Below are 72,089 nucleotides of genomic sequence, written 5' to 3' on the forward strand. Positions count from 1 at the left end.
AGCACACTGACAGACCTAGCAACAACAATTGCCACACTCACGGTATTTCTCTCAACCCTACAGTCACTATTCGATAGTCTTTTAGTTCTTTCAGAATGAGGAGACATACATGAGAATTGTGCCCGATACGAGTTAAGTGGAGAACTCTTACAACTCAAGGTTAAAGAATTAACTGAAGAGTTAAAAGAACTCACAAAACTGCATGATATGCCAAGATCCTCCGAGACTTCTACCGGATCTCTATCGCGAGAAAAGGGAGCCACAACGTCAGCTAATCAGCAGACGGATGACTTTAGTGTTTTGATAAACACAGGTCGACCCGGGATTTCTACCGGTCATGCCAGGAATGAGAAGGAAATCACAACCCAGTCTTCTTTGAAGATAGGGGAATCAGGGATTTCTACCCGCCAATCTAGAGCTGGAAAGGAAACCTTAATGATTTCTATGAAATCGGAATCAGGGACTTCTACCTGTCAGTCTCGAACACGAACTGAAAAGGAAGTCTTAACGGATCCATCTTCAATGGAAACAGACTTGTCTAGTAATGAGAAATCATTCAAGACAAAATTGGTTACCCCATCTGAGTTTACAAGGTTGAAAAGCCTAAATAAACCAGAGAAAACAAGTTTTAATGAGTTTGAGTTTTTTAAACCTTTAAAGCTTTCGGACACTATGTCTGAGAAACCCTTGCTACGCCCTCAAAAGGTGGACATCGTTCGTCCAAGGATCAAATCCGATCATACTGTTCAATTCCAGAGATGGAATGAACAAATTGAACAATGGATGAACACTCCCTTCTTCACCACTGAGTCCAGCAACAGTTGGAATCAAGTGAAGCCGAGTCATGAAATAGACTCAAAATATGCATCCCTGCTTTTTGCTTATGGATTCATAAAACAGATGGTACTTCACTGCACCGACTTATAAGTTTTGGAGAAAATGCCAAAAGAGATTATGGAGGCTTGCAAAAGTTTCATCTCCATAACAAAGAGTAAAGGAATTCGACTTCATTTCGTTTCCTGTGTTGCTGAAATTATTACTGACTCAAAGATATTTCCGAACATTTCTGTCGTGACACTTGAAGGCATCAAAGAAGGTGACGCGAAGATAGAATATGATCCCAGACATGTTCCTAAAGCCAAGCCTTGCCAAGAAACAGTCTGGCCAACCAGGCGTATTCACGGGCTCAAGAATCTGATACAGCTCATACAACAGTTGATTTAGAAAAAGAAAAGCTTTGTCTACAAGACCTCCATCCCACTAACGATCGTCTCAAAAAGCTATAAAGAGACTCCGGCACTTGTCCAGACCAGTCTCGAAGCAACGCTGAAGAAACTCCTCAGAGGTCATATCCCCTTCAGCAAAGCAACCAAGGAAAACTTCTGCCAGATGGCCCAGTAGACTTTTCCAAAGGAGCACAACTGTAGATTGTGCACAGAAAGGCAGCTGTTCGAATGAACAGTTAGCAGCCATGTCAGCAGACAAGTTAGCAGCTATTAAGGCCCAAGACGAAATCAAAGTCAGCAAAGGCGGCTACACCAAGTCAACAATGGTGGCTACAAAAGTTTCCTGCATGTCAGCATCATGATGTCACAAGCAGAAAAGATATTTCTACCCCTGCTTTCGGTGCCGAAAGGTAATAATGCAAGGGCAAAAATGACAAACCAAAAAGACAAAAGTTACCCTTTGTCTTTAAACACACGCCTTTCAATTAAGGGTAAAAGCGGAAGACGGGAAAGATCTTCAACTATAAATTTGAAGCACCTCCAGAGGTTTAGACATTCGAAAAACACTCTTTCAAAGAAGAAGAAGAAGGCGATTTCCGGCGATCTTCCTCCGGCAAATTCCTTAAAGCACAGTATGTGATTAACACCCGTAATGGCTGAGTAGAAAAGAGGGAGCCGACCGGTGCCACGGTCGGTAACTTTGGAAGTTATGTAGATAAGTAGTTGATCAATCCATACTTTTTGTCACCTTTTAGTAACGAGCAAACAATGGCTATTTTTGCTAGGAAGTTTATAATTAGGCTCCCAAACTCGTACATGACCAGGAGTTGAACTTATATTGGCATAATAAACCTATGAAAAATTATTTCTGAGCTTCATATTCTGATTTTACCCTATGAAAACTTGCTCAAATCTTTCAATCTCTCATCTCTTTCCTAACATTCAAAGTTCCATCGAGCTCCTATAGAATTAGTTTAGGTGCTTAAATATTTGGAGGCTTGGATCTCACTTGCAAAATGACTCTCTTTAAAAAAACTTGTAGTTTGTTTTTACTTCATGTATTTTTAATTTTTTTTAATAGAGGTTCTCTTGAGCTTGAAATCTTGAAAGACAGTATGAAATAGTGATGGAATCTAGTTTGTATTGAATCTCTTGGGGGAAGATCAAATTTGTGTAATCAGAGAGCCTAACATGTGGCTTAAAGAGAGCTTTAAATCTCTTTGTTTTTTCAGCTAATAGAGCATATTAGTGGATTTTCTCGAGCAAGGGTTCTTGGGTGGTGACTACCAATGGGGGAACATCGAGAACAAAAAATGATTGTCTCCTTATGGTGTGTGCTTATTTTATGTTGATTTTTTGGGAAAGAGAAAAACTTCACTAACTTGATGTAATATGAGTACATTAGCCTGCATTTATAATAGAGGAAACAAGTAGAATCCAATTACAATTAAACTACCCTAATTCCCAGTTACACCCTATTAGGTTCTCGCGCCATGGATCAAGTCACCCAGTGATCTCCTCTGGCTTCCAGATTGGCTGATGAAGAAGGGAAGGATTTGGGGGTTTTAGAACGCCCAATGGTGTAGGAAAGTGAGCTTTTAAAGAAGCTCCACCCTTAGGCCTCTTTGGAGAGAGTACCCGATCTCGTCTATACTAATTGACAAATGCTTGTCTCTCTTCATTCACCTGACGCCCTATATAGGGAATTAGGGAAAACGTCAAAGGTTCCATAATTACAATTAGACCCTTATTGAACTTCAAATTATAATTAAACCCCTAAGATACTAAAATACAAGTTTAATCCATCTATCCTCTTCTCCGATTCGCCACTCTTGATGCTATGGAGTCCATAACATCACGCTCCTCCTGAAGAAAGAGCTTGTCCTCAAGCTCGAAAGTGGGGTATAGATCCTGGAAGGATTCGAGTGTCTCCCAAGAGGCTTCCACCAATTCTGCATCAGTCCACTGAACGAGCACCTCCCATGAGTTGTTAACACGCCTGGCTTGAAGGATCTGTGCTGGAGTGGGCATAGACCGGCCATCTTTGAGCGGAGGCAGAGGGGTATGTAGCAGGGGAGAGTCTCCCTTGAACGGCTTGAGGAGGGAGACGTGGAAGACATCATGTAGCTTGGCGTCTGGTGGAAGTTTCAAGCGATAAGCCACAGTGCCAATACGGTGAAGAACCTGGAATGGGCCATAAAATTTTGGAGAGGCCTTATGGCGTTTGATGGCTAAAAGAGAGAGTTGGCGGTATGGTTGAAGCTTGAGCCAAACAAATTCTCCGGGTGCAAAGGAAAGGGGACAATGCCCTTTGTCATAAGTGTGCTTCTTAATGGCTTGTGAACGTTGTAACTGAAGGCGGACCTGAGCAAACATTTCATCTTTGTCGGCTAAAGCTTGGTCCGGTGCTGCTACCCGAGAAGACCCCGGTTCATAAGATAGTTGACGTGGGGGGTCTCTTCCATAAACGACTCAAAAGGGGGTAGTACCCAGTGCGGTGTGGTAGGACGTATTATAACAATACTCTGCCCATGCTAACCAATGAACCCACTGCCGGGGAGTGTCCCCCACAAAGCACCTCAAATACATCTCCAGTCTGCGGTTTACCACCTCTGTCTGGCCATCTGTCTAAGGGTGGTATGATGAAGAGAGGGCTAACTTGGAGCCGTGAAGCTTAAATAGTTCCCCCAAAAATTTACTGGTGAATATAGCATAACGATTGCTAGTGATGGTCTCTGAAAGGCCATGGAGCCGGACAATATGATCCATGAAGAGTTGAGCGACTTGTGTGGCTGTATAAGGATGGCTGAGGGCCATAAAGTGTGCATATTTCGAGAACTGGTCTACCACAACAAGAATAACAGATTTCCCTGCAGAAGGAGGAAACCCATCAATAAAATCCATTGAGAGATCTGTCCATACCTGTGAAGGAAGTTGAAGGGGCTGGAGCAAGTTGGTGAGTTGTAAAGATTCAGATTTATTCTGCTGACAGACCTGGCATACGGCAACATAATCAGCAATGACCCGCTTCATACTCCTCCAGTAAAACTCCCGGCTAAGGCAGAAGTATGTCTTCTGCTGGCCCTCATGTGTATTGTCACGAAAGGAGGCAATAATGTTGGGAAGGAGTGCCGAAGAAGGATGAAGATATAGGAATCCTTTATAGAGAATGAGACTTTCCTGTAGTGTCCTTGGAATGGTTCTCGATTTGAGCTTGTAAGGCAAGGAGATCAGGATGATGGCGAGTATCCTGACGGATGGTGTCCAGCAATAGGGACCTGGGGTGGCTCAGTGTGTGCAAGTATGAATCCCCTAGTTCTCTATGTGACAAGGTGTCTGCCCCACGAATGAGATAACTCGGTTTGTATTCCACTTGAAAATCGAATCCCATTAATTTGTTGAGCCAATGTTGTTGTGGGGAGGTAGTAAGGCATTGCTCCAATAAGTATGTGAGGCTATAGTGGTCTGTCCGGATCATCAAAGGTTTGCCCCACAGATATCGCCTCCAATGTTGCACGGCTATGGCCAAGCCGATGAGTTCCCTTTCGTAAGTGGCTAACTTGTGATGGTGGGGAGCGAGGTGGCGGCTTAAATAAGCGATGGGTTGTCCCTATTGCTGCAAGACGACACCTATGGCTCCCCCGGATGCATCACATTCTATTATGAAATCTTTTGAAAAGTTGGGCAATTGAAGAACTGGAGCTGACGCTTATGCTTGTTTCAATTGGTGAAACGATGAGTCCGCCAACTGAGACCATTGAAAGGCATGCTTTTTTAATAAATTATACAATGGTGCTGCTAGCTGACCATATTCTTTTATAAATTTTCTATAATACCCTGCTAAACCAAGGAACCCTTTCAAAGCTGTGACGGAGTGAGGTGTGGGCCATTCCATGACAGCCTGTATCTTGCTGAAATCTGATTTCACCCCAGAGGCAGAGATCACATGCCCCAAATAAGCTACTTCGGAAGTGGCGAAGTCACACTTGGCTCTATTGAGAAATAAATGGTGTGTTCGGAGAAGTGTAAAAACCTGTCTCAATTGGTGCAAATGTGCTTCCCAAGTTTTGCTATAAACCAGTATATCGTCAAAAAAAACTAAGACATGCTTCCGTAAGAAAGGGCGAAATACCTCGTTCATAAGTGCTTGAAAGGTGGATAGGGCGTTGGATAGCCCAAATGGCATCACCATTTCCGGAGGATGATTCGGCCTTATCTTCATGTTTCTCAATGCTAACAGAGACTGGGTTAGCCGTGGCCCAATTAGGCTTGCCATGAAGTTTCCAGCATGTTGCCACAGGGTGGCTCTGACCACCACAGTAAGTGCAAAGTCGAGGCTCAGTACGGGAATTATTCGGACCAGTACGACCACCTCTATTTTCAACCCCTTTCATAGTTCTACCCCTCTCATATTTCTGCCCCGTCTTCGGTATGATGAAGATGTACCCGATTTCCAGAGAACATCGCCGATGGGGCATCAATATGAGAAGAAGGGGATGGATCAGGTATCCGAAGTAATCTAGAACTAATGTCATCGAAGGATGGCAGAGTGGAAGAACTTAGAAGCTGAGTTTTTGCAACCTCAAGGTAAGGTTTAATATTCGATAAGTAAATGGCTGCTGCCAAGGCTTCTTGTTGTCGTTCTTAACGGAAATATCAGTGGAGTATGGCTGAGCTATTTTCCATTCTTGGAGAAGGCCCCGAAATTGGGCAAAAAATTCGTGAATATTATCTCCATGTTTAGTATGCAACATATTTTGTAAGATATCATATACTTTTTGTAATGTGGCAGTACTTGAGTAAAGCTTAGCACAAGTGGACCACATTGTTGGCCACATGCTCTTCCATGCTATTTATGAGCCAACTTATCACCATGTTATCATTTTTAACCCACTTGTGGTAGGTCTCATCTTCTTCATCAATCGGAGGAGGAAATTTAATAACGTGGCTTAAAAGGTCACGGGTAATTAGAACCCTCCGGACTGATTGTGACCATCTCATGTAATTGGAGAGACCTCTTAGTGGAATCGTAGTAATACGGAGTATATCACTCTTATTACTATTGTGTCCACTCTCCATGATGAGGCAAGTCAAATGTGGAGGTCAAGGGAAATGACTTTCTTCAAATAACAATTACTCAATGTAATTTAAAGAATTGGTGGACCAAATCAGTCACCAAAAAAGAGAACAAGAAACCAATTTCCTTCAAGAGAGCAAGCACCAAATTATTAAAAAATTTGTACCTTTAGCAAGTGATCCAGCCATCACTCAATTTCTCTTGTATTCTAAAAAACAAAGAGAAGAAGGTAGATGGAACCGATTAGGCCTTAATCCAAAATCAAACACAAACTGAGAGAGAGAAAAAATATTTAGAGAAGATTTAAAGGAAAATCAAGATACTTGGAAGAAATTTATCTTCAGCTCATGGGATACTTCAATGTAAAAAAAAATCAATTTTTGAAGTTCAAAAGAAACCACAAAGGGTAAATGACTGATGGAATTTCGAGAAACATATAATGGGCATCCAACAACATAACACAAACCCATGAGCAACATTAAGTAGGAGAAGTTACAACAACATGTGCTAGAATTCTACCTCAAATAAGATGGATCCAAGTTACATAAAGGTAATTGAATCTCAACCATCAATCTTAATAAGACAAGCAACAAATGATCTTGATCACGCTTGTAATTGATTTACAAGAAGATCAAGATTTAAAATCAATTTAGTCATAAAAATAAATCTTTACAACATACAAAGATTTATCTTGACTTGATGTGATTTAAAGTTCAAGAAGTTGAAAAACAGTAAAGAGGAGTATGTAAATAAGGAAAGGAAACAAAATGTAAATAAGAAGAGAATGAACTTATCTCTTCATGACTGAACTCCTTCTTTTACAACTTCTTGAACAGATTCCTTAATAACTTCATCAAGAGGGATCCTAAACTCCTTGCTCTGATACCATGTAGAATTTAGGATCTCATGAAAGGAACTTTAGACCAACGAGGAAGAAGAAGAAGAAGAGAGAAGGAGAGGAGAAGAAGAAGATGTGGAAGGAGAGAATTTGGATTAAGGGAGAAGAGGTTTGCGTAAAAGAGAAAATGAGGGCTGGACGAATTTGTGGAATGAGAGGAGAGTGCTTCAATGCTCTACCTCTTAGCTAATGCCTTTATTTATAGTATTTAAAATGCCCTTAGGGCTACAACTTGATGACATAAAAGTTAAAAAGAACATATATTTACACCTCTATGCCATCTTTAAGTGAAGTACCATATTTCACACATATGCAACTTCTTTGAAATGTGAGTTTTTTGTCTTGAGCTTGTGGGCTTGAGCCCATCTTCCAACAGAGACCACTACCTTCGGAGTGGACAATGCATAAGATACACAACAAAGTAACAAAAATGCAAAACTTAAAAACAACATCAAATCTAGAAATCTTTACATGCCTTGAATGAGCACATCATAGAGTGATTAAATATGACCAAAACTCTCCAATTAGCAGACAAATTTGGTTAAAAAAACTCAAATTTTAGGAGAAAAGAAAACTCAATTCACGTCAATGCATGGAGAGAAAAAAATTTTGTTTTTGGCAGAATTGATCTTTGGCACTTCTGATATCGATATCTCAAAAAATATAGCTCAGTAATCACAAATGGTTTTTTGATCAAGAAACTAATAGATTTAAAATGATGCCTAATTTGATATATAAATATTCGTTCTTGAATCTTTTATGACCTCTGGATTTTCTTCATTCTATTGTTTGACCTTGAAGACTCCAATGCGAATATCTCCTTAAATATAGATCAATTTGATATGAAAATTTTCATTTTTTAGATAAATAGTTTGATAGATTTTGGACTATAATCTAGCCGAATTGAGTACTCTCCCTCTAGAAATCTTAGATTGAGAATTGGTTTAATAAGGTAGAAAATAGACTTATAGTTATTTCTTATGACATAACAATATGTATATGTAATGTTTCATTATTGTTGGCTTAAAATTGCTTGGAATTAGAAGTTTTTTCTGCTACTCGAACCTCTCTTGCAGTCTGACCTTTGTTATTTCAAATATTGATTTCTCTTTATAGAAAACTCCAATTGCAAAAATTATTTTTGAGTTCGAAAGTATAGTTGAATATATTTCCCTAAATATATTTTTTTAAATATGAAATTTTCAGTACAGAGGTGCAAACACTCAGAAACCAACAGATTCTAGGTTAGGAAAAAATGAACAAAAGATAAAATGCGAACCTAAACTACTAGAGATGATAAAAAAAAAGATCACATTATCTCTGTGGGCTGACTGAGTCAGCTCACAAAACTTGCTCTGATACCATGTTGAATTTTTGGAAAAGTGAAAAACTTTACTAACCTTTTGTAATTTGTGTACAATGAGCCTTTATTTATAATAGAGGAAACAAGTAGAATCCAATAACAGTTAAACTATCCTTATCCCAATTATACTCAAAGTTAAACAATTGGGTAACTGAACATAAATAGAAGAATAACATAACTAAAATACCTTTAACTAAGACTCTTCTATGAGACCTCCTCTTGTGAGACTCTTTTAAGTCTCCACCATAATAATTTTGGCTTTGTGAGACTTCTTCCTATGAGATTCATGTAGGACTCTTCCATTCTTACTCTTTAAAATGTCAATATATTTTAAAAATATATCTGCTCCTTCAGAAATTTGATTGGGTGAATAAGGTGATATACAATTAATGTTGGAGCATAATGATCATATGTTTAGATGTGTTACTTGCATGTTTTCATCAACCTTTGTAATTTACAAAGAAATAGGAGACTTCCTATGGACACCAAGAGCATTAAGGTTAAAGAACAAGTTGCCACATTCATAGTTACTACATTATTGGTCCCAAAATCTTCACTAAAATAATTTTTATGATAAAAAATACTTAAGCTACTAATGATAGATATTCAGTATGCCTTGACAACACAAAAAAGCCTGAAAGATACTTTTGGTAGGACAATTATTCAATCAGCCAAGAGGAGTTTGAACGATCCATTGGGAAAGGGTATAAATAGCTCAACCCAAAAACCACACCATCCAAATAACCTAGTCGATGAACAAGAGAGAAAATGCTTGGGAAAAAGTTGTCTACTCTAGTTCTAAACAACTAGAAAGATGATGATCACAACAAGCAAGGAACAATTTCATTTGAACGAATGAAGCCAACTGGTTGACCAAATAGGAGAGAGAAAACCCTCAATCAAGGCCCATTTACCTACACATTGAAAATGGCAGCCCAAAAGAGGCAAGAAGAGAAAAGAAGAAAATGAGGTGCATCAGAGAAGACCTTTTGACTGACAAGGATTTTTTAGAACGATACTGAGAGAGAAAAGCTATTGTAAAGGATTGTTCTATAGAGCATTCAAATGGGCAGTTCAAAATGGTCGAATGATTGAAGAATGAGAAAAGGCCGATTATAAAAAACCATTCGAATGAGCCGCCCTTATGTGTTTGAATGATGTAACCCAAAAGAGTTGCAAGAAGAGATTCCAAGCTTCAATTGGGCCACAATAGGTTTCCAAAATTTGTGAATGATCTATTTATGTGATTAACAACTCACAAAATTTTTTTTAAGTATTTTCATATAATTTTTAGTCAAAATTTCATTGAATTTTAAGAAAGGACAAAAGCTTCTTTCCAAATTCAACGGTTCAACTTTGAATGTTGAGAGCTTCCATATTGTAACCCAAAGTTTTATATTCTCAAGTTTTAACATTTCTATGACTATACCTGGGTATAATCTCACTTCCAAATAAAAAATTGAGTTCAAATTTCAGTTGAAGTAAGCTACACTTCAAATAGTAAAGTGTTTCTCTTGCTAGTGCTTTGAAACTTTATACACTTAGCTTTATCTTTGCTAGATAAGAGTGTCTAGCTAGTTATTGGAAATACCATTAGTGGGTCTAGGTTGGAGAACCTCGTGTATGTAAATCTATATGAGAATGTATAGTAAATTAGTTGTTTCGGTCAATTAAGTGGCATAAGCCCCTATTGTGGGTAGCACAATAATTGGCTTTAATGATAATTCGTAGTAGATTCCATTTGGTCCAAAACATAGTGAATTAACTCTAAGATGCAAATGGATTAGTCAGTCGAGTCTAGATAACATTCTGTGTTCTTTGTGTGATTTATTACATGTGCATTGCTCTTAACTTTGAAATCAATTTTATACATTGAAATTACTCTAAAGTGTAAACACACATTAAACAAAGTAAAAAAGAACATAAAACTAGTAATAAAGTTAACAAATCTATTCAACATCCTCCCCCCTGTTTGTTCATCGTAAGACTAACATATAAGTGAAGGCCAAAGGTATTCCATATCAATGGAACAATTAATTGCTCATTAAATTCGTTAGCTAAGGTCTTCTTGTGAATTTTTCTTCTTCTTTGGAAAAGATTCTCCCAATGAATTTAATAGAACTCGATGCAAGAAACCCAAAAACCTTTCTTAGGTTATTATTGACAATTCGCTAGGAAAGACCTACGAAAATTTTTTTTATCCCAATGAAATTCAAGATTCACTAGGAAAGGGTCCCCTTTCTATGCGAATACTTGATTTTGCTTGGAGAAGCTTTCTTCCAATTTCTATTTTGAGAAAACCCTTTGCCAATGATTTTTTATATTCGCTGGTAAGGGGTACCTTTCCCTAGTGCATTTCAAAATTATTTTGGAATGTTTTTTAGTTAAACTTAACTATCAAAATTTATTAAATAAAATATTTTGTATTATTAATATTTTAATTTAAATATATTTAACTGAATTACTTTAGTAAAATTATACTATTAATTAAATTATTACTAAAAAATTATTAGATTATAAATTCTTGCTTGCATATGGTTCATGATATAATGTGTAATAAATGATATATATTATAATAATTAAATAATAATAACCTTTTTTATGTGATTAATTAAATTAATCTAATTTGTCACTAAGTTATTTGCAATAAATTAAGTTAATACTCAGCTATACTTAATTATTTACTTTAACCTACATTATCAATAAGGTATAACAAATGAATGATATTATTCTATCTAAAATAATTTAATTAATTTATTAAATTTTATGTGATATATTATCAAAAAACTTAAATATAATATTCTAATTTAGAACTTTAAATAATATAATATCGATTAAACTATGGGACCTAAATTATTAAACTATTCTTTTAAATTGTCTAACTATTAACACATGAATGATTGTATTATTTAATTAAATTTTTTAAATTTTGATTTTGAATTATTTTAATTATCCCATTGATAAATTTAAGTTTGAATTGTGTTTACTTAAATATCATACATTCTTATGAGTTTTAGCACGTTTTAATATGTATCATATTATTATAAATAGCTATATTAACTATTAAAAACTTTTCAGATAGTTGACAGTGAAGAGTGAAAATGGCAAATACTAGGAAACACATAGCTCCTATGACCAATTAAAACTGACCGTTTAAAAAAAAAAATAATGATATATCAACTAATACTAAATATATCATTCATGTAATTGTTCCAAAGTTATGAGGTCAATGGTAATTTCTCTTTTTTTTATTTTTATTTTTTTTATATAAAGTGGCAATTGTCATTGCATGTTATATGATACACAATTATATAAGGATACCATGTAACAGTGATGATCTTATTGAAGGAAAGGAAGCAATATAAGTTATTGGTGATGATGTAGAGTTGAAAAGGATAAGGAAAAAGATCAAGCTAATTTGGAGGAAGAATTGACCAACCTATGATCTCAACATTGAGGAGAATGAGAAATGAACAAACTGAATTTGCTAACTATTTTTGCAACAATATAAAATCTCAAATGTGGGATGATGTGTAAAGTGAAATAGTTGATTTAACATGTATGTGCAATTTCTTTTAGATGAAAGATTTTTTTAAAATTTGTATTTGGTTTTTATAATCAATATTTGATTTACTAAAAACTCATAGCAAATGTATGGTAGTGTATGGTAATATACTAGAGTTATAAAAAATTTGAATCTATTTCATTGGAAAAATCACTAATAACTATAATAAAATTTTGAAAAATTTCAGATAATTTTCGAGCAAGACACTTATACGATTTTAAATCGAAGGTTTCTTAAAAATATGTTAAAAGACACCCCGAGTGTAGAGGTAGCATGACTAGTAAATAAGGAGAGTTTCTATTGAGATTACATAATATTGTAATTATGGAAGCTGGTGTATGTCCTCTTATGTCTTTTTCTTTTTTAAGTATGTAGCCCTTAAGGCACTGTAGTTATTGTAAACACCTTACCACAACTATTAATACAACCTCAAGGCATGAGGTAGAGTATTCAAGCATCTTCTTCTTGGTTCAAATTCGTCTTTACACCTTTCACTTTTTTCCTTTTCTTTCTCTCTTGGTTTTTTCTCTCATTTCTCCCAAGAGCTAGAGTTCATGTCTTCTCTCCTTTCCATGAGATCTCTTGTATTTATTTGTTGGCCCTAGAAGTCAACATCCAGGAAAAACATTTATAGTTTCTTTAGGGATACAAGTTTTTAGGGAAGGACACTAATGGGCCATAGTTTGATTAATTATATTTGACATCTTAGTTACTAAAAATTAATAGTTAAGTAGGGTAATACACTAGATTTATCAATAATTTGCATCCATTTCCTTAAAAATGCAATAATACTTGTAATTTTTTTAAAACAATTTTCAAGTAATTTCTCGTACTAATACAATTTTCTGTTGAAGTTTCTTAGATATGTATATCAAGAAAAAAATATTAGTTCCCTTACTATCTATAGCATTGCACCTCACACAATTTAACTCACATAAGTAGAAAAAACTAGGTACATTTATAAAACTCGACCATTAAAAAGTCATAAACTAAGTTTATTTGAAGATCTCCCCACTTTTACAAACTTAATTGGTACAAAAACTCATCCATTATTTTTATTTTTATTTACTAATATCTTTGTGGTTAATAAGTGTAGTAAAATGTTAAACGGTACCCATTGTTAACTGAACCTTTTGTAATTTTTAAAACTCAAAATTTAAGTGTATAATGTATGATTATGTTAAGTTATAGATTTTAAAAGTTAGATATGTAATTTTTTTATTATTTATCTACACTGTTTTTCTTTTCAATATTTTATACATGATCGATTTTTATTTTTATTTTGTAAAAAAATTTGTATACCTATCTATGTATTAATGGGTATTGATTATATTATTTAGTCTTTGTAATGCATCTATCTATCTGTCTATCTATCTATAATACCGTTAATGACTAATTGGATATGGAAAAACCTTTACTTATTTCCATTGAATATGATAAACAATTAACAAATATTAAGACCTAATTAGGTAATAATATTTTCTCTATTTTCATTCCATGTAATTAAGTTGTATACAAAAAAATACGGTAATTAGAGGGATAAGATTGATACCCATAAATTCAAAAATTGTTGCAAATGGATCAAAGTTTTGGATGGGCCATGTGATCCTTCTCCCCTCCCTGGCTCCCCTTCTACATTGTGACTAAATAAGCTTGAATTCCCAAGGCAGCTCAACCAATGCATTGCAACATTACCTCAAGACACCAAAAAAAAATTGTGTATTCATAAATTCTTTAAAAGTATTTTTCATATATATGAGATAAGAAGACCATATCGAGGATTGATCCTTGAAAAGAGAAGTATCAATTTTAACCATTTATCTTTTAAAAAAAAATCTATCAAATGGACAAAAAATAGAAGAAATTTCTTATTTTTAGGTGTTATTTGGGTAATTTTATCTCATTAATCGTCTATCCTTTATTAAATCGAACATAAAAATGGTTAAAGGTGATTTTATATCCAATTTCACAATTATACATAATAGAAATTTTATTATTTTTTCAATTTATGTATATTTAATATAGTTTATGATTATGGAAACTTTTAAAATGATTTTGTGATTTTTCAGTGAATTTTGTTATAAGCTTATCTCATTAGATTTATATACAATTTAAACTCTAATTTACACCAATAAATCTTTATGATATTCTTCTAATCATTTATCTTCATGATCAACTAGAACTAATTGATATTAGCTTTTCTATTAATAATATCTAGTATACACACTAATTATTTTCCCCATTTCTTATGATGTTATAGATACTGCCATACACTTCCTTACTCGTAATATCCTTAATAGGTTAACTTATCTCAAAATAATTTTGTAGAACTAATTTTATGAACTCTTGTAATAGTATGGTAATGTTTGTGTCCTACTCATAGGTTGCCCCGATGTTCTGAAGTAGGGTTATATCTTCAGTGGCTAAGATTTTGGATCATCCAGTTAGATTTAAAAACAAAAAACAAAAGGTACGCACGTGTATAAGAGGTACGTCCACATGATCTTGCGCGTGCATGGTTTATCAAGATCATGTGGGACCAAAGCAGGATGAATTTTTTTATTGATTCGATCCGACTATTGGAATGGATCAAGATCTAAGCCATTGGATGGAAAACGGTTATAGATCTGAACTATCAAATTAGGCGGTTATAGATCCAAACTATTATAGTTTGAATAGTCAGATCAAAGCAATTACATGTCTGATCGTTAGATTGGGATCAATGTTTTGAACCATTAGATCAATGGGTTACATTTCTAGACAGGCATGTCAAGGGGTGGTTTTCCCAAAAGGGTTAGAAAGCTCAGAGCTATAAAAAATGTTTTTAAAAGAAGAAATCATTCTTCATGTTCCAGAGAGAAGTTCCAATGTTCTTGAAAAAAAAAAAAAAAAATCCTCCGTTCAATCTGATTTAGTAGTCAGAAAAAGTCCTATAGAGTTCGATGGCCTGCCAAGTACTATGCATATCTACAAGGGTAAAAGGTCCGTTGTATCTTGGGAAGGGATCGTCAACATCATGTGCATTGTAAGAGGGGAATCTTATTTGAAGATATTGAATACACGTCTCAGGCCTTATAGAAGTATTATTTAAAATGTTTATTAGTTACTGTCTGATTGGTGAAGCGGGTCGGTAAAAGGTACAGATCGATACCAAATATTAATTTGGGTTTATTAAAGTGTTTAATAAAGTCCCGATGAGTTGCTTTAATATATTATTTCCAACAATTTCAAAAGAGATTTAGACTTCTAGAATGGGAAAATATGAAAACTCATTGAACAAAACATTGAAACTTGAACCGTTTGATGGAAAAAGTTTCAGCAGATGGCAGAAATGAATGGAATATGAGTTAACAACTCTAGATTTATTCTATGTAGTTGTAAGTGCTCCCCCCAATTAGTAGCCCAGAGGATCATGAATCAACATGATAAGGTGTTATGCACAAATATGAGAAAACTATTTATTTGTGTCATGGTCTGATCCTTAGTGCACTAAGCAACAATTTATATGACTTGTATTCTAATACTAAAAGTGCAAAAGGTTTAATGAAAATTTTAGAGTCAAAGTACGGGAAAGAAACAGAGTGTGAACAAAAGTTTTTCATAGGAGAGTATTTGACCTACATGATGGCAGATGGGAAATCGGTGATCGATCGAGCACATGAAATTTAAAATATCGTTGCTAAGATTATCGCTAAAGGTATTCCTATAGATGATAGAATATATTGTGTTGAATTTATGGAAAAGAGAAATACTTCATTGACTTATTATAATCAGAGTACATGAACCTCTATTTATTATAGAGGAAGGTAGTAGAGTCCAATTACTATAAAACTACCTTTGTCCCAATTACACCTAAACACTAACACTTAAAGATAAGTCCTAGCATAATTAAATAACTCCATATAAATAGAAGACAACATAACTCAAACTAGAACTCTTCTATGAGGACGTGACTAGAAGATAAAGATACCAGCTCGTGGCTATCTTTATGGGTCCCACTTGATCTTCTAACCAGCTCGTGGTTATCTTTGTTAGTCCTTCTGGATCTTCCATCCAACTTATGGTTATCTTTGTGAGTCCCACTTGATCTTCCAACATATGTGATAAGGATGCCAGCTAGTGGTAATCATGATGGGTCCTACTTCTTATGGGTTTGGACTCATCTTACAATACTCTGAGATATGTGGACTTTCCTTGGTCGTGTGACACATCTTATAATCCTCTTAGATATGTGGGCCTTCTTGGGCCCATCTTCCAACAAATGAATTTAGGATCCCATGATTAGAACCTCAATCAAAGTAAGAGAGGGAGAGGAGAAGAAAAGAAGAAGAGAAGAGAAGATAGAAAGGGAGAGAGAGAGCCTTTAGGCTAAGAGAGAGCTTGAACAAATTAAGAGAAGGGGAGAAAGCTTGAATGCTCTACCCCAATCCATGAGCCTCTATTTATACTTTTTTAGAGGATGTTACAATGTCCATAATGCCCTTAGCGCTACAAGCTTTAAATAAGAAAAAAACATAAGTAGATATGTTCCTCCTTGACTAATTACATCCTTGTGCCATCTTTATGAGAAGTCTTCTTATTTATCAAGATGCCACCTCTCTTGGGCGTGTGGGCTTTCTCCTTGGATGTGTGGGCCTTCCTTGGTCATGTGGGCTTGAGTCCATATTCCAACCCCCCGTCTAGCTGGGGGCGAGAGAACATCATAAATGCCTAGCTTGCTTCAAATGGTGTATAGGATCTTCCTGTATAAAATGGTAGTCCATCATATCTTCCAACACTCCCCCTCAAGCTGGTAGTCTCTTTGTTCTTTACCAAGAGACCCAATTTGCAGAATATAGGAGAGAGTGAAATCACTCCTAGCCCTAAGACAAAACCCCATACTCAAGTCAAATTGTCATAGTCAAAAACATTTTTTGCTCAATTTCAAAGGTGGAAGAGTAGTCCTACTGTGAGGCTCAAAGTCTACTACTTTCTTAGAGTAGCTAAAAAAAAGACCTCTTGGGTGGATAATAGACTTGACTCACTCTGGATGTTGGGTACACTCCTCTCATCTGTATGTAGTGAGTTTATAGGCATTGCTCAGAAGAATAGTAATAAGCTCCTCCATCACTATGTCCCAACATAGGACACCGACTCTTAAATAATAGGAGTAAAACTACCAAATAAGGGGGTAAAAGGTAATCACCGGAAGATAATATTATTGGGCCACTATGTGCTTTTTTCTTCATCGAAATAACCAATGCTGATAACAATCAGCAACTGAGAAGTCTTTCTTCAATAATAATGTCTCAATCAGTGAGACACAATATCAGTAGCGGATATGGGCCAACGTCCAAATAACGAGTCCGTCCTTGAATAAGGAGAATGTGTACTAAATAATAAGTTGGAATTAAGTAATAAGCTGCTTGTAAAGGATGAAGTAAGAAAGTAATTTCAAGCCTTGGTAAACTTCAAGCTGAGAGCTACTGATCCTCTTAGGACTGGCTAGGGCTAATAATCAACTCATGAAAGAATAGATTAAGTACAAGCTCACCAAAAATATTTGTGAATCACCGTATCACTATACTTAGCCCGAGATGTCCTTCCTTGGTAAATTGAGTTAGCCCGAGTTGATGATGGGCTTGGGTCAATTTTCCATCTCGAGGATAGTAGTAATAACTTCACAATAGCTCAAATATTAGTATGCTTAATTTTTTTTTAAGAAGAACCAAACCAAATCAAAGAGCCCAATTAAGTGACAACTTGAACGAACTCGGCTCAATGAAGAATCTGAGTCTAATCCTTCAATTTCAACTTGAACTCAATTATTGACTTTAGTGAGTTAATCGTGCACTTAATTAAAAAAATTCTTGGCTGGCCAAAAATCATATCTTTCTTAATCAAAAGGATGATAATCAAATTATCCACCAAATCATGACCTTTTGAAGATCTTTCATAAAATCAAGCACTTCCAAATATAAATAAGAAAACTTTCCCTTGTATTATGGCACCACTTACCAAAAAATCAGTCTTTCCTTGCTTTCATACTCAAGGATATCAAACTAGATTCTTTAAATTTTTCCAAATCACCAACAAAATTTGTAGCTGGCCAAAAAGGTTCATAATTCAGAATCGGATTTCTTTTTTTACAAATAAATCACGGAAAGTTTATGAAAATAAGATGATCTTCTAAATATTATTTCCAGATATTGTTAGTTAAAAAAAAAAAGTTTCCAAGGGTAGATCGCGAGATGCTTTCCTGATATTGTTGGCCAATAACAACAAGTCAAAAAATGAAGCAAACAATTCGGCTTAAATTCGGATCTTCACATGCAACAGGATACCAATATGACCTTTGATTCTTCCAATACGAATATCTCCTTAAATATAGTTCAGATTGATATGAAATTTTATCATTTTGAAACTAGAATTAAATACATTTCATCTAATTATAACTTATCTTCATAAAATATACTTATTTTGAAATAAATAATCATATAGATTTTGGACTCTGTAATCTGGCCGAATTGAGTACTTTTTCTCCTTTGGCAAGGATGATCATTGAATCTTCTAATATCGATATTTCCATATAAAAAAATCATATTGAGAATTGGCTGAATAGGTAAGAAAATAGACTTACAAACATTTCTTTTGATATATAATTCTTGATATAAATTCTCATTTTTTATGGCATAAAATGACTTGAAAGTTAAAGACTTTTGTTGTTGTAGACCTTTGCGGTTTTAGATGGCGATTTCTCTTGCTAGATAAATCTGATCTAAATAATTATTTTTGAGTTGGAAACTAGATTCAATTATCTTAAAAATATATATAATTTTCCATATGAAATATAAGTTAGGAGAGTTAAAAATCCTAAGAAACACATGAATTTGGAAAGAAGACTAAAGGAAAAATAAGAAACTCCTTTTCTTTCTTTTTCTTCCTCCTCTTCTTCTTCTTCCTCGTCTTCTTCTCCATATTCTTCTCATTTTCCATCTCAAAACTTTCCCCACTCTCATACCATGTTCAATTTAGGATTTCATGATTAGAACATCAAGCAAAGTAAGAGAGGGAGAGGAGAAGAAAAGAAGAAGAAAAGAGAAGAGAGAAAGGTAGAGAGAGCCTTTAGGCTAAGAGAGAGATTGGATTAATTAAGAGAAGGGGAGAGAGCTTGAATGCTCTACCCCAAGCCAAGGGCCTCTATTTATAGTTTTTGAGAGGATGTTACAATATCAATAATGCCCTTAGGCTACAAGCTTTATATAAGAAAAGACATAAGTGCACATGTTTCTCCTTGAATAATTACATCCTTGTGCCATATTTATGAGAAGTCTTCTTATTTACCATGATGCCACCTCTCTTGGATGTGTGGGCCTTCCTTGGTCATGTGGTCTTGAGTCCATCTTATGACAAAATACGAGCATCTACCCACATTGAAAAACTTCCTCCATCATGGTTAGACTTCATGATCCAGATGAAGCATAAAAGAAAACTTCCCACATTAGACGAAGTGTTGGTGTCAATTTAGATAGACGAAAATACAGAAACAACACTGAGAACAATTTGGATAACACATTTGAAGTTAGTGGAAGAGCAAATTTGATAGAATAAAAGAAAACTTACTTTATAAAGAAGAAGCCCAAGAAATACTTTGGTAAGCCTAAACAAAAAATTTAGAAGGAACAGAACAAGAGTGCATGTTATGTCTATGGAAAATTGGTTCACTTACCTAAATAGTGTAGACTAAAGAAAATTAAAGAGCAATGTGATAGTACAACTCCTCAAACGAACAAGAAATTGGAACTACCTCAGCTGGAACCGATGGTAGATTAGTAACGAATAACTTAGAAATAAATTTGGTATTTAATCCAATTGATAGGTAGATTGACACAGGAACAAGTGTCCATATTTGTCTTGATATTTCCTCTCTTGCTTCCTACATCTGATAACAATGGGCAATTTCAGTGTTGCTCAAGTGATAAGTGAAAGGAAATAGAGTTAAAGTTCACATCCGAGAAAACTCTTACTCCCCATAATGTTACGTGCTAGACATACAGCGTTATTGTGTTAGTGATTTCCTTTTGAGTCAGTTAGGCTACAAATTAGTGTTTGAGTCGAATAAGGTTGTAATTACCAAGGGTGGGTCTTTTGTAGGGAAGGATTATGTTTTTTATGGTTTATTTAAATTAAATGTAATTTCTGCCAAAACATTTAATGAGAATAAAGCTTCATCTTGTGTGATACTGGTTGACTATGTAACTTATGGCACAGTAGACTTGAACATGTAAATATGAACACTCTATAAAGAATGATGAACTCGGATTTAATACATAAAAATAACATAATGTTAAAAAATAAATGTGAAATATGTGTCCAATTGAAACAACCTAGAAAGTCATTTAAGTCAATAAGTAGAAGCTCTGACCCTCTAGAGCTTATACATAATGAAATTTGTGAGATAAGCGGTATTTTGACCAAAGGAAGAAAAATATTTTATTACCATTATAGATGATATGCCAAAATACTGCAATGTGTATCTAATTGAGACTAAAGATGAAGCATTAGAAAATTTTAAAATCTATAAATCAGACGTTGAAGATCAAACCTAGAAAACAATAAAATGGTTTAGGTCAAATGAGGATAAGAATATAGTTCTATAGAATTTGGAAAACTCTATGAAGAACATGGTATCATACATGAGACCATGACTCCTTATTCTTCTTAGTCCAAGAGAGTAGCTGAAAGGAAAAACCAAATATTTTTAGACATGATTAATTCTATGTTATCTAGTTATGGTCTTCTCAACATTATGTGGGGAGAGCTTTATGTTCAACATGTAAAATACTTAATTGTATTCCATACAAGGACACTAAGAAAACACCATATGAGCTATGGTGGGGTAAAGTATTTTAAAATATGAGGTGCCTTGCTAAAATTAAAATTAACTTTAACAAGATGAAGGTGAATCCTAAGATTTACGATGTAGTTTTCATAGGATAGGCAGAGAATATAAATGCCTATTAGTTTTTAGTAGTACCTTCAGATTTACCTGAAATTTCTATAAATTCTATTAAAGAATTTGATGATGTTGTATTTTTTAAAAATGTGTTTCCTACAAAAAAAGAGAAAATTAGATGTAGGAGAAACTTCTAGATAGCACGATGAAGATATTGAAACAGTGCCACAAACTAAACTTAGGAAAAGTAAGAGACCTAGGATAGAAAAGAACTAGGAGATGATTTTTACACATTATTGAATTTAGGACCCCTTTACTGATATCTCGAGCAAGGTGAGAGAGGGAAAAAAAAAGGAAAGGGAGAGAGAGAGCTCTCAAGTAAAGAAGAGAGAAGAGAAAAAAAAGTAAGAGTTTAGGCAAGAGAAGAACTCTTCATGAGAGAGAAGTGGACAACTACTTCACTTTGATGATTTATTTTCGAGTACAAGCACCACTACTTATAGTAGAGGACAGTTGTAGAGTCCAAATACAATTAAACTACCTTTTCCTAATTACATTCAAATTATAACTCTTAAAGATAAACCTAACATAATAAAATAACTCAACGTAATTAGAAGACTAACACAACTCAAACAAAACCTCTTCTATGAGGACGTGACCATATGATAAAGATGCCTAGTCGTGGTCATCTTTGTGGGTCCTACTTGATCTTCCAGCTCATGTGATAAGGATACTGTTGATTTTAAGGACTCCATGAAATTTAGCTCATGGAGAAAAGGGAAAGAAACTCATTGGGAGAAAACAGGAGGAAGAAGGGTTTTGGAATTTATTCTTCCATACACTCCCCATGAAGCTCTATTTATAGATTTATGAAACTACTATATTATAATAATATCCTTGAACTTAGGGTTTAGGGTTTAGGGTTTTAACCCTGGAACTTTAACTTAATTACATCAATGTCATCTCTATGAGATGACCCTTTATTTACCTTCCTGCCATCAATGTATGTGGGCCTATGGGCCTTCTTCTTAATCTGTGGGCCTTGAGCCCATCTTCTACATCTCTTGGGTCCATGGGTCTTCCTTGGTCTTATGGGCTTGGGCCCATCTTCTAATACACTTTGATATGTGGGCCTTCCTTTGTCTTGTGGGCTTGGGCCTTGTCTCCCAACAGATACTAGCTCGTGGTATCTTTGTGGGTCCTACTTGATCTTCAAATCTTTCAACTCATTCCAGCTCATGCCTTTTATCTTCCAACTCATGCCAGCTCGTGTGATGACTCCTCTTGGCATCTCACATCCTCATGGTGAGTCCCACCTGCTCGTGCAACCATGGTGGGTTCTACATTGTAACTCTTCCCATCAAGCTGGGGGTGAGAAAATATCGTAAATGCCCAGCTTGCTACAGATGGTGGATAAGATCTTATGAGTGACTGGTTTGGTGAGAATGTCTGTAACTTGGCTATGTGAAGATATATGTTTGAGAGATAATATGCTAGTTTGAAAATTTTCTCGTATGAAGTGGCAGTCTATTGCAATGTTTTTGTTCTCTCATAGAAGACCGGATTTGATGTGATATGTATTGCTGCTTGATTATCGTAATATAGACCCATAGGATCTTCTTTATAAAATCTCAGTTCAGTGAGAAAGGATATGATCCATAGAAGCTCACTAACTGTGTGTGCCATGGCTCTATACTTTGCTTTGCACTAGACCATGCAACTACATTCTGTTTCTTGATTCTCCATGTAACCAAGTTCCCTCTAATCATTGTACAATATCCCAAAGTAGATTTTCTATCATCCGGCCCAGTCTGCATCTGAGAATCCTTCTATGTTGAAGTGACCATGGTTCTTATAGAGAAGCCCTCTTCCTGGATATCCTTTCAAATATCGCAATATTCTTTCTAGGGCTTGCCAATGACTGAGTTGTGGTTTGTGCATGTATTGACTTACCACACTTACTACATATGATATATCTAGTCTTGTTACATAGAGATAAATAAGTTTTCTCACAAGTCTTTGATATTTTCCAATATCCACATCTTCTCCATTACCTACACATAATTTTGTATTTGAGTCCATAGGGGTTCCTGTTGGTCTACAAACCATCATTCCTGTCTCCTCCAGTAGATCAAGGACATACTTCCTTTGAGATAGTACAATCCCATATCTGGATTGTAGTACTTCAATACCCAGAAAATATTCAAGTAGTAAAATATCTTTTATCTTGAATTTTGCACATATTTTTTCATTGGTTTCCTGAATTCCCTCGGGATCACTACCCGTTAAAATAATATCATCAACATATACTGCCAAAATTACCTTGCCTTTAGGTGTGTTTTTAATAAATACGAAGTGATCTACCGAACATTTGTGAAATCCAACCCGTATGAGGTCTAGGCTAAAATTTTCAAACCATGCTCGAGGAGACTGTTTTAGACCATAAAGGGATTTCTTCAATCAACATACTGACTCCCCCTCAACCACATAACCAGGTGGTTGATGCATATAAATTTCTTCCTTGATATCCCCATTAAGAAAAGCATTTTTCACATCAAGTTGATATACCTGCCAGGAAGAATTAGCTATCAGAGATAATAAATACGTACCGAGTTTATTTTGGCCACAAGAGAGAATGTTTCCTTATAATCAATTCCATAATATTGTGTATAACTTTTAGCAATGAGGCGAGCCTTCAGGCGAGCAATGGACCCATCCGGATTGTGTTTCACTATAAAAACCCACTTTCAACCGACAAGTTTCTTATGTGATGGAAGAGGAACTAGAGCCCGTGTCTGATTTTCATATAGTGCTTGCATTTCTTAGTCCATTAACGCCTTCCACCCTAGATTTTTGAGAGCCTAGTGATAGGACTGTGGGATTGATATGGAGGAGATAGATGAAAGAAATTGACAACATAAAGGGGATAAACGATGGTGATACACAAAATTGGATATGGGGTGAGAAGTAGAGGGCCTAGTGCTAGTTCTGGGTTTTTTTCACAAGGCAATGGGACGAGTATCACATTGTGGGCCCAATCAACAAGAGAAGATGTACTTAAATCGGTATGATCCATAAACTCAATAGGTGTAGTGTCAACCAACGTGTCTAGGGGTTGAGTGGTTTTCGTAGCACGGGGCATAACCGGTCGAGGAGAATTTGGTACTGAAGATAGACCTAGAGGATCATTGTCAGAATAGTATGAAGAGTCTTAAAAAAAAGTGACATCCCTAGACACAAGTAAACGTTGGAGAGTGGGATTGTAGCAAACATAGCCCTTTTGTGTGCGAGAGTATCCTAAAACGATACACTTGATAGAGTTGGGATCAAGTTTACTATGTTGTGGGAGGCAAATGAAGAAAACATTAACAGCCGAAGACTTTCAAGGGAAGTGAAAAAGGATCATCATGTGACAACAATAATGAGTATGGGGATTTATTACCTAGAACGGAAGAGGGTAGCCTATTTATAGGAAAACATGCAATAAGAATGGCATGCGGCCAATAAAAGTATGAAACATTCATAGTATATAGTAAACTGCAAGCTACCTCAACAAGATGATTGTTCTTCCGTTCTATTAAACCATTTTGTTGAGGGGTGTAGGTACACGATGTTTGATGGATAATGTCATTCTCTTGACAAAAGGAGTCAAGGTCTCTAGAAGTATATTCTTTGGCATTATTAGACAGAAGTACTTTTATTTCTGACCAAACTGAGTGAGTACCATAGCATGAAATCATTTAAATATGGATGGTATTTCAGAACATTCTTTAAAGAGAAGTAACCAAGTGGTACGAGTAAAGTCATCAATAAATGTAATAAAGTACTTGACTTGGGAAATATTTGAGATAGTCAAATGTCCCCATACATCTGTATGAATCAATGAAAAAGAAGTAATACTTTTAAGTTCTGGACGAGGTGAGTATATAGTCCTCTGATGTTTGCTCAGTTGACAGACTTCACAATTTAACTTTGACCTTTCTTTAAGAGTAGGAAAAAGACGATGAAGAGATTCTGTGGATGGATTTCTCAACCGGTTGTGCCATAGACTTGTCTCAGTTTCACTGGTTGAAATAGTATTTATTTTAGGCACGTCCAGGTAGTAGAACCCCCCTTGTTCACGACCTCTACCAATCACCTGCTTTGTTATAAGATCCTGAAACACACAAGAAGTGGGTGAGAAGGTGATGGAGCAATTAAAATTTTCTATGAGCTGACTAACAAATAAAAGATTCAAGGGAAAAGTAGAAAAAAAAGAATATCTATGAACAGAAGTGGATCATTTCCCTAGAACTTTAGTTTGAGAGTTGTCAACTATGGTAACAAATTTATGTCAGAGACAAGGAGAAACTAAGTATAGTAGATTTTTGTTACCTGTGAGATGCTCGGAGGTGCCTGAGTCAATTATCCAGGAAGAAGAGGAGGCAGATAGCATACCTAAAGTGGTGGTGGTAGCAGTAGTTGAGGAGGAACTTGGAGCAGAACCCATCAATGTTTTCATTTTCTGGAATAAATCATACTCATCATCGGTAAGGGTTTTCTTTTCTAATGATGTAGTAGCCTTTTTTTCCTTTGTATCACTTACTAAGGTTCGATTATCCTTCGTCCAGTTCGGTTTGCCATGGACTTTATAACATGTCTCTATAGTGTGGCCATATCGTCCACAATAGGTGCATTCCTTGTAATAGCATGGATCTATAGTGTGGACATATCTCCCACACTTAGTGCATTCCTTGCCATCTGTTTTAATAGAACCATTCCTTCCACCTCTTCTTCGTCCTCCTCTTTAATTTCTGCCACGGCCTCGGCCGCAGTCGTATGATGTTTCCCTATTCTCGAAGTACATAGCAGATGATACTTCAGTAGTAGAAGAAGAAGTATCTGGAATATGAAGTAATGTGTCACATACATCATCAAAAGTGGGAATAACAGAAGCGCTAAGAAGTTGACTTTTAGCAACTTTGAGATACTATTTAATATTTGCAAGGCATATGGCAGTGACTAAGGCTTCTTTCTATTTGTCTTAGACAAAGACATCCATGGGGGTAGGCCGAGCTACTTTCCATTCTTGGAGAAGGCCTCTAAAGCAAGCCAAATATTCATGGATATTTTCTCCTTGTTCAGTGTTAAACATTCTTTGGAGAATATCATATGGCCGGTGTAAGTTGTCGGAGCTAGAATACAACTTAGCACATATCCCCCAAATTTGTTTAGCAGTATCAAGATAAATAACATTGTTGGAGATAGGTTTTTCCATGCTGTTGATAAGCCAACTAATAACCAAAGTATCATTTTTTAACCACTTGTAATAAAAAAATCCTCTTCATTAATTGGTGGTCCAAGGTTGGTGAGGTGACCAAGAAGGTCTTTTGTTATAAGAAACTCGCGAACCGATGTGGACCAGCTCATGAAATTTGATACCCCTCGCAAGGGTATAGTAGTAATTTTGAGTATATCACTCTTGTGACTCATGCTTTATTCAGCCATAATAGGCAATTCAATTTAAAAAATTACCCAATCAAATACTAATAAAAAAAACCAAGTAGAATTCTTCAACAAACTTGGTTAATGGAGAGGCTTAGCATAAAAGCTAAGTAATCAAATTTTTGAAATTAAATGAATAACCACTCATAATAGGCTCAATACCAATCTTCTTTATCGGAGAATCTTGTTCCCACGGAATTATAACTTTTTATGCATATATCTCAACATAAATTGGTCTCGGTGAAAAATTTTCCAAACTGATAAAATAGCATTGGTAACTTCTTCTAATCCGAGATGCATATATTCCATAATCTCATAAGATGAAGACAGCCATAAAAACATGTCTAAACCATCTTCTAATATCTGAAAACCAAGAGCATGAATCAATAATATCAAAAACAAAGAAACTAATCTAGTTTCATAAGAGCCTTCTATGAGTAGCTTTGATTATACCTTCTTAGAGCATTCTTATGATGTGGAGATCCTAAATTTGATGCTCAGATACCATGTTGAATTTAGGACCCCTTTACTGATATCTCGAGCAAGGTGAGAGAGGGAAAAAGAAAAAGAAAGGGAGAGAGAGCTCTCAGGTAGAGAAGAGAGGAGAGAAAAAAAAGAAGAAAGAGTTTAGGCAAGAGAAGAACTCTTCACGAGAGAGAAGTGGAGAACTACTTCACTTTGATGATTTATTTTCGAGGACTAGCACCTCTATTTATAGTACAGAAAAATAGTAGAGTCCAAGTACAATTAAACTAGCTTCTCCTAATTACATTCAAACTATAACTCTTAAAGATAAGTCTGTCATAATAAAATAACCCAACATAATTAGAAGACTAACATAACTCAAGCTAAACCTCTTCTATGAGGACAAAACCATAGGATAAAAATGTTGGCTCGTGGTCATCTTTGTGGGTTCCACTTGATCTTCCAGCTCATGTTATAAGGATACAAGCTTGTGGTATCTTTGTGGGTCCCACTTGATCTTAAAATCTTCCAACTCATTCCAGCTCATGCTTCTTATCTTCCAACTCATGCCAACTCGTGTGATGACTCCTCTTGGCATCTCATGTCCTCATGGTGGGTCCCACCAGCTTGTGCAACCATGATGGGTCCCACATTGTAACACACATTTCTCATAGAGCATGATTAATTAACTTTTATCAAAGCACTAAAATATAATGAAGCATCCATATAGGAGGAAGCAACTAAAAGTAAAATGGATTCAATTATTTCACACTATACGTGGGAATTGACAAATGTATCTCCAGGGCCTAGACCAATTGGATGCAAATGGATCTTCAAGAGAGAACGTAATCCTGATGGGTCCATAGAAAAATACATAGCTGGATTGGTTGCTAAAGGTTTTAGTGAAATAGAAGGGTTCAATTTTTTCAACACTTATTCACCAATCACTAGAATACTTACAATTAAACAATTCAAGGGCTTATTGCATTGGCTACATAATATAACTTGAAATACATCAGACGGATGTTAAAACAGTTTTTCTAAATGAAAAATTAGAGGATGACATTTATATGGAACAACCAGAGAGTTTTGTAGTTCCTAGTCAAGAGAATAAGGCATGTAAGCTAGTCAAATCTTTATATGATCTAAAACATGCTCTTAGGCAGTGGCATGAAAATTTGATAGGGTTATCCTATTGTATGGTTTCAAAATATGTGATTTGGATAAATGCATATATTTGAAAATATATGATGGGTCTTTCATTATCTTATGTCTTTATATTGCTGACATCTTGATATTTGGAGAGGAAAATATCAAAATATTAGAGGTAGAGAAATACCTTAATGATAATTTTGATATGAAAGACCTAGGTTAACAAATATAATATTAGGAATCAAAATATTTAAAAATAAAAATGGGATTGCTCTGAGTCAATCTCACCATGTGGAAATATTTCTTAAATGGTTCGGATATGAGAACTATAAATCAGTTAGCACACCATATGATTCTTGCATAAAATTAAGGAAGAATGGTGGGGATAATATTTCATAATTAAGGTACTCTGAAATTATTGGAAGTGTAATGTATTTATCAAATTGTACCAGACCAGATATTTCTTATGCACTAGGAAGTTCTTATATGAGTAACCTTGATAAAACCCATTGGGATGCTATTGAAAGACTTCTTATATATTTGAAAGGTACTGTTAATTATGAAATATACTATTCTAGATTTCCTACTGTACTAGAAGGGTACAAAGATGCTAATTGGATTTCTGATTCCGATAAAACTAAAGCCACTAGTGGTTTTGTATTTACACTATGTGGTGGGATACTCACTTGGAAATGTTCCAAGGAGACCTTGATAACCAAATCTACTATTGAGGCTGAAATGGTAGCCTTAGAGTTAGCTGGTAGATAAGCTAAAAGGCTTAGGGGTCTATTATTAGACATTCCCATGATGGATAAGCCAATATCAACTATCCTAATTAATTGTGACAATTAGATGATTATTATGAAAATTAAAAGTAAAGTTATAATTCAAAGTCGTCTAAACATATTGAGCTTCGATATAAAATCTTGAGGAAGCTCACATCCATTGAACTTATAACCTTGAGTTATATTAAATCAGTGGAAAACTTGGTAGATCATCTCACCAAGGGCTTGTCCAAAGAACAAGTACAATATGTTTCGAAGGGGATGGGATTAAAACCTATTACTTGAGTCACTGTCAATGGCAACCCAACCTATTTGACTAGAAATCCTAAGATGAAAGTTCAATGGGAAAAACAATTTGAATGAGGGATTGGTAGGAGCACCAAAATTAAAGTGAATTTTATTCATGTCCCCTCTCTATGAAATAGGTGCTCGACTATACTGGATACGAGGCTGATGTGTTACCTTAATGATATCGAGGCTATTGTAACAGGGTATAGAGATGCAATATACCCTTGGAGATATCACAGATGTGAGTGTGAGTATGGGGTTTTAGTCTAATTAAGAATTGAGGCTCATTATTTAAGAGGCACTCACAATACAAGATACATGAGCATGACCATAACGAGTTACCTTAATGCAACTCACATCCAGGATTAACACTTAGTTGTTTGGTATTCTTAAAGGCTATATCTAAAGTCCAAGTTCAAGATTCATTCACTTAGGACTGGTGTGGGTGGCGAAATTCCAACTAGATGCAAGTTCAAGTCCAAAAGACACCAGCCATCGAAAGCTACAATGTACTATTTGCTTGAACCTTGTCTAATCTAATCAAATCTTTGTTTTAAATTTTTTTAAATGGTGGAGAATGTTAGAATTTTTTTAAAAAATAAAAAGTACTCACGTGTATAAGAGGTACGTGGATGTGTCTTTGACTCAGTGGGTCAAAGTATCATTTAATAAAGCAATGGGAGCTTCCTGGTCAAAGATAGAAACCCTTCTATCTTCCTTGAGTTCATGTGAGACTCACACATGCGCACGTACAAGGCTCTCACACTCACACGTGATCTGGCATGTGTGTGGTTTGTCACTCATGTTCAAACATGTGTTTTGAAGGGCTCGCTGGTCACATGTGTGACATGTAGGCCAAAGTAGAATGAGCTTTTTTATTGGAACGATCAGACCGTTGGGATGGTTGAAGACCAAAGTCGTGGATGGAAACATTTAAAAATCTAAACCATCATATTAGGCGGTTAAAAATCTGAACCGTTAGATCAAATAGTTACAAGATCCAAACCATTTGATCAACGAATATAAGATCTAAACCATTATATCAAATGATTACATGGTCTGAACCATTATATCAAAGCGGTTATAGATCTAGACAAACAAATCAAGGGGTAGTTTCTTCCCGGAAGGATTAGAAAGCTCTATAAATAGAGCTACAAAATTTGAGAGAGAAACAAAGAAGAAATTATAAGCTCTAAAAAATATTCTGAAAAGAAGAAATCATTCTTCGTGTCCTATAGAGTTTGTGTGCCCTCTAGAGTTTGTGAATGTCTTGTTGATTTTCGGCAGAGGGAGAAATATGGCAGTCGTCGTCCCCGCTTCCGAACAGAGCGGGACAGCGATGAGCCACAACCGAACGTAAATAATCCAGTAAACAGAGACTCAAAAATCAACCAGCCATAAAATGTAGAGATCTCCGAACAGAGCGGAATACCAACACAGCCGAGAAATCAGCAGTTCAAGATTATCTTTCGGATTAATAGCTTTGGATGAGAGACTTACTAATAATATCAGTTCGAGATTATCTTCCGGATTAATAGCTTTGGATGAGAGACTTACTAATAACATCAGTTCGAGATTATCTTCCGGATTAATAGCTTTGGATGAGAGACTTACCATTAAACAACAGAGATTTACCAATAACGCTCAGAGATAATACCGACAGAAACAGAGCTGAATTTGGTTGGGAGACTTGCTGGATATCTCTACAGATAAACCACCAGCACGATAATATAGATAACAGAAGATACCAGGCAGCATGACAACAACAGATGATACCACGGGAAAGAAGATGGGCTTTTGATCAATTACGACGATAATTACGGCAAATCCGACGAAAAAGATGATAGCAACCGAGAGATGAATAACAGAGGCAACAAAACAATGATCTTTGCTGAGAAGTGCAAAAACAGAGAACTGTCGCTGACAAGCATATATGTAGAGGATTTCACTGCACAGTCTGTTACCAATGGAGCCAGTAGCAGAAAGATTGTCCTAGCAATGGGACCAGTAAGATTAAGATTAACTCGCCACCAACAGCAGTAACTCGCCGGATTAAGATTCTGGTTTGAGTGAGGAAATGCAATAACTCAAACAGTAGAATCAGCAGAGCAGAAAAACTTCCAACCAGTAACATTATTCTCCGATGAAGATAAGAATCATACTTTCCAGAAATAATACTGAAGGTGGTGTTGATATAGGGAAGGATCAAACCAACGGGCTGAGATGTACGTACCGAAACCATGATCATCCACAAATCGATCATCCACCAAGCAGAATCTGATTCTGTTTTACAAACTCATTCACCGAACATCAGAAATATGAAAAACTCAGCAGTAGAAAGGGACTTCCAGTAATGATGAAAAACAAAAAAACAATATGAGCAAATAAAAAAATGATGGGGTTTTTTTTCAATTCATAATAACTATAGATGTGAGTCCTGAAAATCAATGCTCTGATACCATGTTGATTTTCAGGACTCCATGATTTAGGTCATGGAGAAAAATGAGAGAGACACCATTGGGAGAAAAACTGGAGGTTATGGACTTGCTCTAAACCCTCCCCCATAAGGTATATTTATAGATATCAAAACTACCAATATTATAAGTATACCCTTCACCCTAATAAGAGTGAAGAAGAGACAAAAAATATAAAGTAATTACATCAGTGCCACCCTAATTACATCATATATTCCAACATGTCTCAAGGTGAATATTTTTTGAAGATAGTGAATACAAGCCTCGGGCTTGATAGAGGTATTATTTAAATTATGTTGAAGAGTAGATATGGAAGAGTTTTACATAACTCTCACAGTAAGAAATCTCACAAAGCTATAATTCATATGGTAGAGTCTTATAGGAGTCTCACTAGAGGAGGTCTCATAGAAGAGTCCCAATTAAAGGTCTTTTAGTTTTGTTAGTCTTTTATTTACTTTCAATTGTTCAATTGTTCTTGGACTTATCTTCCAATATTTAACTTTGGGTATAAATGGGATAAGGGTAGTTTAATTGTGGTTGGATTCTACTTGTTTCATCAATTATAAATAGAGGCTCCTATACTTAAATTATATCAAGTTAGTGAAGTTTTTATCTTTTCTAGAAATTCAATATGGTATTAGAGCAGGTTCTACAAGTTGACTTGGTCAACCCACAAAGAGAATGTGATCCTTTTCTGATCTATCATCTCTAGGAGTTAAGGTTCGTTTTCTATCTGTTTTTCTCCTTTTTTAGTCCCACTACCTGTTGTTTTCTTGGCGTTCAAACTTCCATACTGAGCTTTCCATAAAACACATTAGATATTGACAGAAATATCTTTGAGTTTAATTTCCAATAGAAAAATAATTTTGGAAATCGGAGGTTTCTATAAAGAGAAATCGATATTTGAAGTAGCAAAGGCCAGAGTGCAAGAGAGGTTAGAGCAGCACCAAAAAGCTTCAACTTGTGACCCATTTTATGCCATCAAGAACAAGACTTTTTATGGAAATATATAAAATAAATATCTATAAGTCTATTTTCTTACGTATCCTACCAATTCTCAATCTGAGTTTTCTAGAGGGAGATATAGATTTTGGAAGAGTCAATGGTCATGTTGGCCAAAGAAGAGAGAGTACTTTGTTTGGTCTAATTACAGAGTCCAAAATCTATCAGATTATTTATCTAAAAAAATATATTTTAAGAAGATATATTATATTTTGATGAAACATATTGAAGTCTAGTTTCCATGTCAATCTGATCTATATTTAAGGAGATATTCACAATGGCGTCGGCAAGGGTCAAACTACAAAATGAAGAGAATTAAGAGGTCATAAAAGATTCAAGAACAAACCTTTTTGTGTCAAATTAGGTGTTAAATTAAATATCTTCAAGTCTAGTTTATTGAATAATAAACCTTTTCTGATTCTGAGCTAGATTTTTGGAGATATTAATATTATAAATGTCAAAGGTCAGTTTTATCAAAAAGATCTTTTTTCCTATTTTCTCTTCTATTATCTACCCAGGCATTGACGTGAATTGAGTTTCCTTTTCACATAAAATCTGAGTTTTTTTATATAAATTTGTCTTCTAATTAGAAAGTTTTGGTTTGACTTCAACATTATCTTCTTTTTTGAAGCCTTTTTGACCCTAGAAATCTCTTATCTTGGGAAAGTCTAATTTAGGAAAGTATTTCTAATTCGAGAAAGTTTATCATTGGAATTTTTCTTTTTTTTATTCTACAGAATCTGGAAAGTATTCCCCATAGGAATTCATTGAATATTTGATTAAAAACTTTCCTCATATGGACTTATCAATTTTGAAATAGAAACTTGTAAATTAATCTATGCAATTATCAGAGTTTTCATAGTCAATATTATTTTCAAGTTTTGTGTTTTTGTGACTTAGTGTATATTGTCTGCATCTTCAACTCTCAAATTTTTTTTGCTCACCTTCATGAAATTATCTTGAGGTTGAATTTGGTCAAATTTTTTATTTTATTTTTCTAATGTTACAATAATCTTCTTATTATCGAGGTGATTATTTTTCCTTGTTTACATACCCTTTTCTCTTACCATCCTGTTTTTACTCTCGCATACCCCTTTAGGCCAACCTCTTGTGTGTTGCTTCGGTTGACTTTTCTTTTTATATACATATGGGTGTTTTAGGTCCATTGAGACTTTTTTATGAGCCCCCTTAAGTGGGTCTTTATCGTCGTCCTTTGAGTGACAGACATTATCCTTTTTAGTGATTATGATCACTACTTTTGTTTGAAATCTTATGAGCTTGGTTTCAAATTTTTTTATACATATATCACCCATCTTATTTTTTGAGAGTCTATGTTCAATTGAGTTCTTATCCTCGGGACACCTTGATGGAAGAAATAATAAATACAATTATATCTTTGTTTCAAGTTGGGATTACACCGATACCTTCTAGCTTGAGGGGGAGAAGTACAAGAAGTACAAGAAAGAGGTATTTTTTTTCACATATTGTGGTAATTTTTGTGTGACCAAAATATTCAAGAAAGGGGTGAGGGGGAGGGGGCACAAAATATGAAGACTTTTGTTTTTATGAAGATTTTTGTTAACAAAAGGAGATTGAAGACCAAGAATTCTTTTCATTGCAAGCTGAAGTTATAAACTCTAGCTTGAAGGGGAGTGTTGAAGAGCATGTATAGAAGAGTCTTACATGACTCTCACAATAAGAAGTCTTATAGAGTCAAAACTCATATGATGAAGTCTTATGGGAGTCTCACAGGATGAGGTCTCACAGAAGAGTCCTAATTAAAGGTGTTTTAGTTATGTTAGTCTTCCATTTATGTTCACTTGTTGAATTGTTCAAGAACTTATCTTTCAGTATTTATCTTTGGGTGTAACTAGGATAAGGGTAGTTTAATTGTAATTGGATTCTACTTGTTTCATCTATTATAAATAGAGATTCATGTCCTCAAATTACATCGAGTTAGTGAAGCTTTTCTCTTTTCTAAAAATTTAACAAATTATTTATTTTTTCCCATCTGATTGGTGAAGCGAGGCAACCAAAGGTACACATCGATACCATGTATTAATTTGGATTTATTAGAGTGTTTATTAAAGTTTTGTGAATTGATTTACTATATTATTTCTAACACATCCTGGTCATAACCCAAGAGATTCACCAACCACTTTTGCTCCATCACGTAATATAGTATGGTAAGGTGTATTCTTACTTGCGTCAGTACCCAAGAAATTTGCACTCCTTTTCAACACCAGGTTGAAATACATAATAGATTCTCTTTTGCATCAATATGATACCCAACTTGATAGCTGTTGAATTTATGGAAAAAAAAAATTATTGACTTAATGTAATCAGAATTCATGAACTTCTATTTATAATAGAGGAAAGTAGTAAAATCCAATTACAATTAAACTACCCTTGTCTTAATTACACCCAAACTCTAACACTTAAAGATAAGTCCTAGCATGATTAAATAACTAAACATAAGTAGAAGACTAACATAACTAAAACACCTTTAAACAGAAACTCTTTTGTGAGACCTCCTTTTGTAAGACTCTTATAAGAATCCACCATATTAATTCTAGCTCTATGAGACTGCTTATTGTGAGAGTCATGTAAGAGGATTTCATATCTTCTCTTTAACACTCCCCCTCAAACTGGAGTTTATGACTTCAACTTGCAATGAAAAGGATTTTTAGTCTTCAATTTTTTTGCTATAAAAATTTCTTTATAGATGCAAAAAATTCATCTTTTGTACTCCCCTCTTCTTGAATATTTTTGTCACATTAAAATTACAACAACATATGAAATAAAATACTTCATTTTTTTAATTTTTCTACTTCTCCCCTTCAAGCTAGGAGGTAATGGCAGTGATCTCAACTTGAAATAAATAACATAGATGTAGTAATAATCTCCACCATCACGGTGTCCTAAGGATAAGTAAAAAAACTAGATACAGACTCTCAAAAGGTAAAAATGGATGATAAAACAAAAGTCGAAACAAACCTCAAAGGATTTCTAACAAAAATAGTGACAATAATCACTAAAGCGGGTAATGCCTATCATTCACAAGACAATGACAAAAAAACCAAGGGTACCGATAAAAAGTCTCAATGGACTTAAGAACACCCATATACATAAAAAGGTAAACCAACCGAAGCAACACACAAGAGGTCGGCCCAAAGGGGTATGTGAGAGTCAAAAAAAGATGGAAGGAGAAAGGTAACCAAAAAAAGGGGTAAGTCAGATATTTTCCTGATATTGTTGATAAAAAACAGCAACTCAAAAAGTGACGCAAAAAAATCTGCTTAAATTTGGATTTTTTAATGTAGGATACATGTATGACCTTCGATTCTTCCAATGCGAATACATACTTAAATATAGATTAGATTGATATAAAATTTTCTCCTTTAGAAACTAGACTTAAATACATTTCATCCAAGTATAAATTCTTTTCATTAAATATACTTATTTTGAGATAAATAACCTGATAGATTTCGGTCTCTGTAATCTGGCATAACTAAGTACTCTGTCCTTTTGCCAGCATGAATGTTGTCTCTTCCAGTATCCATATAATCAGATAAAAAATTGGTTGAATAAGTAAGAAAATAGATTTACATATCTTTATTTTGATATATAATTTTCCGTATAAAGTCTCGTTCTTGATAGCATAAAATGGTTCAAAAGTTAAAACTTTGTATTGTTGCTAGAACCTCTCTTGCAGTCTGACATTTGCTGCTTCGAATATCAATTTCTCTTTGTAGATAACTCCGATTAAAAAAAATTATTTTCCTTGGAAATTAGACTCGAATATCTTTTCTTAAATATATAATAGGGAATATTAAAATCTTAGTATAGATGTGAAAAAGCAAAGAAAACAACTGGAATAGGAACAAAAAAAGAAAGAAAAAAGATAAATACGAACCTAAACTACTAGAGATAATAGATCAGAAAAGGATCGCATTATCTCTATGGGTTAACCAAGTCAACTCATAGAACCTGCTTTGATACCATGTTGAATTTATGAAAAAGAGAAAAACTTCATTGACTTAAAGTAATCAGAGTACATGAACCCCTATTTATAATAGAGGAAAGTAGTAGAGTCTAATTACAATTAAACTACCCTTGTCCCAATTACACCCAAACTCTAACACTTAACGATAAGTCCTAGCATAATTCAATAACTGGACATAAATAGAAAACTAACATAACTAAAACACCTTTAAACTGAAACTCTTCTGTGAGACCTCCTTTGGTGAGACTCTTATAAGACTCAACCATATTAATTCTGGCTTTATGAGACTACTTATGAGAGTCATGTAAGAGGCTTCCATATCTTCTCTTCAACAATAATGACGGACTAAAATAAATATAGTAGTACAGTGATAGGATTAGTCGTGGTGCAATGGAAGAAGTGCAGCGTGAGATGGATGAGGGTTTCAACTTTCAACCAAAGAGTGGAAAGAGAAATAGGAGGAAATGAAGCAAGGAATTTTAAAATTCTTACCCACGTGATATTATGTTCAGCACAAATACAATGCCAATATTTTACAAGTTATCTTAATCTTCTAGTTTCTCTCGTATATACTCTCTACACCGAGAGTAAAGTCAATTATTTGGAAAGACACTAGTGGAGAATCACACAATAAGCTTTAAGAAATATCCTTAATTTGTCAGGCTTCGTTAACTGGCAAATGTGAAAACTTTGGCTAATGGGAATGATATGGAAATTTCTTTAAAGATCTCTATCGATGTTCCTATACTACATAATATAAAGATGCATATGTATAGGTTCATTTTAAGGGTGATGGATTGTACAACTTGTTCACTTTGAGAGCGTCAAACTGGGAATGGATATGTGGAAGTTGAATCTTCATCTGTACAATTGTTGATTTGAAAGTTTTAATATTTTTTCTGAAACTATATAAGATTTTACATTTCACCAAAATTTGAAGACATTTATTAAACGATGCAAACATCATTCTTGCAAAAACGTTCCTTGGGTTGAAGCATACTGAAACAAAAATTTCTAACTCCTACAAGCCTACAAATAATTGCATAGAAGGGACCAACTGATAGAAATGGATTAGAGCAGTTTCACAAAAATATATGCATGCCTCCCTTTTAGAGACATATGGACTTATTGCTCAACAAATTCTCTCAACCAAGCCATAGAGCTATTAATAAGTGATAAGCATAATCCCTTCAGTTATCGGATAAAATCTCAATAGATTTATCCCATGTTGTATTTAGCTTATCATGTAAAGCTTATCTTCTCTATTCTAAATTGTATAAATACCACCCTTACTCAATTGTAAAGGTGTGGTTCATTTCAACATCAAACATGGTATCATAGTTGATCTATCACTTTGCACTTATCGTCCTCCTAAATTTTTCTTCTTCTTCCACTTCCTCTTTACTTGTAATCACTCTCTGCCAGACCCTCCCAAGTTGAACCACCCGAACGATGCGTTCTCTCCGATTCCATCCGCCCTAGCGGCTACTAGTGCCATTGCTCTTCCCAGCTGCTACTAGTGTCATTGCCCTTCCTAGCTGGTACGAGTGTTGTTGCCCTTCCCTGCCACTACTAATGTTGTTGCCCTTCCCAGCCACTACTAGTGTTGCTGCCTTTCCAAACCGCAACTAATGTTTTTGATCTTACCAGCCGCTCCCAATGCTACGGCTCTTCCTAGTCGTTACCAGTGACACTACTCTTCCCAACTACTACTAATGTCGCTAAGGGTGGCATCGAATTGAGCCGGTTCGCGAGTTGCTCGAGCTTGGTTCGGTTTTGGCTAAGTTTGATTTGATTTACCTGGATCTCGAACCGAGTTCAAGATCCAGATGAGGTTCATTTTAAGTTAACGATCTGAGCTTGACCAAACCATGGTTCGGTTCAAAAGCTCGCGAGCCGATTCATAAACTTAACAAGGGCCCGGGAGGCAGGAGGCGGGAGCGGGAGGTCTTTGACTCTCTTCGAAGTTGAGTGAAAACTCTTCATCTTTAGTTCTTTTGGGAATCAGGGGAAGCAAGGAAATGACAGGCGGCAATTGAACAAAAATGAGGGAAATTTCATCTTGTTATTTCTCATTCTCCCTCTTCGGTTTCTTACTCTCAGTCTCTGATTTATTCCTCTTTGATTTCTTGCTCCAAACTTCTTCCTCGCCGATAGAAGTGATGGAACAGAGGTAAGTTCTTGAGATTTTGGGTCCGTACTGTCTGCAACTGCTTGAGCAGAGTCCGCTAGGAGCCACACCTCGTTGTTCTCACCCTCCTTCTTCCTTTGCCTTTGGCTCAAACCTAGAAGAATCATCAAGCTCAAACCCCATAACATTTTCTTCTCATCAGTCGCACAACCCACTTAAATTTTTCGAGCCTTCTCCCCCATCTCTGCTTTGTTTGATTCGCTGCAGTTGCTATAAATGCACCCCATTTGATGAAATTTGGAGAAAATGATGAAACGAGGACAAAGAGAAGAGCAGACACAGAAGAAAGAAAAGAGATGAAAGTTGCAAAGGGAAAGTTCTTTGTTCGAGGAAGAGAATTTGGTAAAAAGAGAGATGGGAGGTGGGAATTTATGCCACTTAATATTTTCATCAATGTATTCCAAAAATTAAAATAATTTCTAGTAATGGAGGTTAATATGGTCCCAGTGGATATCAATCAACGATCAAGGGAAATTTATTAAAGGGGAAAAGGCGGGAGTTGGGTAGAAGCTCAGAAGGTGAGATTCTCCTTGCCTTGAGTAAAGTAGAAAGAAGGAACTAACAGAGAGAAACCAAACGACCGAAACAGGTATAGAAGGATTGTCCTAGTCGACTAGGTGTTTGGCATTTAAGTATCCAGGTTTACAGATGGAGAAGAAGGCAAATAAGGGGTAGAAAACTGATCGGGTTCTGTAACCATCCAACACCTTCTGAGCCCAACCACTTGTCTTCTTCCCTTGTCTCTCTTATGTCCCTATTTTCCTCTCTTTTAATCTTAATCTTTTGTTTCTTTTTTCGGTCGCCGAAGTAATAGACTAACAGTAATTTTTTTTTATCTTTTGTATTCCATTATTTATCTTCGATCTCGCATTAAAACTGCTATGGACGAATGCCTCATGTTGTTTTAGGAGCTTCTTACTACTCATTTCTTAGAGGTAATGGCTCTCACCCTACTGTTGATTTTTTTGTTTTTAGCTCTTATTGTTTTGTTGATTTTCCTATTTTTCCATTGTATTATTTTGTTGGGTGTTTTAATTGTTTGTCAAACGATTAGTCAATCCTCAGCAATCAGCACTGCTAGATATTTATAGACTATAGTTTAATCAAGTCGTGTTGCGAGCTCTCAATTACAGAGGAGACATCAACCATTTTATATTGATATTGATATTGATATTTCAATGATATTTTTGTATTTGATTATTAAATAAGGTTTATACATAATTATGCAACTTGTATGAATAATTTTAAGCAGAGTGTATAGATAATTTTATATACAATTTATTCGACATGTATTTTATGCAAAGTTTTAAATATAGGTGGAAGCTTGAACTCGGCTCAAGCTCGAGTTAGAACTCGGTTAAAATCATTGGGCTCGAGCTCGGTTACAATTTTAGGTTCTGCTTGAGCTCAAGTTCAAAATATTTAAATCAAGCCAAACTCAAACATAGGCAAGTTCGGGCTCGGCTCGATTCAATGCCACCCCTAAGTGTCGCTGCTCTTCCAAGCCACTACCAATGTCGTTGTTCTTCTCAGCCGCTACCAGTGTCGTTGCTCTTCCCAGCCGCTACTAGTGCCGTTGCTCTTCTCAACCGCTACCAGTACCACTGCTCTTCTCAACTGCTACCAATGCCGCTACTCTTCCCAGCCGCTACCAATAGTGTTGCTCTTCCCAGCTGCTACCAATAGCATTGCACTTCCCAACCGCTACTGGTGTCGTCGCTCTTCCCAGCCATTACCAACTACTACTAGTGCCACTGCGCTTCCACATTTTTTCACCGGACAATACGTTCTCTTCAATTCCGTCCACCCTAGCTGCTACTTTTCCCATCCTTTTGCTTCCAAGACCCTCGAAACAAATCTCCTTATATAGCTAATGCCAAGTTCACAATTTCAGTTGCTACGAGACAAAATTAACCTCTCTAACAATGGCCTATCTTGAAGGGGCATGATAAGGGATAAGCATAATCACTTCATTTATCGGATAAGATCTCATTAGATTTATCTCATGTTATATTTATCGTATCATGTAAAACTTATCTTCTTAATTCTAAATTGTATAAATACCACCCTTATTCAATTATAAAAGTGAGGTTCAATTCAACATATAACAATTATGACTCTCCTACTAAGGTGGGGCATTCCAATTCATTATGGACATCTATCTTTTTGTTTTTGTGGGGAAACAACTTGTCATTACTAAAACATAAAAGGAGCTACAGAGTTAGATGTTTCCCTTTCGAGATTCATACTTGAGATATGAATGGAGCTCCATTCCCATTCCACACCAAGCCCCAACAAGAATTGCAGAGACACAACCACAATAAATACAAATGCACAGAACGAACTTATAACAAAAAAAACAAAAGAATGACAACAATAAGACGTTGAAAAGGCACCGAGTTATATCAAGGAGCAGAGCATAGAGAAATCACCGGTGAAAGATTAAATGGATCCAACATCTGTCCGTGACAGAAAGCCATACACACGGAGTTTTCAGGTAAGTCTGAGATAATCTGCACTGGATAGGCCCACCGCCAGTAAAGATGACAAGAAAACACAAGGTTGGGCAAAATCCTAAATGGGTTTGGCCTGCTCATCCATGGGACCCCCCTCTGCCTTCTGTTGTCACCATTATAACAGGTGCTACAAAACTGTAAATAATTCAGGCACATTACTATACACCCGATTCATCACATTAACACATTAATACGGTTAGTTTTGTAAGAGCAGTTGAACAATCTGACCCCATTAAAATTTAGATTGTTTTATTCTACACATGATATCTCCGTGACAAGTGTCACTTCATATTGGATATTTGTCAGCAAGAGGCTCCATCCATATGAAATATGTAAATATGTGGAATGGTTATCTCAGTTATCCAATCATGATCGGACGGTTGAAGTAATCGTTGATCTTTCATATTGGATCGGGCCTCATGTCGGCAATACAGCCGTTAGTTTGACATATCATAAAAAGTATAAGTATAATTAGTGCTTAGTGGGTTGGTTTAGATCTCACTAATCAGCTTTTTAGCATGTGGGATGTCTAAGTCACGGCATTAAATTGGAAAGTTGCAGAAGTCAATGTCTCTTTTGTTGGCTCAGACGCTTTACAGCTATCCAATTGAAAGAGTGACTGGAAAATAGTAACATAATATTGGAGGGACAACAATAACGATTTAATTCTGAAAAAGCACAAAAAGAAAACACAATTTTATCATTTATCTCCACTCGAACCAGGGACTGACCGAGTCAAAATCCATTAGCCTGGCCCCTCCTCATCATATTATTCCACAATAATTGACTGGGTCCGCCCAGATCTCGCTCACGAAGGGCCCACCGTTGAAAAACCCTTCCTCTTTTGTCTCTTTCTCAAGGCTCTTGTGGGCGGGCCGGACGGATCTGGGCTGGGCCTTTTTCTTTTGATTCTTTTCAATTTTAGGAAAGTCCTGTCTCTGATCGGGCCCGACTCCAATCCGAGAGAGAGAGAGCGCGACTGTGGGTCGTCTCCCATGTGCGCGGTTTTCTATTTCCTTTCGCTTCGAAGCGTGTCGGAAGTCAGGGACAGAAGGGATTATTCGGACGACAATGCCCCTATGTAAGGGTGCATCGAGTATGGAAAGCGGGGCAGCGGGCGTCATTTCGTTTTGAAAAGGAAAAGTCGCGGGGGCGAAGCCCGATGCCCTCGATATTTTGATACGGTACGGCGCCTTTTAAAAAAAAAACAACCAGTAGGTGGCGTGTAATTGAAGCCTTACATTGACTTCTCGTCAGATTGCGCATCCAAGCCACATATTTACGAAAGAGCCACGGACGAGTTGATTAATCTAGACCCGGTTTTTTCTGACGAGTCAACCAGGTGGAGCGTGGTTTGAAATTTGAATTACCCATGTTATCTGGTTTTTTAAAGCAGACGCATGAGCTGTTTAAGAGTGTCGGCTGGTGGGAACTCGCAAGCCCCGTCTAATTTTAATTTCTTAGTCGATCAAATGGAAGTTTTCTAATCAACATCTTCTTCTCTCTACCTCTACTTTATCAACAAAACATCCCCACTTTTTGTTCAAACTTCCAAGTCCAAACTCCGACCAAACACGTATTTCATATATAATCTCTTGAATCAGAGCTGATTCCAAGAAAAAAAATTAATGCCCAAAGAGAGCAGCAAACCTGTATTTCCTGGAAAAAAAACCCATTTTACTGTAGTTCTGAATCTCAGAAGAGGCTTCGAGGAGAGAAAAAAAAAGGACTGTAAATCAACGAGCTTCTTCTTTAAACCGAACTCTAATTTCTTGTAAAGATAGGACAGCTTTTGCAAGAGACGCAACAAAAGAGAAAAGCCATTCATACATAAAAGAAAAAGATGGAAGGGGTTGAAGTTACATATGTAATGCTCGGTAACCAGCTAAGGTTTCCGGGAAATTTACCTTAATCAGAATTATAAGATACATACAACTAAAACAGAACTGAGGCCTGTGAGTGCACTGAGTGAAAGTGAATTAACTTTCACTAGGGAAAGTAGCCCCCCAAAAGCGTTATTGGACTGCTCAGTCGTTAAACCAGAAACGCTCTCTTTGCTTGCTTCACATCCCTGTTCTTAGTGAAAGAGCAAATCAAAGAAGAATAAAACGAAGAATTGAAGAGCTTGTAGAGGCCGCCTAAACTTTCCCAAAGAACCAGTGAATCTTAGTCGAGAATGCATCTAAATCGAGTTTTCCACTCTCGAATTCATGGTACAGAGAAATTACATTATCATTTTCCTCAGTTCTCCAGTAAGCTTCCATTATCTGCTAATAACACATATGAAGCTTGTTGTAGCTTCTCATCGCTGAATCAAACACCGCCATGGCCATGTCTCTCACATATTCGAAAACACTCAGCAAACTCTCTGATACTTTAATCTTCCTCGCCCTTATGCAACGACCCACTATTTTCTCGTAGGTAGACACATAAGGAAACACTCGGAAGTTCCTAAAAGCCTAAAACACTCGCAGGTGGACACCATTTTATGCCGCGGTGGAAATCGAAGGCGCAGACGAAGACGCAGACGCATACTGAGAGTAAAGAGTAGAATGGAGAAATCATACTTGTCGAGTTCACCGGCTTTGTAAAATCGCATTGGAAGGAGAAATCGTGGTGGAGATGGGTCGAAGCGGAATGAATAGAAACAAGGACGAGGAACAGGAAGTGGAGCAAGAAGAGGAAGGAGGAAAGGAGGTTTTGGTGGCATGGGGAGTTGACCATTCCACCATGAAGGCTCAAAGTTGAAATCGGGATGGTCTTATTAGAAATTTCGGTATTTTGGTAATTAAAGTTTTTTCCTAAATATCCATTTATTTTACTTTTACTTTGCTCGTCACTTGCAAAGTGCACTACTGAGTTGAAAATGACTACGGTTTACTGTTGTTGGCCACTGATAAGGGCGCCATGCACGAGGTCAAACCCAGCAAAGTCCAAATAAACCAAACCCCAGTGGCCGACAACTTTCACATGCAAACAAATCTCACGAATTTTCTTCACCCTCTTTTTTCTTCTCTGGATTCTTCAGTTAAAATAGTTCAAATTGAGAACAGAGACAGAATCAGATCCACGTTCCACGCATGCTAACATTAATACGAGGAGAGACCGTATTGAACAACCGTTGCCATCCATCTCGGAGCAAAATCTTGATGAGTGCACGTAGAAACAAAAAAAATAAAAATACCGAATCTGGAAGATAGATGGAACAGTGAAAATTGCTTCATTTAAAATACGTAAACTGCGACCCATCTCAGCTTTTCTTTTTCATTGTTTTTTTCCTCTGGTTCTTGTTCTGCTTCGTCTTCTAGTTTCTCAGAGAGAAATGCAGAGATGGAGGGCAATTTTCTTATATTGAAAATACATTTTATGTATATATGACAATGTCTAGGAGATTCATAACTGAGAGAGATGAGTACATGACTCGTGAGAAAGAAAAGAGATCCAGATATGGAGATGAAATGGTCTTTCTAACTTCAGGGACTGCTGATAATATCGACAAATAAGCGATTGAGGGAAGCCAATCGCAGTTGTTCGTGGTCGGATCGGCCTCTCTTAAAGACAGGACACGGAGAAGAGGAGGCCGCTGATGCCCACGAGTCGTTGGAACTGTCGCAGATGAAATCCAGGATGACACCGTTGGACAGATGTTTGCGTTTTCGCTCACCAGATGAAGTTAGTTCATGGATGAGCTGAAGGCAACCCTCCACTCGGTCCTGTTGAAAAACAAGAACAAGATTTTATCAGAATCTGTCAAGACAAACAAATATCAGGTGTTGGTGAATAAGATATAGACGATGGAAGTAGTTCTAACCTTTGGGATTTTAAGAACCGCCATGAGTTGGTTTTCGTATTCAAAAGGGTTCCATGGCTCCAGTTCATTGATTACGTGCAGCATTGTTGCCGCAGCAACAACGGAGGGAAGATGGGATACGAATCTCGAATCTGTAACGAACAAACAGAACGGAAGTGAGCAACAGAGGAGATGGGCAACGCAGGATAGGATCTGCTTAGGTGTTTAGATCGCTTATGCATTCAATACAGATGAGAAGTAAATGTACCAGCAATAACAGAGAGGAGAAGACGCTCGCATCTCCTGAAAAAGTCCCAGTGAACATGGGACTTTAATCCAAACCTTCTGATGATATGCTCAATGAAGGACAACGGTGTCACCGGATTCATCTTCCAGTTGAGAGTTGACAATACCAAAAGCTCCATTCTCTGAATCGTCTTCGCCTCAAAGACATACTTTGTCTCTTCCACCTGAAAATTCCACCCCCAAACAGAATACCAAAATAAATTTCTCATTCCAAATAATCAGCATCACGAATCAATCAGTTTTCGACTTGTCACTCAGCTTTTCGTCAACTTACTTGCAAATCGAGGAGCAGAGGGACCTGGGTCTCCTCGACCTTGGCAGCCAATGAGAGACAGGCCACAGCAGCGAGCTGGGTCATCCATGGCTTATCCCTCTGAAAATGGAGACTTGCAAGGAACCGATCGAGGTAGTTCACAGAGAGGACTGCAGTGAGAGCCGTGAAGGAATAATGGGCAGTCACTTTAAGCATCCATACGACAGCCTCCCTGCGGGCCGACGACAGGAAAGGGTCGCCCGCGAGATAGTTCTGGAGGAGCTTGGAGGCAGCTTCGTTCTCTTTGGAGGAAAGTGCGAGCAAGTCCTCATCTTCCCAAAAGAGGTCCTCCTCTGATAAAAGAGAAAAGCGACTGCTGTGGCTCTCCAATTCCTCTTCCTCCGCGTCCGTGAGTCTCTCCGGTTCTTCCTCCTCCCAGCTCTCTTCTTCGCAGTAGAGCGCGTCGACGAGGAAGAGGCTGTCCTTGGATCTTTGCTGGGCCATCTTCTTCCGAGAAGAAGAACGGAAAGGCTCTGTTCATGGTAGGGTGGAGCAGGCCGCGTCCATGGCTTTCTCTCACAGACAGAGGGAGAAGGAAGGGGGAAGTCTTTGTTGGAAGAAATAGGGAGGGTTTTATTTTGGAGAAAGACGATTGGGGATGGTCCTGCAATCTCACGCCTGTCCTTCTACAATATATAAAGACTAATATTTTATTCTTTGTTTTTTTCTCCGTCTCTTCTCTTTTGTCCCCAGATTGCAGAAGCCCCTTTTTATGGTTCTCGTTTGCTTTTTGGCGTCTTTGCGTTCGCGGGCAGGAATGTAACTTGACGGCACACACACCAAGCTGGACCCATGAAAACAACCTCATGAACGAGAAAATAAAGACTGCATTTCGGACTCGGTAGCCGAGAGGAGAGCCCCTTATTTCCGTCCAGTTTTCATTTGAGTTTCTCTGATCTAACTCACAAATTTCACAAATCAAACCTCTCTTTCTGCTTTCAATTAGGTGTCTATTTGTATCTCTTTATCCCATACAAATTACAGTTTATCTAATACCAAAAGTTATTTGGTACCAAATGGCTATCTCCTCCGATCATGAACGGTTGCCTGAGATAACTATTGATCGAATGACTGAGAGAACCGTTTTATTGGATGATTGAGATAATCATTGATGATTATCGGATGATTAAGATACAAACACCAGTGATCTAGGCCCCAGTGGAACTCATTCAATTAACCAGACCCGCTTTTGTAACAATCAAAAGATGGAATGGCAATGAAAGCCTTTATGCAACAGGTGATAGGTTTTCCTCATTTAAGAAACTGTGAAGTGCAAGCGAGAGTGGAGCCATGAATTTCCTTATTGAGGTTGCAATATTGGACCTTGACGTTAAAGCACGATCGCCCCATTATCCATATCCCGGCCGCTTGAAATAAAGAAAAAGAAGATCACCGAATGCTCTAATCCGCGGCCCTTCTGCATTTTTACTTCAATGAAGTCAGAGACGGACTGACCGGTGCTATCTCCGAAAAGGGTCTTTGCTTTAAAACCATTTTTCTTGCATCTGTTCCAATTCTGGGCGCGTCCAGGAGGCCAGGACTGTTCCTCCCCCCACGCCCCGGTTTTATTTAATGGAAACCATGAGCTGGTTAGTAATGGTAGTGGAGTTCAGTTCTGCTCTGTGGAGAGAGAAACAAACCCAGATTGACAAATAAATAAAGTCACGAGGATCGCCCTCTTTGATTCGCCCCTCTCAGCCTTTTCTGCTTGGAGCTTCCCGTTTCCAGCAAATCTCCATCCCCAGCTACAACTCATACGCATGATATGAAAGAGACGAATTCGGATTTGGGAGGGACAGACTGAGGGTGGTGGAGGAAAACTGGAAAAGAGATTGGGTTTGTTCGTGGGTCCACTGGGTTTCTCTCTCCTTTCATTATTGTCGCCGTCTTGTCTGCCTCTCCCTGCTTCAGACATACGACGTACATTTTCTTTCACGTCCCTCTCTCTCATGTTGAATTTTTCAAAAACCAAAGAGGGAAATTGAAGAGACTAGGGGAGTGGGAAGCGATCCACGCCTTTAAATGAGGATAAAAAGAAGCTGTAGGAATTGCAGCAATAAATTGGGTTGTGTATGGCCTCTGTAACCCCCAACCCATATCACTTTTGTTTTCTTTTGTTCTTCTGTGTCCTCCACTGATTCCACCATTAAAGGTTGAGCTACCATCTTCCTACTTCAGTTACCCAGATCCAGACACCTCACCTTCTCTTGCATTTATACAGACCAGAGAAATTGTTTTGGGATTAACTAACCTGATTATAGAATAACCATAAACATTAAACGAAAATGAAGAACCTCCCCCACTGTGGCATTTGCTCAAACATCTGCAAGGACGAAAAGATGTCCGAAATCTAAACTTGTGAAGCAGACCTGAGTCACTTTCTTTATGACAGTAGGCTCTCGTACCCATTCGGACCACTACGACATTGAAATCAACTTTTCTTAGGGTTGCCCTGTTGAGAGTAAAACAGTTCTGCATGATATAATCAGGCTTGGACTTGTTATTTATATGATTACTGTCAATAATGTGGTTTCAAAGTAGGCAAAGACACTTTTCACTTTGCCAATTATGGAGGCAAAGGGACAGTCAGGATATCACGAAAATTTGTTGGTAAATCATCTGAGGAGAATTATATTTCTGCTTCTTTAACCCAAAATTTTGTCTCCTCTTTCAGTTTTCTTTTACACTTTAAAGCTCAGATATGAAGGGTAAAGAGAAGAAACTTCAATGTTTCCATGGAAACATTAAATGATCTTAGGCTAAAGATTTCCAGATTGTCACAGAGAATGACTGGTTCCATTAAGAATAAGTTGGTCCCAGCAAAAATGTGCAAATTCTTCTAATTTATATCGCACATAGTTGACATGAATGCCAGGGTTGTGACATGTTAATGGAACTGCGTAGTTGGGAAGTAATGGAAGCACATTAAGAGTTTCAGGCGATAATTATAAATGATAATCATTTTGTTGCAATATATTCTCTTCTGTAGGCCTACACTGCCCATGCAATTACAATCACAAGTAATGTCCAAATCATAAGCTCCATCTGCAATTTAAGGCGAAAATTCTTATAAACTTTTGACTGAACAATTTTGATCTCCAAATTCATTACTAGTATTTAAGATATTCAGACCAGTTCACTATCTGTACCCTTCCAATATGATTTCTTCAAATATAAAAAGAAATCAATATTACAATGCTTTTACAAGCATTTATCATTTTTTTGAGAGCAAATATTTGACGGATTTAGCAAAAACCTTTTTGAGTTTTGTCTTCAGATTCGAATTAGATTCAGGTTTCCGGCGAAGAGATTATATTAACTATGATTCTGTTGGTTATGTGATGTTTTACCGCCCACACAGATATCAAAGCCCTCTTGTGACAGCATCCACCATGATTAGGCGACAGTAGTGAGTGAGCTCTTCAACCTTAATTATATCTGCATTATAGAAATCACATCCATGTCACGAAGGTAGTTCCGAAATCACGTCTGGGACCCAATCTTCTGTAAACTGGAGTGTTTCGTCACTGCAAAGAGATCCATATATAAACTGGGGAATCCGCTCTGATACCAGTTTGCAAGAAAGGGAATCTGGGTAATCCAAATTAATGTTTGGTTTTGAAAGTCAAAAAGGATCTGAGTCTCGGAAGCACGTCAGTGGAGTCGGGCTTTATTTTAAGGGAAAGAAGGGAGTCTAGTTCTTTCTGTGTCTGAAATCTGCATTAGTGGCAATTAGCAGGTTGGGTTTTGGGAGGTGAGAGCTCCAATGAGAAGGAAAAGAAAGGATATGATTAACTAACAATGGGTCTGATCTTTTGGAGAGCTTCAGAGACGGTCACGTTAAAGCTACAGAAAAGGCGAGTGAGTGTCTAAATTTTGTAGAGAAGGAAGTTACAGAAAGGATAGGAATAGCATTATTCTTCATTCTTTTGTAATACACTTTCCCATGCATCTGCCATTTCCGGATGCTTTGAAATCCAAACTCTGCATTCTCTCTACGGGGAAAAAGAGAGAGAGAGCATTGGGAAGGAAAAGACAGACTGAAAGAGAGAGGGAAGGTCATTTTGAGAGAAGAAAACGAAGGGCTCTCTCTCTCTCTCTCTGGCTTTCTCTTTTTATTTTTTCAGGGCTCGAGGTTCCAGGAAGGGGGAGAAGTGAAGGTGAAGAAAGCATGGAATGATGAAAAGGAGTGGAGTCCAGCAGAGAAGGCAACTTCTTTTGCATCCTCCTTGTGCACAGTCAAAGTGATTCTTTCCTTTTTTTCTTTTTTTCCCCGACTCGGCTCTCTACACATAAATGCCAAAGATACCAAACAGAAGCATACCACATACCCCTTAGCATCATTTGGGTCAAACACTCTTTCAATCCACCACACACCCATTAATTCTCTCTCCTTTGGGAGACTCATTTTTTGCAAATTGCTATCATAGGAGCAATCGTGTTCTCTCCAAAGGGAAACCCTTTCTCTCTTTCAATCAGCAGACTTGCTCAATTCATGGCGTCAGTGTCATGTCAGTTGTGGAAACTCCCTGTAAACTCTATACTGTTTGCAAGTTCAAACAGGAATCTGAGCAAGAGTCATTCTAATTACCTCACAATACTGGAATTTGAGCTCATAATCCTTCTCTGTCAATAAAGAATTTTTTGTTTTTTGACGATATCGAATAACAAGATGAAGATAATTAAAGATATAGAATAAGGAGATGAGAACAATAATTTTGTTTTTTACATATGGGGAAGATGACAACAATAATATATTACGCTGTTTCATTTTAGAGAAAACCAGAAACTGCTGACACAAACTTCTTGTTAGCTGCTTGCTTTCCTGCGCATCGCAAATGGTTCTAATCAAACTTCACTTTCGGCGATTTCGTTTTCTTCATGTCAAGTTATCAGCTGCATGAATCAATCCATCCTTTTTTTCTTTTTCTTCTTTTAATTTAATCTGCAACACCAAAACCAAGTTCAGATATTTCAAAGATATCAGCTCAACCACTGGATTGAGAAGAACGAGAGCAAGTGTTGAGGGTGCAATCGTTTAATCCATAGCAGGTAGGTCAAGTTGTTGTCGTGCACTGCCTTTCGGTTGATCCGAGAGCATTGCATGTCTGGCACCATTGTCTCCTCGAAAGTGAGAAACAACAATGATAGAAAAGCCCTTTAGGGACGCCTGTTTGAGAGGGGAGTGCAGACGACGATGGGAAGCTCTGGTACAGTAAATTTGACTCAGAACGACAACGAAAGGAGGCAATGATGCCTCCCGTTTGCCGCTGCTGCTGCTGAGATCATTGTTTGTGTGCATAGCGGTATCATGGCTTCCTGTTCCATCCATGAATTGCCATTCCACGGTTGACTCGGGAAGATCATCGAGTGAATTTGACTTGAAGCAAGATCAGGTGGACACGCTCATTTGAGTTACCTTTGGAGCCCGTCAGATTCAACTCTCAAATCATCATGGATTTTCACGTACTTGAATTGTATAAAGATTTATATGTTCGTGGAGCCTTCAAATGAATTTATGTAATCTGTTCTTGGTGTGATTAGACGGATCCCAAAGTTATCTACAACTTATTGTTAGTATTGTAAGCAAGAACTTCATCATTATTTGCAAGTAGGGCAATTAATACTTGTTCAAACAAAATGTAGCTGCTTACCATAATTGATCATTTATCTACAATATTTCATGTCATATACTATAAGATAAATTAACAAATAATCTTTAAAAGAAAAATAATCCTCAACCACTCCATTCAAAATAATAATAATAATAATAATAATAATAATAATAATAATAATAATAATAATGATGATGATGATGATGATGATGATGATATATTCACTTCGGGACATTTTCTATAATTACAGAACTACAATCCCACGTTTTAAAATATGGGTGTAAAACTAGGTAATATAACCAGTCCCAATTTATTATTATTATTATTATTATTATTATTATTATTATTATGTAAAAAAGAACTGGGACATTTAATTATAGACTAATATTTATCAAGGTCAACCTTACACAAGTTTTGTTCTTAGCCAGATTGCTACGTTAGGATCTTAGTCGATCAAATAGAGGTCTCTCTAGAAGTAACAAATGATAATTGCCTAAATCTCATTACCCTCAAGTGAAAATCACATCTACTCTTGTCAATCACTCACTTTGGGACATAATAGTATAATTCATTATTAATTTTTTCTACACTTCATTCTATGTTATGGTTTTATATTGTCTAAAAGCTATTTATGATGATTGAGATTTTTGGAGGGCAAATCAAGCTCGTTCACGGGCTAATTTATTGACGCAGCTATTGTTGTCAACAATCATAGTCATTGATATTAGTTCAAACACTTAGTAATTGACTCTAGAAATAGAGATAAGGAAGAAAAAAAGGACTGCAAATGTGAAAAGGAATCACAAGAAACTAAGGTGGTAAGTGGATTGGATTAGTCCGTAATCAAATTCCACATGTGACCCAAGAAATTTGATTTGATATGTAAATAAACACAATGACTTAGTACTAGTCTAAATTTTTTTATTGACATACATTGATTTTCAGGACTCCATGGATTTAACTCATAGAGAAAAAGACAGAGACACCCATTGGATAAAATAGGGCGAAAAAAATGTTATGGACTTATGTCATAACTCTCCATCTGAAGCTCAATTTATAGATTGATAAAACTATAATATTATAATAGTACTCCTGGAGTTTAACCTAATTACAAAATTAGCTCATAAAGAAAAAAAAAAGACACCCATTGGGAGAAAACAGGAAGAAGAAAAGGTTATGAACTTATCTCATAACCCTCCCTCTAAAGCTCAATTTATAGATTGATAAATATACAATATTATAATAATACCCCTGGAGTTTTACGCAATTACATCAATGCCATCTCTATGAGATGACTCTTTATTTATCATCTTACCATCATTGTGTGGGCTTGTGGACCTTCTCCTTGATCTATGGGCCTTGAGCCCATCTTCTACATCTCTTGGATGTGTGGGTCTTCCTTGGTCTTATGGGCTTGAGCCCATTTTCTAATACACTTGTTTGTGTGAGCCTTCCTTGGTCACGGACTTGGGCTCATCTTCCAACACTCCCCCTCAAGCTAGAGTGAGAGAACATCATGAACGCCTAACTTGCTACAAGTGGTGTATAGGATCTTCCCGTATAAAATGGTAGTCCATCATATCTTTCAACACTACCCCTCAAGCTGGTGGTCTCTTCCAAGAGGCCCAACTGGCATAATATAAGTGAGAGTAAAATCACTCAATAGTCGTAAGACTTTGCTCCATACTCCAGTCAAACAACTCATGTTGAATATTGGATGCACTCCTATCTTTTATAGGTAGTGGGTTTATCAGCATTGTTCAAAAGTGTAATAAAACTCATCCACCATCGTGTCCCTCCATAGGACACCGACTCTCAAGTGGTAGGAGTAATAAATGCCGATTAAGGGGGTAATAGGTAATCACCCGAAAGATAATATTTTGGAGCCACCATTTGTTTTCTTCTTCATCAGAATAACCAATGCAGACAACAATCAGCAACAGAGAAGTCCTTCAATAATAATGTCTTAGCTAAAGAGACACAATAACAGGAACTAAAATGGGCTTGGGCCCAATAACACGTACCAAATAATGAAAATCCAAGGACCCCTAAAATAATCCGCTACCAATCCATCAGAAGGTTGTGCACCAAATAATATGCTGACTAAGGAACAAATTGCCAATACTCCAAAATAATAAGCCAGTCGGAGACAAGGAACCGAGTCGAATCGAGTTGAGTCACAAAAGAAATATGTATTGAACTCAAGACCCAGACCCCTTTATAATCAAGGTAGAAAACAAGTGGGCCAAGTCAGGTTGACCTAGACTTGAGTTGGCTCGGTCCGAGTTGGTTCGAGTTAACCGAAGCGGGTCAAAAGCATAAGCAGCTAACCCAAGTGGTTCGCTAGGTTAAGTTGGCCTGGACTGGGTCTCGATCAAAATAGGCGCAATTCGGTTCGAAGGATGAAAACCACTAGTTTAGTGGATTAAAATTAACCACCTAAGTTTGGCATTTTATCATCGTCTTCCTCACGCCACCCGCTTCCGAACAATGTGGGATCAAAGTATCTTCAACCTCCAAAAATGGAAAAAAAATTGGCACAACGTTGGTATCTTCGTCCTCCCAAAGCGGCAACCCAATTGGCATTACTGTCACGAGAGACAACAACTCAAACGAGAGATAAGCCAAGAAATCACCAATAGGTAAAGTTTTCAGGGATGAGAGGCAGAGACCAAGGAGATATGAGATAAATGGCAACTTTGGACAGTAGTCAGAAGAAGAGCGTCGTCGAGAAGTTTAGTAACGACAGATGATGTTGCAAAATCTTCGTCCTCCACCAGAAACAGAACCAGAGTCATCTTCTTCAGTGACACAAATGGCATATCTTCTAGTTGTTAAGGATTAGATGCCCTAATTCCAAACTAACGAGGGCAATAATAATAAACACAGAAGAAGTAAAAAAACACATAAAAGCACAAGATTTATATAGGTTCTCCTCAAGGTGAGACTACGTCTTGTCTTCCGCCACTGTAGCCTACTTCCAAACTAATGAGAGTAATAATAATAATTGCAAAAGAAGGGGAAAACAAGCACGAAAAAGTATAAGATTTATACAGGTTTGCCTCAAAGTGAGACTACGTCCTATCTTCTGCAGTTGTAGTAATCCACTATGAAGATGACATAATTGTAGTAATCCACTATGAAGATGACATAGTTTATAAGAGAAATCACACACTTACAGGTGCTTCTCTTTGTTGAAATTATGACCCATTTTCTAATATCCTAAGCAAGAGAAGAGAGAGAAAAAGATGGAAAAGATAAGAAGGCTCTCGGGTAGCTCGGGTAGAGACAAAAGGAGAAGAGAAACCAAGATGTATGTCAAACAAAGAGAGAGATCTTTACTCAAGAAAATATTACAGAACTTGATTAATTTCGATTTACAACACCTCTATTTATAGTAGAGGAAATGATAAAGTCCTTATAGAATTAAACTTTAAGTTTCCTAATTACATTCCAATTCTAACTCTCTAAGATAAGCCTATCATGAAACGATAACACAATCTACTACAGGATATAACTTGAACTCTAACTCTTCTTTAATCACGTGGACATAAGAGAGGTGGCTGGCTCGTGGTCTTATCTTTGTGGGTCCCACATGATCTTCCAACTCAGGTTGATAAGGTTACTAACTCGTGGTATCTTTATGGGTCCCACTTAATCTTCAAATCTTCTAACTTATTCCAGCTTGTGCTTCTTATCTCCTAATTCATGCCAGCTTGGGTGAGGACTCTTCTTGGTATCTCACGTCCTCATGGTGGGTCCCACCAGCTCGTGCAACCATAGTGGGTCCCATATTGTAACACTCTCCTTCAAGTTGGGGGTGAAAAAATATCATAGATGCCCAACTTGTTGTAGACTGTAGACATAATCTTGTGAGTGACCGGCTTGGTGAGAATATCTGCAATTTAATTTTGTGATGATATATGCATTAGAGATAAAAGACATGTTTGCAACTTTTTTTCGTATAAAGTGGCAGTCCACTTCAATATGCTTTGTTCTTTCATGGAAGATGATTCGATGTAATGTGTATTGTTGCGTGATTATCACAATATAGATCCATAAGAGCTTCTTTGTAGAATCCCAATTCAATGAGAAGAGATTTGATCCATAGGAGTTCACTAACAATGTGTGTCGTGACTTTGTATTATGCTTCTGCACTAGACCGTACTATTGCATTTTGCTTTTTGCTTCTCCATATAACCAGACTCCCTCCAACCATCATACAAAATCTCGAAGTAGATTTCTTGTCATCCGGGGATCCGGCCCAGTCTGCATCCGAGAATCCTTCAATGTTGAAGTGACCAAGATTTTTATAGAGAAATCCTCTTCCTGGAGCTCTTTTTAGATATCATAATATCCTTTCTAGTACTTTCCAATAACTAAGTTGTGGTTTGTGCATATATTGACTCACCACACCTACTACATATGATATATTTGGCCTTGTTACGCACAGGTAAATAAGTCTTCCCACTAGTTTTGATATTTTCCAATATCTACATCTTCTCCAGTACCTGCACATAATTTTGTATTTGAGTCCATAGGAGTTTCTGCTGGTTTGCATCCTATCATTCGTGTCTCCTCCAGTAGATCAAGGACATACTTCCTTTGGGATAACACAATCCCATGTATGGATTATAATACTTCAATACCCAAAAAATATTTGAGTAGTCCAAGATCTTTTGTCTTGAATTCAGCAAAAAAAATTTCTTTTGTTTCCTGAATGCCCTCAGAATCACTACCAGTTAAAATGATATCATCAACATATATTGCAAGAATTACCTTGCCTCTACGTGTGTTTTTAATAAATATTGAGTGATCTCCAAAGCATTTGTAAAATCCAACACGTATGAGGGCTTGACAAAAAATTTCAAACCAAGCATGAGGGGACTATTTTAGACCATACAAATATTTTTTTAGTCGACATACGGACTCCCCCTCAACCACATACCCAGGTGGTTGCTGCATATAAATTTCTTCTTTAATATCCCCATTCAGAAAGACATTTTTCACATCAAGTTGATATATCTGCTATGAAGAATTGGCCGCCAGAGATAATAATACACGTAATGAGTTCATTTTTGCCACTAAGGAGAAGGTTTCTTAATAATCAATACCATAACAGTGAGTATAAACTTTAGCAACAAGTTGAGCCTTCAACCATGCAATTGACCCAACCAGATTATATTTAACAGTAAAAACCCATTTGCAATTGACGAGTTCCTTATCTGACGGAAGAGGAACCTATGACCATGTCTGATTTTCATGAAGTGACTTTATTTCTTCATCCATTGCCACCTTCCACCCTGAATGTTGTAGAGCCTCTTGATAGGACTATGGAATAGATATAGAGGAAATAGAAGAAAGAAATTGACAACATAAAGGTGATAGACGATGATGAGACATGTTGGAAGACAGGGCCCAAGCCCATAGGACCAAGGAAGACTCACATATCAAATTGTATTAGAAGATGAGCCCAAGCGCATAAGACTAAGGAAGACCCATGCATCTAAGAGATATAGAAGACGGTTGAAGGCCCACAGATCAAGAAGAAGGCCCATAGGCCCACATACAAGGTGGCATGATGGTAAATAAAGGGTCATCTCATAGAGATGACATTGATATAATTAATTAAAGTTCTAGAGATAAAACTCTAAACTCTAAACCATAAGTTTAGGGGTATTATTGTAATACAATAGTTTCATAAATCTATAAATAAAGCTTTAGAGGGATGGTAAGGAATAATCAATTCCATAACTTTTCTTTATCTCATTCTTCATCAGTTTTTTTTTTCGTAGTTGCTAGATATTAGTTTTTTTTCATGTTGCTTTTCTCTCCGAGAGACCATGCTCATTGGCTTCTACCGAAAAGTTGTTTTTTGGGCTAAAGTTTTGTTTCATATTGGGCAATATTATTGCCAGTAAGCTCTCTCTAATTCCGTTGGGCAACATCCCACACACCCACCAGCCAACCAACTCCATTGTCAGAATTCACCTTCCTGCGACAAGACGAGTTGTTCAGTTTTGGAGGCCGAAGACAACAGAATATTGCCGACGACGCTGGCAGAATGATCCTGCCAGCTTTGTTACAATTTCTGGGCAGTTTTCGCCTTCCTCATGCATAAAAATTCCTAGCGGAACTCACCGCAGGGCAATATCGCTTGCCACAACAACGCTGCGCCACCAAAATACCTGTAGTTGCAGTGGCGCCGCGTCTGGTTGTCGACAAGAGAAGTCGGACGCAGGGCCACTGACAACCGCTCGTCAACGGGGATGGGAGAGGTGAACCCTGGTGATCTGGGCTGCACGCAGAGAACCTCGCTTAACATCACTGGCTGTTTCCTTCCACTCAGCCGAGAAAAACGATTGTTGCTGTCTCTGTTTCGGCTCCGTTCTGCGAGAGGCCGAAGACGACGACATCTTGCGGGAAAAACTTCTCTACCCGAGCCGCTTACTCCGTCCAAAATACTGTTTCCGGCGGGTTGTCTTCATCACCAAGTCCATTACAGCTTCGGCGTCGGGGAAGACGACCCATCGGTGCCGAGGAGAAGACGAAGGTAATGTTTTCCAAATAAACGTTGCCTCTTCCAGAACACCGTGATTGCTGTTATTCGGAAACTTTCCTTCCGAACATCTCAGTTTTCCACTGGTCGAGAGTCGGAGAGGAAGAAGGAGATACCAAATATTTCATGTTTCCAAACTTAGGGAACATGATTTATTAAAGTCTGAGCCGCTCTCTTCAGCGGAGACCCGAACTTGCCCGAGTCAACTCGGACCAACGAGCCAGCCTTCCCAGCCAACCCGAGGGTGCTGCTTCTGCACCGGCCAGACTGAGTCAACTCGGACCAACTGGGTCTGGGTCAACCCGGATCGAGTCAACTCAGACCAACTGGGTCCGGGTCAACCTAGATCGAGTCAACTCGGGTCTGGGTCAACTTGACCCGGGCCACTTATTTTGACCTCAGTATGCGTGCCCAGGATTTTGGCATGACTTGGTAAATTATCTGGTTGGATTATTATTTTTGAAGAATTGACGGATTATTCCTTGGTCAGTATACTATTTGGTACAGATATGTACATCAGATTACTTCTGGGGTCAATTTTACAAGGATTATTTTGGGTCGTGTTAATGGGCCTAATCCCATTTCAGTTGCTATTATTGTATCTATTTTGATAAGACATAATAATTGAAGAAGAAGTAGCCTCATACCGTTATTTATTTATATCCCCGTAAAAAATATCAAAATTATTTGTGGTTGGGAGTCCATGACGGAGGAACATCATCTCTGTCAAAAATATCAAAATTATTTGTGGTTGGGAGTCCATGATGGAGGAACTTCATCCCCGTAAAAAAAAATCAAATTTTTTGTGGTTGGGAGTCCATGACTGAGGAACTTATTATTATATTTATGTTACTTTCCCCAATTACTGTCATATATTACACTACCACTTAAGAGTCATTGTCCTGTGGAGGGACACGGTGGTGGAGGTGGACACGTCAAAGCAATGTTTTAGTGGCTAGGAGTGATTTACTCTCATTGATATTATACCAGCTGGGCCTCATGAACTAGGGCACTAGCGTGACGGGGAGTGTTGGAAGATACATGCATATTATACAAAAAAAAAAAATTATACATTATTTGCAGCAAGCTGGGAGTTCATGTTGTTCTCTCACCCCCAACTTGAGGGGGAGTATTGGAAGATAGGGCCCAAACCCACACAACCAAGGAAGGCTCACATATCCAATTATATTAGAAGATGGGCCCAAACTGTTACGGTCTCGGGTCATGGATCGAGTAACACAGCGTGGGATTTGTGAATCTAGCATTGGTACTGAGTTGCTGGACTCGGTATAAGGGTGGAAAAAAACTCTTCCTTGCTGGTTTTCTCTCACGTGGACAAGCCTCTTGATGAATGCAATATATATATATACAGCTAGATATATGAATTTAATCCACCCAATGTTGACCAGAATAAAATAAGGAAGAATACCTTTTCTTCCTCATGGAAATCAGGGTTTCAACCCTGATTTGGTGGTTGCACGTCAAGAGATGCAACACCTGGCTTGTAGTAAGCCTTGGCCCACGTGAATGGATTATTCTCCTCTCTTTCCTTGCTGGCGCCAAGCTAGGAACAATAATTGAACTCCTTCACGTGAAGGACCAGAAAATTCTCCACTTTGCGGCTCGTCAAGAGGATTAGAACCCTTGATGGTTGCTGACGTTGATGAAGAGGGAAGACCCTCTCTTTGGGCTCGGAATAGGGGCAGGAAGCTCCTCTTCTTAGTATGGATGATGAGGGATGAATTTGGGTGAAGATGGATGGCAATGGAGGGTGAAGGATAAGTTGAATTTTTGGAGTCAACCTTAAACTCGAGATCAAGTGGTGATCTCAACCTGTTTAGACTAGGTTATTCTAAAATCTCAAAGCTTTCCTATTTCATTCATACCTTTCCCTTAAATAGGTCACGTCATGGAGTTTTAGGGTTAGGATTACAATAATTCCCCATAATGCCCTTACATATAAAGTAATTAGAAATAACTCCTACTTAAAACAATATAAGAAATAAATCCTACTCAAAGAAATATAAGAAATAAATCCTATTGAGTGAGTTGTTGTTGTCTCCTTCGTTGTGTGACTCGATGTGCTATTGAGTCCACAACACAAACCCATATGACCAAGGGAGACCCATGCATCTAAGAGATATAGAAGACGGGTTCATGGCCCACAGATCAAGTAGAAGGCCCATAGACCCATATACAAGATGGCAGGATGGTAAGTAAAAGGTCATCTCATAGAGATGGCATTGATGTAATTAAGTTAAAGTTCCAGGGATAAAACCTTAAACTCTATACCCTACGTTCAGGGGGTATTATTGTAATACAATAGTTTCATAAATCTATAAATAGAGTTTTAGGGGGAGGGTAAGAAATAATCAATTCCATAACCCTTCTTCCTCCTGTTTTCTCCCAATGGGTTTCTTTCCCTTTTTCTCCATGAGATAAATTCATTGAGTCCTGAAAATCAACAAGACACAAAGTTTGAAATGGAATGAGAAGTAGAAGGTCTAGTGCATGATCTAGGTTCTTTTCATACAACAATAGGACAAGTATCATATTGAGGGCAAAAAACAACTAGAGAGGATAGACTTACCTCGGTGGGATATGTCAACTCGATAGGTGTGGTGTCAACCAATTGCTCGAGGGGTTGAATAATTTTTTTTATCACGGGGCACAACCAGTCTAGGAGAACCTGGTACCCAAGACATACCATGAGGAGCACTGTCATAATAGAATGACGAGTCTTCAATAAATGTTACATCCCTTGACACAAGTAAATGTTGGAGAGTGGGACTATGACAAACATAACCCTTTTGTGTCTGAGAGTATCCTAAGAAGATACACTTGATAGATTTAGGATCAAGTTTTCTGTATCTGGGGAATGAATTATGAACAAAACATTGACATCAGAAGACTCTCAAAGGTAGTGAAAACGAATCATCATTTGGTAATAATATAGAGTAAAGACATTTATTACCAAGAACGGAAGATGGTAGACGATTTATAAGAAAGAATGTAATAAGGACTGCATGAGGCCAATAAAAGTATGAAACTTTCATGGCATATAATAAACCTCGAGCTACCTCAAGAATATTATGAGAGTGTAGACACATGATGTTTGATGGATAATGCCATTTTCTTGAAAAGAAGAGTCAAGGTCTTTGGAATTGTATTCTTCAGTATTATCAGACAGGAGTTTTTTTATTTTCTGACCAAACTCAGTAAGTACCATAACATGAAATGACTTAAAAAATCAATGGTATTTCTGAATGTTCCTTAAATAGAAACAACCAAATGGTGCGAGTGAAATCATCAATAAATGTAATAAAATATTTGGCTTGAGAAATGTTTGAGACACTCAAGGGTCCCCAGACATCTATATGAGTTAATGAAAATGGAGTAACACTTTTGACATACTTCACAATTAAATTCTGACCTTACTTTAAGAGTAGGAAACATATAATGAAGAGATTGAGCAAATGGATGTCCCAACCGGTTGTGCCATAGCTTGTCTCATTTTCATTGGTGGAAACTGTATTTATTTGTGGCACATCCAGGTAGTCAAGCCCCCCTTGCTCATGGCCTACACCAATCACCTGCTTTGTTATAAAATCCTAAAATACACACAAAGGGGATGAGAAGGTAATAAAGCAATTAAAATATTTTGTTAGTTGACTAATAGTTAACAGATTCAAAGGAAAGGTAGGAACGAATAGAATGTCAGTGAGTGGAAATGATGGTGTAACGGAAGTGGATCTTTTCCCTTGGACTTTGGTTTGAGAACATCAGATATAGTAACAAACTTGTGTGAAAGACACGAAGATAAAGAATGTAATAAATTTTTGTTACTTGTAAGATGCTCGTAGGTTCCTGAGTCAATTATCCAAGATGAAGATGAGGCAAATAGCATACCTGAAGTAGTGGTGGTAGCGGTAGTTGCTGGGGAACTAGAAAAAGAACCCATAATTGTCTTCATTTTTTGAAACAACTCATACTCTTCATTAGTAAAATATTTCTTTTCTATTGATTTTGTGGGCTGATCCTCTTTTGTATCACTCACAAAGGCTTGATTGGCCTTTGTAAAGTCTGATTTGCCATTGGCTTTATAACATATTTCTCTATGGTGACCATATTGTCCATAGTAACTGCATTCCTTGAAATAACATGTATCTACAATGTGGCCATATTTCTTACAATGAGTACATTCTTTCCCATCTGCTTTGGCGAAGCCATTCCTTCCAGCTCTTCCTCGTCCTCCTTTATAACCTCTACCTTGGCCTCGGCCGCGGTCAGATGATGTTCCCCTATGTTCTGAATACATAACGGATGAGACTTCAGTAGTAGAGGAGGAAGTGTCTGGAATATGAAGTAGTGTTGCACATACATCATCAAACATGGGAAAAGCAGAAGCAATTTCAAGATGTGTTTTAATATTTACAAGGCAAATGGCAGTAATTAATACTTCTTTCTGCTTGTCTTGGACAGAAATATATATGGTTGAAGACTGAGCTAATTTCTATTCTTGAAGAAAGCCTCTAAAACGGGCCAAGTACTCATGGATGTTGTCTCCTTGTTTAGTGTTCAACATCCTCTGGAGAGTATCATATGGTCTTTGTAGATTTTTTGGACTAGAGTACAACTTATAACATATCTCCCAAATTTGTTTAGCAGTGTCAAGATGAATGACATTGTTGGATACATGTTCTTCCATGCTGTTGATTAACCAACTAATCACCAAGGTATCATTTTTCAACCATTTGTTATAAAAAATGTATTCTTCATCAATAGGTGGTCCATGGTTGGTGAGGTGACCAAGTAGGTCATTTGTTATAAGAAACCTCCGAACCGATGTGGACCAACTCATAAAATTTGATACCCCTCATAAGGGTATAGTGGTGATTCTGAGTATATCACCTATGCTACTCATATTTTCTTTAGCCATAATAGGCACTTCAACGAAAACAAATCTCCAATAAATTCTAATAAAAAACCAAGTAGTAATCTTCAAACAACTCGGTGTATGGAGAACTTTAGCATTGATGCTAAATAATCATTATTCTGATTTTTGTTTTCTGAATAACCACTCATAAGACACTCAATATGAATCTTCCATATCAAGGGACTCCTGTTCCCACAATTTGTTTTTGTTCAACAATCTTATCATGACCAGGCAAAATTCCAAACTGACAAAACTGGTTTGATAGCTTCTTCTAGATCGAGAGACATTCATATCCATAATCTCATAAGATAAAAAACATTCACATAATCATCTTTAACTCTTCTTCTAAATTTGGAAACTAGTAACATGAAGTAATAAAAAATTAATGAAGAAACTTATCTTACACTTTTTTATCTTCCTCACAAGGAGCCTTCTATGAGTGGAGTTGATCATATCTTCTTAGAGCATTCCTTTTGACGTGGGGATCCTAAATTTAATGCTCTGATACCATGTTGAATTTAAGACCCCTTTTCTAATATCCTGTGCAAGGGAAGAGAGAAAGAAAAAGAAGAAAAAGGGAAGAAGGTGCTCGGGTAGAGAGAAGAGGAGAAGAGGAGAAGAGAAACCAAGATGTGTGTCAAGGAAAAAGAGAGAGATTTGCTCAAGAAAGAATTGTAGAAATTGATTAATTTCGAGTTACAACACCTTTATTTATAGTAGAGGAAGTGATAGAGTTCTTATACAATTAAACTTCAAGTCTCCAAATTACATTCCAACTCTAACTCTCTAAGATAAGCCTATCATGAAAAGATAACATAGTTTACTAGAGGTCTAATATAACTTGAACTCTTCTTTAATCACGTGGACATAAGAGAGGAGGCTGAATTGTGGTCTTCTCTTTGTGGGTCTCACATGATCTTCCAGCTCATGTTGATAAGGTTGTCCAGCTCGTGGTATCTTTATAGGTCCCACTTGATCTTCAAATCTTCTAACTTATTCCAGCTTGTGCTTCTTATCTCCTAACTCGTGCCAGCTTGGGTGAGGGCACTTCTTGGCATCCCACATCCTCATGGTGGGTCCCACCAGCTCTTGAAACCATGGTGGGTCCCACATTGTAACACTCTTTAACCTCTTGGGCTGCAACTTGAGATGCTCCTCGGATTAAGATGGTTAACCCTAATAGTGGCACCCTTAATTATAAAGAGAAAATTAGGGCAACCGTGATACAAGAATAAAATTCCCAAACTGCCCTTATTAAAATAACAGTTAATATATTGTGGACCGGGTAGGGGCTCCACCCCCCACACCCACCGGAGGGGGCGGTCAGCTGACCGTGCAAGTTGATCCATGACCAACTCAGCGTAGGGCGTTAAGTAGGCTCCACAACTTAACAATTCTTCCATGATGTATCAAAGGAGAAGAAGATGGAGAAGAAGATGGAGAAGAAGGGGAGGAAGAAGAAGAGGAAGAAGAAGAAGAAGAGCAAAAAAGAAACAAGAGGAGTTTCTCGATTTTCATTTAGTCTTCTTTCCTAATTTATGGATTTATTGGATTTTTAAATCTCTTACGTTATGTTTCTTATATAAAATTATATACTTTTGGAAATATATTTGAATCTCGTTTCCAACTTTAAAAGAATCATTGAAATCAGATACCAATTCAACCAATTCTCAATCTATGTTTTTAGATGGAGATATCACTCTCGAAAGATGTTGATTTTGAGGACTCCAAGGATTTTTCTCATGGAGAAAAAGAGAAAGACACCCACTGAGAGAAAACAGGAGGAAGAAGAGGTTATGGACTTGATGTCCTAACCATTCCCTTGAAGCTCAATTTATAGATTAATCAAGCTACAATATTGCAATTAGAACCCTTGAACTTTAACCTAATTACATTAATGCCATCTCTATGAGATGATTCTTTATTTACCATCCTGCCATCATTGTATGGGCCTGTGGGCCTTCTCCTTGACATGTGGGCTTGGATCCATCTTCCACATCTCTTGGATGTGTGGGTCTTCCTTGGTCTTATGGGCTTGGGTCTATCTTCCAACACACTTGGATATGTAGGCCTTCATTGGTCGTGTGGGCTTGGGCGCATCTTCCAACACTCCCCCTCATGCCGGTGGTCACTTCCATTAGGCCCAACTGGCATAAGATAAGTGAGAGTAAAATCAGTACAAGCCGTATGACATTGCTCCATACAGTCTTAATCCATGCTAGATGTAGGGCACACTCCTATTATTCTTAGGTAGTGTCAATCCTATCTTCTGTAGTAGTGAGTCTATACGCAATGCCTAGAAGTGTAAAAAAAACTCCTCCATCGCAATATCCCTCTATAGGACAACAACTCTCAAGTGGTAGGAGTAATAAATGCTAATTTAAGGGGCAGTGGGTCCATTGATACTAATGCCATCTCTTCTTCAATAATAATGTCTCATCTAAAGAGACATAATAGTTGTAGTTGAATTTAACATGACCATTTTCTAACACATATAACACGAAAAAAAATAATAAACCTTTTAAAATGACCCATGAAATAATCCAATGCAAGTATATGTACCAAATACTATGTTAACCAAGGAATAATTTGTCAATACTTCAAAAAAAGAATCCAACCAGAGAAAAAATATCAAGTCACGCCTAGTCAAATAGTAGACCAATATAGCCGAGTCGCAGTAGAAATATGTATAAAACTTGGGACCTGGACCCATATAACCGATGCAGAAAAAAAGTGGCCTGAGTCAAGTTGACCCGAACCAAGTTGGTTCGAGTTAACTCGGCCCGATCTGGGTTTGGGTCGGAATAGGCTCGGCCCGACGCTGATTAATTCAGGTTTCCTAACTTAGGAAACTTGTATGGGAAACAATCATCTTCTTCCCCGCTGCAGAGCTGGCATTGAGAAAAAAGGGGACAACAGTGAGACATCTCGGACGACAATCAGATAGTTTCTGAAAAAAGGAAACAACAGCTAGTTCGAAATAAGTAGGCTAGTAAGAAGTTCGTCGTCTCCAAAATGGCAGAGGAGTTTCCGAAAACAAATTCATGATCTTTTCGAACTTAAGAAGATAAATTTTTTTTGGAAGTTTAGGAGATTTGTCTCTCAGTATGTATATCGCGTATATCTTCTGAAGATAACATCCGAAAACTTCCAACCAATTCAACACTTCCAAAACAAATGGTTTGACGAGAGCAGACATATCGACGAATAGCAAAAATCCAAGAAAATCATGATACACTACTCAAGCTCCAACCGAGTAGATAGAGTAATTTACGGAGCAGAGCAATACGAGTTCCAGAATAAACTCATCCGAATAAAAATCAATAAAATCAATCCAATAGAGGAAGATAAAATTTTTGGAAGCTCACAAATATGTATCTTGGTATGAAAATGCTAGCGGTAGCAAAAAACAAAGACGAGAACTCAGTGCTTGTGATTGTTGAGCACAACAGAGAACCGTGCGAAGTCTGTTGTCTTCGGCAATGGGAGAGCAATAGTTGGACATTCTTCCAAAAATAGCGGTTCAATGCAAAACCAGAGAGTAGAGAGCCTGCTCAGTACTTCCAGAATAGAATAGCAAGATTCAAAGGCAATCTGTCGTGACAAGCTGTCAGATCAGATTTTGGGAGAACGTATTCTTGTAACCTTGACAAAGATACTTGACAATATTTTCCTCGAATTAATAGTAGTAGGTGACGATACAAAAACAAGATATCTTTTGTAAACTCAAATTCATACCAAGAAGAATCCTTCGGGTGGATATCAATCGGGATCCTCCGAAAATAAATGGAGCATCATCGGATGGCAACCTTCCAAACAACAATGCAGTACCTACCGAAAATAAGAATAACAGAGGCAACAACAAATTAGTTTCCATAAACAGCTCGGACAACAGTAGAATTAATGGAGTTTGGTGTCATTGTCTCTGGCAACGACAACATAATCTTTGGCAAAACAGAACCTCGGCATAACGGCAAGGCCGCACTGGGAACCAACAAGAATTAAGGCAAATCAGCCAAGTTGATTCATCGTCCAGAAATGGTAACTCAACAACAGAGAAGACGATAAATCAACAGCATGAAAACAAGTAGATTTTTCGGTGTCATCTTCTCCGACAACAACAACGTGAATCAGAATGGATTTTTTATCAAGCAACGTAATTAAACTTCCGAAGATATGCTGAAAATAAGATTGTCGTTGATTGAAGTTGAGCTAGGAGATCACAAAGAAACAAAGAACAATGGCAGAGACAATGACGAGCAAGGATATGAAAACTCGAGACTCTAAAGGCAATACAATTTAATCAAAACAAGGAAGCAAAAAAAAAAAAAAAACCTTTACTCTAGACTAAGTGAAAAAAGAAAAGAAAAGAAAAGAAATATTTTCTAACCATAAACGGAGGAGAATGAAATCTGAAAAACCATAGTCGGAATCCTGAAAATCAATGCTCTGAAAAAAAATCATTCTAACCCTTCCCCTTAAGCTCAATTTATAGATTAATCAAACTAAAATATTACAATTATAACCCTGGAACTTTAACCTAATTACATCAATGCCATCTCTACGAGATGATTCTTTATTTACCATTCTGCAATCATTGTATGGGTATATGGGCCTTCTTCTTGTATGTGGTCTTGGGTCCATCTTCCACATCTCTTGGATGGTCTTATGGGCTTAGGCCCATCTTTCAACACACTTGGATATGTGGTTGGTCGTGTGGTCTTGGGCCCATCTTCCAACAGAAGAGTTAATGGTCATGTTGGCCAAAGAAGAAAGAGTACTCAGTTCGGTCAGATTATAGAGTCCGAAATCTATCAGATTATTTATCTAAAAATAAGTATATTTTATGAAGAGAAGTTATACTTTGTTGAAAGGTATTTACTTCTAGTTTCATAAGGAGAAAATTTTATGTGAATCTGATAGATAGTTAAGGAGATATTCACATTGGAGGAATCAATGGTCATATTGGTATACTATTGTTTGCGAAGATCCGGATTTAAGCTAATTTTTTTTTAAAAATTTGAGTTGCTATTATTTGATCAGAAATATCAGAAAAGTATCTCATGATCTAGTTTTGGAAGGTTTCTGTTTATTAACTAATAATATCTGGAAAGAATCTTTAGAAGATCATATTATTTTCAGAAAGTTTTCTTGATTTTTTTTGTCAAAGATTGCCTTGCCTAGTGATTTCAAGAAAAAAAGGCAAGGAAAAAGTGTCTTCTTTGATTGATAAGTCGGCTCCAATTTTAGGACAAAACTACTTTATTGAGAAGATTTTTTTCATCCATAATTTTTTTTTTTTAGATTTTTTTGGTATTTTGGAAGATTACAAAGAATTTGATTTGGTATCCTTGTGTAAAATGTTAAGGCAAGAAAAGTTTGAAATATTTGACTTGGCTTGAGTTACTTGGTTTAAAATTTTAGAGCTAGTGAAATTGTTGATACTAGCCTTCTTTTAATTGAGCATACAAGAGGTGGATTAGCACTTGAGCTTGCAAAATATTTGTTGACTTCAAGTTGGGATCATTGACATTATCTCCCAATTTGAGGGAGAGACTAGAAGGAGAAGTATGAAGGATAAGCACATTGGAGATTGTTTGATTTATTGATTATCATACAAATCTAAGTTCAACTTACTATTGGCAGTCTATTATTCGGCTTGACTCACTCATTCACTGTCAAAGCTACCATCTGCTATCTGCTATTTGCTATTGGCTTGACTCTAACTTGATTATTACCCTAAATTATTACCTTGGATTATCCTCAACTTATTACTTGGTGCATAACTTTCTTATTCAAGGATGGACTTGCTAAAAATTATCTTATGTGTCCTTATGTCCTTATTGCTCTTAAGGACTTTTGCTACCTATATAACTGCCTATTTGGTACATGTTATCTAGGCATTGCCTCATTTCAGTTGTTGCTATTGTCTCTCTGATTGAAACATTATTATTGAAGAAGGACTTGTTGGTTGCTATTTGTTGTTAGCATTGGTTATTCTGATGAAGAAGAAAGCCGGTGAACCTCCCCCCTCTCTCCCCTTATTTGGCATTTTTACTTCTACCATTTGAGAGTCGGTGCCCTGTGGAGGGACACCGAGATGGAGGAGTTTACTATTACACTTATGAGCAATGCCTATATACCCACTACTTACAAAGGATAGGAGTGTGTCTACCATCCATCGTAAGTCAAGTCTATTATTCATCCAAGAGGAATTTTTTAGCTACCTTGAGAAAGTGGCTAGACTTTGTGCCCCATAGTAGGGCTACGTTTTTGCCAGTGAAATTAAGCAGAAAATATTTTTGACTATGAGCATTTGACTGGAGTATGGATCGATGTCTTATGGCCAAGAGTGATTTTACTCTCTTATATTATACCAATTGGGTCTCTTAGAAAAGAACAAAGAGACCACTAGCTTGAAGGGGAGGTTAGAAGATATGGTGGACTGCATTTTATATGGGAAGATCCTATACATCATTTGCAGCAAGTTTAGCGTTTATGATGTTCTCTCTCCCCAAAATTGAGGGGGAGTATTGAAAGATGGGTCCACACCACAAGATCAAGGAAGACCCACACATCCAAGTGTGTGGAAGATGGGTCAAGCCCACAAACCAAAGAGAAGGCCCAAAGGCCCACACAGTGGTGGCATGATGGTAATTATCTCATAAAAATGGCAGTGATGTAATTAGTTTATGATTTATGTCTCTTATTCACTCGTACTAGGGTGAAGGGTATTTTTGTAATATTTTTACTTTTGATATCTATAAATACAACTTAAAGGGGAGGGTTTGGAGAAGTCCATTACCCTATTCTTCCTTCTCTTTTTCTCCAAATTCATAACTCTTCCTCTTCTCCTCCTATTGGAAGATAGGCTCAACCCACACAACCAAGGAAGACCTACATATCTAAGAGTATTATAAGATGGGTCACACGACCAAGGAAAGCCCACAAGATGGGCCCAAACATATAAGAAGTAGGACTCACCATGATTCCCACAAGCTGACATCCTTATCACATAAGTTGGAAGATCAAGAAGAACTCACAAAGGCATCTTCATCTTATGGTCACGTCCTAGAAGAGTTCTAATTTAAGTTATGTTTGTCTTTTATCTATATTGAGTTATTTAATTATGATAGGACTTACCTTTAAGTGCTAGAGTTTGGGTGTAATTGGGACAAATGTAGTTTTATTGTAATTGGACTCTACTACCTTCTTCTATTATAAATAGAGGTTCATGTAAACTGATTATAATAAGTTAATGAATTCAATGAAGTATTTCTATTTTTCATAAATTCAACATGGTATCAGAGCAGGTTCTATGAGTTGACATGGTCAACCCAAAGAGGTAATGTGAGCCTTTTCTCTAAACCCTAAACCCTAAGTCTTGGTTCGTTGTTATTATTTTTAGTCCCTACACCCATAGTTTTATTTGTGTTTTCACCTCTATAATAAGCTTTTGAGATATTTGATTCTACTTTCGAAGGAAAATTGAGTTTTTTTCCAATCGGAGTTATCTATAAAGAGAAATTGATATTTGAACGAGCGAAGGTCAGATTCCAAAAGAGGTTTGAGCAGTAACAGAAAGCTTCAACTTTTGAGGTATTTTATGCTATCAAGAACGAGACTTTATATGGAGAATTATATATCAAAAGAAAGATATGTAAGTCTATTTTCTTACCTATTCAACTAATTCTCGATCTGAGTTTTTTATATAGAGATGTTGATCTTGGAAGAGTCAATGGTAATTTTGGAAAAAAATGGAGAAACAATGATTAATTCGGCCAAATAATAGAGACCGAAATCTATCAGATTATTTATCTTCTAATAATTATATTTTTTTTGGAAGCTAGGCCCAAGACCACACGACCAAGGAAGTTTCACATATCTAAGAGTATTATATGATGGGCCACATGACCAAGGAAGGCCACAAGATGGGCCCAAACACATAAGAAGTAGGACCCACCTTGATTACCACGAGCTGGCATCCTTATCACATAAGTTGGAAGATCAAGAAGGACTCACAAAGACATCTTTATCTTATGGTCACATCCTAGAAGAGTTCTAGTTTGAGTTATATTTTTCTTTTATCTATATTGAGTTATTTATTTATGCTAGGATTATCTTTAAGTATTAGAGTTTGGGTGTAATTGGGAGAAAAGTAATTTTATTGTAATTGGACTCTACTACCTTCCTCTATTACAAATAGAGTTCATGTACTCTGATTATAATAAGTTAATGAGGACAATGCAATATTTCTCTTTTACATAAATTCAACATGATATTAGAGCAGATTATGTGATTTGACTTGGTCAACCCATAGAGATAATGAGATCATTTTCTCTAAACCCTAAACCCTAAGTCTAGGTTCATAGTTAGTTTTTTAAGCCCCTACACCCATAGTTTTTTTTTGCATTTTTCACCTCTATTATGAGCATTTCATATTGAAAATTATATATTGAAGGAAAGATATTCGAGTCTAATTTCCAAAGAAAAATTATTTTTTTCAAATAAGAGTTATCTATAGAGAGATATCGATATTTTAATGAGTGAAGGTCAAATTGCAAAAAGGTTCGAGCAACAGCAGAAAGCTTCAACTTCCGAGGTATTTTATGCTATCAAGTACTAGACTTTATATGGGGAAATATATATCAAAAGAAATATCTATAAGTCTATTCTTTTACCTATTCAACCAATTTTTTTGTCTGAGTTATCAACAAAGAGAAATTGATATTTGAAGCAGCAAAGGTCAGATTGCAAAAGAGGTTCGAGCAGTAGAAGAAAACTTCAACTTTTGAGGTATTTTATGTTATCAAGAAAGAGATTTTATATGGAGAATTATATATCAAAAGAAAGATATGTAAGTTTATTTTCTTACCTATTGAACCATTTCTTCGTATGATTTTTTTTAAGGAGATATTGATCTTGGAAGAGTCAATGCGAAACTATACTTAGTTCGGCTAGATGACAAAGACCAAAAACTATCAGATTATTTATCTTCTTATAATAATATTTTATGAAGAGAAATTATACTTGTATGAAATTTATTTAAATCTAGTTTCATAAGAAGAAAATTTCATGTCAATCTGATCTATATTTAAAGATATATTCGCACTGGAAAAGTCAAAGTTCATGCTAGTATATCT

The 72,089-nt window shown here is 36.8% G+C and overlaps 2 protein-coding genes across 2 annotated transcripts; both read right to left on the reverse strand.

Moving 5' to 3' along the window:
- Positions 1 to 3,032: 3,032 nt before the first annotated feature.
- LOC137951139 (uncharacterized) lies at positions 3,033 to 3,602 on the reverse strand. The gene has a single exon (XM_068797737.1). The coding sequence runs from the start codon at positions 3,600 to 3,602 to the stop codon at positions 3,033 to 3,035; it is 570 nt and encodes a 189-aa protein (XP_068653838.1).
- A 41,028-nt stretch (positions 3,603 to 44,630) lies between these two features.
- On the reverse strand, positions 44,631 to 46,478 carry LOC137951427 (cyclin-D3-1-like). The gene is made up of 4 exons (XM_068798076.1): positions 45,798 to 46,478; positions 45,486 to 45,687; positions 45,239 to 45,369; positions 44,631 to 45,140 (listed from the first exon to the last, which is right to left on the reverse strand). The coding sequence occupies exons 1-4, from the start codon at positions 46,278 to 46,280 to the stop codon at positions 44,901 to 44,903; spliced, it is 1,056 nt and encodes a 351-aa protein (XP_068654177.1). The 5' UTR covers positions 46,281 to 46,478; the 3' UTR covers positions 44,631 to 44,900.
- Between the last annotated feature and the right edge of the window lie 25,611 nt (positions 46,479 to 72,089).

This window comes from Aristolochia californica, unplaced genomic scaffold (genome assembly GCF_029961685.1).
Source record: "Aristolochia californica isolate CCGP_79_NKW_82.1479 unplaced genomic scaffold, dmAriCali1.0.hap1 SCAF_15, whole genome shotgun sequence".
Taxonomy (NCBI): Eukaryota; Viridiplantae; Streptophyta; class Magnoliopsida; order Piperales; family Aristolochiaceae; genus Aristolochia; species Aristolochia californica.

Excerpts from the sequence above, each read along its gene's own strand:
- LOC137951427 (XM_068798076.1), bottom strand. The coding sequence starts at position 46,280 with ATGGCCCAGCAAAGATCCAAGGACAGCCTCTTCCTCGTCGACGCGCTC. Across the intron at positions 45,688-45,797 it reads CTCTGCTCCTCGATTTGCAA|GTGGAAGAGACAAAGTATGT; the intron begins GTAAGTTGACGA and ends TGGAATTTTCAG. Across the intron at positions 45,141-45,238 it reads CGGTTCTTAAAATCCCAAAG|GACCGAGTGGAGGGTTGCCT; the intron begins GTTAGAACTACT and ends GTTTTTCAACAG.
- LOC137951139 (XM_068797737.1), bottom strand. The coding sequence starts at position 3,602 with ATGTTTGCTCAGGTCCGCCTTCAGTTACAACGTTCACAAGCCATTAAG.